Genomic DNA, 68,093 nt, shown 5'->3' with positions numbered 1-68,093 from the left:
TCAGGTTCAGTCTCAATCCTTGTCAACGGCAGCCCCACTGAGGAATTTACAATGCATAAGGGGCTTAGGCAAGGCGACCCCTTAGCGCTCTTCCTGTTTATAATCGTTGCGGAAGGCTTGGGGGGTTTGGTGAAAAGGGCAGTAAATCTGAACATGTTTAAAGGGTATAAGGTGGGGTCAAATAATGTGCAAATCTATCATATGCAATTTGCAGATGACACATTAATTATAGGTGAGGTGGATGCTGGAAATGTACTTGTAATGAAAGGTATACTGAGGTGGTTTGAGCTTATCTCGGGGCTCAAAGTGAACTTTTGTAAGAGCAAACTGGCAGTAATAGGGGCACCAGAACCTATTCTGTGGAGGTATACAGAAATGTTAAATTGTAAAACAATGACCACTCCATTCAAATACTTGGGGTGATGGTAGGTGCAAACCCGAGGAGGGTTTCTTCATGGGAAGCAGTTATCCAGAAATTCAGGAAGAAGTTATCCCCTTGGAAAGCTAAGAATCTGTCCTTTGGTGGCCGCTTATGCCTGGTAAATTCTGTTCTGACTTCTCTTCCTCTTTTTTATCTCTCATTTTTTAGAATTCCTATCTCTGTGGCAAATAAACTAACATCATTGCAAAGGAATTTCTTATGGGGAGGGTGTGAGGAAGAAAAAAAGATACCTTGGGTAAAATGGGAGAAATTATGTTATCCAAAGGAGAGAGGGGGGTTGGGAATTAAAGATATTCTTGGGTTTAATAGGGCCTTATTAGGAAAATGGAGGTGGAGGCTATTAGTAGAGAGAGGGTGTCTATGGTGGAAGGTGTTGGAGTCAAGGTATGGGGAGGTGAGTGACCTCAGCAACCAGGGGCTTTTCAAGAAGGGGTCTATATGGTGGACGGATTTGGGGAAGGTTAGTGAGGGGGGAGGTAATGGGGGATGGCTTGTGAGTGGGGTGAGAAGGAAGATTGGGATGGGTCATGACATAAAATTCTGGAAAGAGTGTTGGGTGGGGAGTCAATCATTAGAAAACAAATTTCAGAGGTTGTATAATATTTCAGATCAACAGCAGATGTGCGTTGCTGAAATGGGGTGTTGGGAAGAGGGTAGGTGGGAGTGGAGATTCTTATGGAGGCGACCCTTTTTTGAGTGGGAGAAGAGTCTTTTCTCTGATTTGATGCAGGTAATTAGCTCAGTTTCCCTGTCAAGAATTTCAAGTGATGGCTGACAATGGCTAAGGGATCCTGCTGGTGTTTATTCGGTCAAGTCTTCATACACCTCAATCATGGCATCAGATGGAAGAGAAATGGATGATATTGAATCAAACTTTTTTAAAGAGGTCTGGTGTAAATCTGTACCCTCAAAGGTAGCTGCTACGGGTTGGAAGATAGGACTCCAAAGGATGCCAATAATGGAGAACTTGATCAAGAGAGGTTTGGTGATTCATAGTAACAACTCTGGTCAGTGCGTCTTCTGTAGAGATCAAGTGGAAACATCTTCCCACCTGTTCTTCTCATGCAAGATAGTTTATGGTCTTTGGATGAATTGTTATAACTGGATGGGAATTCAAGGTGTGTTACCGAAGGAAGACATGCTCCATTTTCTTCAGCATGCGATTCCTTGGAAAGGGAAAAAAGTGAACGGATGGTGGAAAACTGTATGGTTTGCAACTATTTGGAGTATATGGCTATGTAGGAATGCTGTCATCTTCAACTCAGGGATCATTGATATTGAGGAATTATGCAGCTTGATAAAATGGAGGGCATGGACTTGGCTTAGAGCGAGAGTTCCTTCTTTTAAAGTATCTCATTATGAGTGGGACAAGGATCCAATCTATTGTTTGACCATGGGAGCTGCTGCGTGACTTAAGGACCATTAATTTATGCAATTGGTATTATGTGGAGAAGGATGGTTCTAGGCTAAGTTTCTCTTACATGGAGGGAATATGGGATCCACTTGTTTCAGGGTCTGCTAGGAATATTTCTGTAACTTTTCTCCTATTTCTTGTACGTCTTCATTCTTTCTTCTTCTCTAATCTTTGCTTCTTGTATTATGGGTTGGAGTACCCCTTGTACTCCCTTATAATGCATGTCTTTTGCTTCTCAAAAAAAAAAAAAATATATATATATATATATATCCCGTTTGTATCATACTAAGGTTTGTTTGGCAATCAGGATAAGATAAGAGCAGAATATGATAAAGAGTCTGATAAGGACATGATATAATAAGAGTATGATAGACTTTTATCATATCTTGTGTTTGAGGTACATAGGATAATAATAACAGGATATGATACATAATTAATTAGAAAAATGTATCAAATTTTCCTTTGAATAAAAAACAAATTTAAAAATTAAGTCTTTAAATTATCATTTTAAAAAATGATTTTCTATTAATTTCTTTATTTTTACAATTTCGTAAATGAGCATATATATGTTTTAAAATAACTATCAGGAAATTAATTTTATTGATTAGCTTTTTTTAAGGGAACCTAATTTAATTAAAATTATGTAGTCAATCATTGTTTTTAACTTAGTTGTGACAAGTGATAAAAAAAATTAAAAGTAGAGGTTAAATAAATTAAATAAATATTATTAAAAATCTTATTTTCTTTTATGTTTAAATTATTATATAAGTTGATAAATGATTTTAATAATTGATGATAATAGAAAATTAATCTATTACTATTGATAAATTAATGTTTATAAGTAAGTAGTATATTTTACTTTTAATGAACAATTATTTATTTGTTATTAATTTAATTAAAAATAATATTTTTCTATTTATTAATTAATATTATTATATATTGAAATAAATTAATTTGAGGTTTCGATACCAAAAGAAAATATATAACTATTATCTTATCATATCCTGTCAGGATAAGTTATATCATAGTCTCTTCCCCAGGATAATTTTTACACATGATAAACAAGATAAGATAAGAGACAAGATAACGTTATCTTATCTTGCTGACGCAACAAACACCAACAAGAGTCCTTCCTTATTTTGTTCACCAAACGGGCCCTAATACTACTACAAGTTATTTAAGAATTGAGTTAATCAAAATTATCTAATTATTAATTAATTAGCATTATAAAATAACGATAATGCTGATCAAGAGAGGTTTTGAGGGGGGCAGAGAGAAGAAATTGTTGTCATTTGCCAAGCATGGAAAGAACAAGTCTAAAATGTTCACTCATCTCGAGCCACGCATGCCCTTAAACAAAGCCAAACCTAGCTAGCTAGAGAGAGAGCTACACATATATACATAGGAGTGAGTGACTACCAGTACCACCCAATTGGACAACAAAAGTGGCTTTCATTTCATGTCCAAATCCAGATGCTAACGGCTCATATTTTTAATTATATTTCAAAAAAAATACTATCAACACTCACTTTAGTATTATTAATTTAATAGTCTTTTATTCATAGGTTGAAATTTATGTAGGATCCAGTAAATTGTAGTATAAACTAGCTTTCAATTTATTGGTAATTATATGAATTTCAACCAATCAATAAAAAAATATTTAAAAAATGATAATAATGAGTTTCGTAGCACTTCTCTCTTTATTAGTGTTCAGCTTTGGGATCACAAACTATCCACCTTTTTTTCTGAAAAGAAGAACAGGAAAGAGACACCAGTAGTATGCATCTGGGTCGGGGGCCATCTCATCTGATCTCTAATTCTCACACACCATTATGAATTTATGACCTTCTTTGGGAAAGCCTAACAGGAATATGCTTTGCCCTATTACATTATCTCAAACTCCAGCATTATCTATTAACCTAAAAACAAGCACCAGCAGTATGTGTACTTACTTATCTTGCCATCTTAATCCATTTTGTTTTCATTAATCATTAAATGAAAAAGACACAAGATTACTGTGTTTTAGGATCATATCTTAGTGCCTCTAATTGTGACTACATATGGCCCGCTGATGCTTACCTATATTATCTATATGTCAAGAATATTCCACCTATTTTAGCATAAAAATAAATTTCCTTCCAAACTTAATTTTCTGAAAATATAAAATTAATCGAGAAGTTTGTATTTCAATACAATTTATAATAGCTAGCAAACTCAATTTTATTGAAGAGGAAACATATATATTAATTACTTTCTCAGTGTATGGATTATTGGATTACGGTGCTTGTTGTGGTACTTTAAGTCAATTCAAGACGTGGTACCCAAAATGAGTTAAATTAGTTGTAGAAATTTATATATCCTTTAAAAGTTCGGTTTTATTATATCATAGTAATGTAGTATTCTATTGTCAGAGACGTGAAATTTGTTTGTTGTATTTTTTAACCTTTGTTCTTCCGTCAAATATGGTCATTTGACGCGCATCGCCACTATCATTGTTCGTCTTCATTACTCATCCATATTTCATTAAAAAAATGAATTTTATTGATTGAAGTTAATTGAAAAGTAAAATAAAATTTAAAAATGAAAAATTCATGTTAAACAACACAGTAATAATCTATTAAATAACTTAATATGGGTATAACACCCACAAAAATTTATGGGTACCACAGAATTTGCCTTGGATTATATAGTGTCGTATATCTCATTATCTATTGTTCTGCATGCGTCCGTACACATTTTGCTAGTGTGTCTCCAGTCTCCACAATTATTAAATACTATTTATTTTGATAAAAAAAAATAAAACCGGATGGTAGTTTGGTAAATTTAAAAACCTCGGGGGCTCTTTGTTATTACCACATCCTCAACCCAAGGAAGACACGCATCATTTGCCTATAAATATATATGTAGAAGAACACAAGGGAATGCAGTGAGCATTGCAGAGTGAGAGAGAGAAACAGTAGTACAATGAATCATCGACCCATTCATCAAGAGCAAATGATGCTTATGTCTCAATTATACCCTGCCGCTACATACAATCAAATCATTTCTCAGCAGCAAGGTTAGCATTCAATAGCATCAAACCTCCAACTTCTTTCTTATTTTAACATTTTCTTATCAATTCTATTGCTAGCTTCATTAATTAACTTAATTTGGAAACAAATTTGTTGTGATCTAGGGGAGAAGAAGCAGCCGCGACGACGCCGTAACAAGAAGAACAGAGGAGGAGAAAATGGAAGCGCTGAAGCCAACAAAAAGAGGAAACTCAGCGAGGAACAAGTGAATCTACTGGAGCAAAATTTTGGTCACGAGCACAAGCTCGAGTCAGAGAGGAAGGACAAGCTGGCAGCGGAGCTCTGTTTGGATCCAAGACAAGTAGCGGTTTGGTTCCAAAACAGAAGAGCAAGGTGGAAGAACAAGAAATTGGAGGAAGAGTACTCCAATCTCAAGAAATCACACGATGCCACCACCTTGGAGAAATGTCACCTGGAGAGTGAGGTATACATACCCCTTCTACTTTCTCATACTATTTTAATTATCACATCTAATAATTAAACTAAGTTTATTCTTTGGTTTTCAAGAAAATTGCTTCAATTACTTTGTAACCAAGCATGGTTTTGCACTGATCAATACTAGTTGTTTTAAAAAAAAAATCTCACCCTGGTACGTCAATTTCGGGCAAAGCATGCTAAGATCGATGTTTAGTATTTTACTCTACAATATTATTTTACTCAAAAATTGTTAATCCCACAACTGTTGAAAGAGAGTAGCACCCGCATGCAACCGGTTCTTCAGGACAAAGCAAAACGAAACAGAGACCCACCTAGCACTTGAACGTGCAGATGAAGAAAAATCCAAGTCGTGTCTAAGTAGTTCTCAGCCATAGGATAGGATAAGTCATGTGGAAAAATCACCAACAAGAGGAGCAGAAAACTGCCACCTTAGTAGACAACAAAAGTCACTGTTTCTTCTTCTTTTTTATTTTTTTTCAACAAGTTCCGTACATTTTTATTAGGATAACTCCTATTGGGCCTCACACATGGCCCACTAACGAAGAAAAATCAGTGCCTTGACATGTGTTCCCACGTGAAGGACCATTAGCGTCTAATGAAAACCCACCATTACAGTTTCTTAACATTTTTTTTTTAAAAAAAAAATACTTAACCTTTTATCTTTGGTAACATAACATTTTAATTTCTAACACCTAGCTAACATGTGGTAAAAATGCTTGTAGGTGTTCAAGCTGAAACAACAACTATCTGAGGCGGAGAGTGAGATTCAACGACTGCGGATGGAGGGGGCTGATAAAGTTCTTTCGAGCAACAGCTGCAGTTCCTCACAGTCACATTCAATGGAAGCGGTGGAGCCGCCATTTCTGGGAGAGTTTGTGGTTGATGGCTATGATGATGATGTGTTCTATGTGTCACCAGAGGCACAATTAATCAATGCTTATAATGAATGGATTAATCATTTCATGTAGTTATACCATTAGAACTAATTAATTTAGCATTTGTAGATAATTATGTGAATATATGACGATGCAATGTAGATTAATTTTTCTTTTTGAAAAGGCAATGTATATTAATTGCTTCTACCTAATGGGTGTGTTTGATTATGTTTGGACTTTGGATATAGTAGTATAGTATCAATTAACATAATATATAATTTGTATTTTGACCCTCAAATTGCTGTACTAGTATATCTTTGTTAGTTGCGGAATGCTAGTTTATGTTAGCTATGAATATAGCTGTGGTTGTCAAAAAAAAAAGAAAGAATATAACTGTGCCGTGTGTTTCTTTCACAACAGAATAATAATTGAACTTACCAATACTAGCTTTCATTTGGGGGAGGGGGGTGCCTGTATAAAGAATAATCAAACTTTTCATTGGATAAACTTGACTTTATAAGTTTCAAAAAAAAAACTTGACTTTATAAGTATTTATACATTGAATCATATCTTTTTTTTTTTTACAAACACATGCAAGTTTTATTAAGTGAGAAACAACATTACAAGAGAAAAAGGGACTCTTTTATAAAAGAACCCAAATAGGTCTCTCCTTATTACAATTTTATTTGGCTAATAATCCATCTGCAAAAAATATTTACTTCTTTATAGACATAACTAACTTCTACATAATTAACCTCAATTGAAAGAAAATTAATGAGATTCAGCTCATTAACTAACTTCCTTGGGCTAGATAGTCGACTTTGTTCACCCACTCCACAACTATTAAAAAATAATCTTCAGTGGAGCTGTGCAGAGATTTTTCACATTGAACTCCTAATCTAGATGGTTACATTTATCTCTTTTATTTTTGGCAACAACAACAACAGATTCTTCAGATTTATTTTCGAGACATTTTTTTAAAATCGAAATAAATTTACTATATAGTGAATACAATGGGTTCATTTATATATTGGGAATGCATGTATAATTTTTTTAATAGTGACTTTTGCATTCCATTTTCTCTTAAGTTCATATACCAAAGTGCACTCCATTTTCCGGTTAATTAGTCATACAAGTTTGCGTCACTTTTCCTTTATGATGCGTGATAATAACGGTTTGTTGAAGAAGAATTGAAAAATAATCCAGAGACACTAATATATGCCTAATTATTCCCATGAAATTTGGGTGGTGGAGCCTTGAAGCTTTGAGCATAGACAACAAGTATCACCCTAAGAGGCAGGGAATTTACCCCTTATGTGTGTGTCTTCTGTTCATTTTTTGTCCAATGTATATACATGAAGCATTTGTACCATGCATTGCACCTTAAAAAAAATATTCCCTAATTAGTTTCAATTTACAAGTTACATTTACCTCCTTTTTTAGATTAAAAAAACAGTTACTAGCAGTAAATTTGTAAAAAAAAATTGACTTTAATTCCTAGATTATCCATGAATTTATCTCTCCAACTTAAAAACTTTTTATCTTTCATATTAAATATAAGGGAAAATATGAAAGAAAAAAAGTAATTAATGTTTCATAGATAGTGGAGATTAACTTATATTTTAGGGGAAAAATTTGAGAAAATATGACTTACAATATGAGACGGATAAAATATCAAAAACCCGCTAGCTACCAAAGGGTCAGTTAATTTAAAAAAGTTGTTACCAAAAAATAAATTTAAAATTTGTATTTTTTGTTAGTATGAATTAGGATGGCAGAGAAGCCCGAACCCATGGGCACCCGACCCGACCCGACCCGATTTCTTGGGTGAAAACCCGAGTTAAATGGGTTCGGGTTCGGGTTTTACCCGATCACTTTCGGGTTCGGGTTTGGGTTTGGCCAAACCCGCACCCGAACCCTACCCGAACCCGGATCTGTATAAGTGAAACCTAAGTATTCTGCTTGTGCAATACAATATATGCAGCATCTTGCATATTAATTTAACAGTAACATGGCAATTACAATGTTACATTACATAATATAGCTCTCTTCACAGTCTTTTTCAGGTCGGGTTTCCGAGTTCAACTGTTTGTTTGAGGTTGTGTGCGGGTGTGGGTACGGGTCGGGTGAACCCGAAACCCAATGGGTTCGGGTGTGGGTTTAAGTTCACCACCCATTTCGGGTTCGGGTGCGGGTGCGGGTGTGGGTTTTTGATTTCGGGTTTGGGTTTGGGTTTGGCAAAACCCGCACCCTACCCGACCCATTGCCATCCCTAGTATGAATCAAATATATTTTTTATCTCAATAAGAAATTCATTAATTTTGCCATTATTTTCTTAAGTGAGTATATATTAAAATTAATTAATATTGTACTTTTCCAATTTTCACTAAAAGTCAAACAATTTTGGTCCCTTTATTTAAAATGAGCGGTTTTAGTCCCTCATCTAACGCAATTGTGTATTTTTGGTCCAACCATTAAGTTGTCATCCAAAATCAAATGAACTTAGCATAGTTGGCACTACTATTCGCACCACCATTGAAGCGTTTATGCTAATTGCACCCCTTTAAATCACACATTAGAAAAATAAATATAAGAAAGAAAATAAATAAAACAATTGAATTAAAAAACTAAAGTAACCCTAAAAACCCTAATCCTATAAATCTTAAACATCTTCATCATCTTTATCCACATCATCTTCAACATCGTCATCCTCATTTTTCCATAATCTTTACCAAATCCATAACAAAAATACAATTCATGAACTTCATTAATTGATAATTAAAGATGGAAAGGTCATTGGGTATGCTCTTCCTCACTCAATTTCTTTCTCTTTGATTTATAGGTTTCGTATCTATTCCTATATCCCATAACCATGGCAATAATGGTAAGAGTTTTAAGAATGGCAACGTTTCTTCGTCGAACCTCTGCTAGTGTTAGTTCCCAGTTCTGAAACATCACCATCGTACGTGGAGACTAATGCTCTCACCCAAAATGAAGATTCCAACTTTTCCAAATAAACTCACAAGTTCACTCGGACAATTCCTCGTCGGGAGAACTCTCACTTCTTTCCTAGTACCCATATTTCAATTTCTCCAACCCTCCTTTTTTCCTCTTTTATCATAACCACGAGAACAACTCCTTCCTCCTCTCATTAGAACCTAGGCATGGTGTTTGAAATGGTGTTTATGGCTTTAAAATTTGGAAGGTAATGGAGGAAGAGAAGTAAACGATCTCAGAAAGTCTCTTTCTCTTGTGAGCTATGGAGGGAGCGTGATAAGCATTGTAAGTGCAGTACCCAACTGCAACCTAGATGAGGATCTACTTCTTCCTTTTGGATAAAATCTAAACCTTTTTCAGCTAACTATTGTCCCTTTTTTTCCAACCCCGATCTAGTACCTCTCTCGATGATGGTTTACAGTGGTGAACAATGAAGTTGGGGCTTCAAGTGGAGGATAAAGGTTCCAAGACAATGATATACTTTTGACAAGGGCCATACATGTGTTGTTGTGAGAATGGAGCACATAATGATGAAGATGGAGATGGCAAGGAAGATTAAGATCTTGCGAATGGAGATTGAGATGAAGCATACATAGATGATATTGGAATCACAAAAGATGATGATGGATACCATATTTATTGATTAGAGCTGCTTACGCGGGTTGACCCGCCCCATGTAGGCCTGCCCCGCAGTTAAGCCGTCATATGTTTTTCGGGCTATATATAGCACGTGCTAGTCCGCAGACTTTGACCTATCTTATCCTTGTTTTCATCTTTGTAGGCTCATCCCGCGTTGGCCAGCAGTTAGGCGGTCCTCTATTTTTTGGGTTATAGCCCGCGCTAGTCTGCAGGCTGGCCCACGGACTTCGTCCAGCTTACCTAGGTCTATTGTTGATGTTTATGGGAAATGGGATGGAATTTCTGAGTTCCAAATTTTTTGTTGTTTCTAGGTAAAGGGATGAAATTTTGGGGTCCAGGTTTTTTTTTGTTTTTGGATTATTTCTATTTGTTGTTATTTTTGGATTCGAGTAAGGGAAGAGGAAAAGTTGATTTTCATTACTCAAATCTGTTGTTTCTTGTTGTTTATGAATTTGTTGTTGGATTTAATTAGATGATGAAGACGAAGATTAAGATGAAGAATATGAAGGTGATGAAAACTAGATTTTGTTTAGTTAATTAGGAATTAATATTTTTTTAATGAAGTGACACGTAAGTGAAGATTGCATGTTGATGAGTGTCAAATTGACAATAGGACCAAAATTGCTCAATGTTGTTAGAGGGGATCAAAATCGATCATTTTAAATGAAGGGGACTAAAATTAAATAAATGTGCTAGTTCAAGGGAAAAATGCAATTAAGCCTTTAAATATATAACATGTTGATGATTTTTTTGTTCACACACCATTTTAGTGTAAATGGAGTGGAAAGAAAAAAAAAATATATATATATATATATATATATACATAATAATAGAAAAAGTAAAAAATGTAATGAGATTGAAAAAGAAAAAAGAAAAATAAAAAGTAAAGGGTAGATAATTGAAAAATAATATAAGTGATAATGAATCACAGTTCTATATGATAATGATAATACGTTGTCACAAAAGAAACTCATCTTAGGCAATTTGTTACTGGAGATTAATATCATATGTATATATATTATTTTTATTTTTAGTTAAAAAATCATCATAATTAAATGTATAAAATACTCAGATCTAGAAAATAATTCTGTAAGCACAATAGAGAAATGATTTAACAACTTTGGTGCAGTATACGGTAATAAATATTTATTTATTTTTTAAAAGTAATAAATCTATTTTTCTCATCAAATGGCAATAAATATAAAAATCTCCAATTTGATTCTAACTTTTCTGGGCCTTAGAAAAATATAAAAGTAATGCATGAATAGAGAATAATGATATGGTTAGAGAATAATGATAAAAAAAATATTATTTTTAATAAAAAAGTAATATTTGTAATTAATATTTTTATGAATTTTACAACTCATAGTATTTTTTTAGTGCTATATCTTTTTGGGAGCATAAAACAAGTATTTTTAGTGGATTAATTATAAATTATTAGATTAAAAAATATTAAAAAACTCGACAAAAAGGAAAATAATATGAACTTGGTAATTTTGTTGAGAAATCACTAGTTGTCAATAGGTAATCATCTATCACGAAACATCCATTGTAGTGAGATAATGTCCAAAAATGAAAATCTATCATAAAAAAGTTTGTTATATATAATGTTACACATTGCATTTTCATTTCTACACAATCCTATCATAATCATTATTGTCAAACAAAACTAAGCAATGGCACCTGAAAATACCCAGCTCCCAGCCACTATGCTAATGGCCCGCCTCTTCCATCTGTCAAATACTTTGCCAAACGATGGTGATGATCGGAGAGATGATGGTTTTAATTTTGAAATTGCTCCTAGCTTGCAAGTTGACCATGATAAGCTAACCATCGGAGAAGTGATAGGAGCAGGCAATGACTCTATTGTACACAAAGGATTGTGCGTGAAAACCCCTTTGCTTTTATATTCTTTCTTTCAATTACACATATATATGTTTAGCTTTATCCTTAATTCGTTTATTTAATGGTTTTGAATGATTCACAGATCTTGCGAGTTTAAACTTAAACTCTACCGTTTTTTAGTCCACTATTAGTTATTACATGGAATGATGCATGATCAGACTTTGAACTGTGATCAATAATTCTTTTTGGATTTTTTTTTTGAAAAGCTAGATCTAATTTTTTTTTGAACATAAGCTAGATCTAATTGATTATGACTTGAATATTATCATGGATCTTAATTTTGGTTAATAACAATTTGCCATAGCCATTTTATTTGATAGAGTAGATCCCCTAATGAGAGAACAGAAAAAAAATTATGTTTATTTGCAAAACTAATTACCTTTGATTGTGATTATATATGTATGAGTGTGTGCGCGTATGAGATAAAGTATGATTTTTAATTTTAATTATATGTAATTGTATTTCAGTTCTTCTATTATAATTAATATATTATTTTGATTCTCCAAAAAATATTATGCAATAGTCCTTGAAATTTTAAATAATATAATTAAGGGCTAATTAATTATTAAAACTTGAAATAAAAATAAGCTTATATATATTAGAAATTAAATGTACTGTATAAGCTTTAATAAATACTATTTGATCCAAACATGTATTAATAAATATTTTATTGTTAATAATGGATCAGGTATGAGGACTGCCCTGTTGCCGTAAAGATCATGCTTCCAGAAAAGACAGAGAATGCTTCACCTGAACGTAAGAAAAGATTTCAGAAGGAAGTTTACTTGATGTCTAAGATTCAACATAAAAATATTGTCAAGGTATTTTCCTGTATAGACTGCAATTCACTTACTTGAATTAATACCTCTGTATTTGTTTAATTAGTTACTTCTCAAATGACACATATCATGTACTTTCTTGTTGTGTTTGACATACTTGTAAAATCTATCAATCTTAATACAAGTGAGGATGTCTTATTGCTTCATATGTCACACACACACGTATCTTCTGATATCCAAGTCATATTATATCTATACCCCCAACTTCTCTCTGTGTGTGTTTTTTTTTTTATTTGATTAAGAAATGAAATAGAATAACAAGTCCAAGCAAATAAATTAAACATATTTTTAGGACTAACATTTAATAGAATTAATTTGCAGAAAAATCTTTTTAATTTGTAAACCAATTTTTTATTGCTTCAGGGTAACACAACCATAGAACTTAGTATAATTGTCTTCTGAACATCACTCTCCTGAATATCACTTCAATTTCTTCTTCAAATCGTCCAATTCTGATACCATTGAGGATGCATGGTATATGCTTGTTTTGCAGTTTATTGGTGCCTCTGTTGAACCATCAATGATGATGATAACAGAGCTTGTGGAAGGTGGTTCCCTGCAGAAAAACTTGAGGAGCATGTACCCAACGACTATGGATTTGGAACAATCTTTAGGTTTTGCTCTCGACATTTCTCAAGCCATGGAGTATCTGCATGAAAATGGCATCATTCACCGTGATCTCAAGCCTGGTAGTAATTGATCTTTACTAAATTCCTTGTTCTTTAATTTCCATTGAATTTTTTCTAATAATCTTCAATTTGTTTTGTGTAGGAAATTTGCTGCTTACAGGAGACAAGATGCATCTTAAACTTGCTGATTTTGGGATAGCTAGAGATGATGCATGTGATGAGATGACTTCTGAGGCTGGTACTTACCGATATATGGCTCCTGAGGTATAATATATACTTCTTATATATTTCATATTTGTCTCTGAAATGAAATCTCCATCATATTTATGTTTAAATCTTCCAATTAATAATATCTGGATACATATTATTAGTTATTGAGCAAAGATCCACTTCCAAAAGGAGCAAAGATACGGTATGATCAAAAGGTAGATGTGTACAGCTTCGCCATTGTTCTGTGGTCCTTGATCACAAACCAAATTCCATTTAAGGGGTTGCATAACATGGCTGCAGCATTTGCCACAGTAAATGTATGTATTGTTGCTATTTGAGTTCGTTGGTTAGTTCTAAATTTTACACACAAAATTCCTAATTTCATTTTCAATTTCAATTTGTGGTGGTGTTTGCATGCAGAATGTGAGGCCAAGTGTGGAGGAGTTACCACAATATGTAGTTCCCCTGTTGCAGTCTTGTTGGGCAGAGGATCCAAAACTCCGACCAAAATTCAAGGAGATAACTCAAAAGCTTTGGGAGCTTCGGGATGAGTGTGTGCTGTTAAAAAGAGAGACTAGACTTGCCCGCTTAGCTGAGATTGAAATGGAAGTTGATAAATATAATGAAAGCAACAATGTTGGTGCTGGTGATAAGGAAGAAGACAGTGACAGCTCAAGTTCAGAGGAAGAGGAAGAGCACCAGAGTGTAGGCTCTTGGGTGGAACACATTTCCAAACATGATGGTGATCATGGCACTGTGACTGTGAAACCCGCCACTGAGGGCGGGCTCCAGGCTCAGAGCACCCCCTCCCCTGATTCTGACTCTGATTCTGATTCAGGGGATGGCAAGCCCAAAAAGAAAAGCAGGCTCAAGAGGTTCTTTAACTGTTTCCTCAGTTGCTTTACCATGCCTGCTGCAAGCAAGAAGAAGCATGGTGGTGATGACTGAGCTACTAAAGCCTTATTCAAGGACCTGTTGAATTCGTGAACTCTCTCTTTTTGGTCCTTTTATGCTTTTTATCTTTAATGGTCTTGGTAAGACAATAAGTTTGTTTTCAGTTCTTGGATTTTGTCTAGGGTCTTCCATTGAGAAATTGGTGTACTTGTCCACCATTTTTGCGTCTCATTGGATATGATACTTTACTAGTGGTTTGTTTTCCGTCCTTAAGTAATTTGGATTTTGTCATGGGTCTTCCATTCAGAAAGTGGTGTATTTGTCCACCATTTTTGCATCTCATTGGATTTTGATATTTTATTTTATTAGTGGATGGTTGTGATTCATGATATGATACTTTCTTTTCAGGTTGCATCTTCGATCTTTCTTTTTTAAAATTTGTATTTGTCCCTCCTACATCCTCTCCCCTTCTCTCGTACTCCAGTTTACTTGAGGCCCCAAACCCTATATATACTTGCTATCCCATTTGGAGAGCGATCTACTCATCATCTCTCAATCCTCGAAGAAGGCCTGTATTTTTCAATTAGAAAGCTAAACACTCGCTTTTGGCTTGACTCGTGGATGGGTGAGCGTGAAGGCCCCTTATTGATTATGTTAGGGACCATGTCCCCAATGGTGCCTAAAACTATATTATCTCTTATTATCTGCTCTTGGATGTGGGATGTATTCGTAGGTTATCTCCCTCGTGACCCAAATTGCTAGTATTCATGTTGACGTGAACAATGTTGCTGGTATATATCATTCCCACTCTCTTTTATCATGAGTTCTTCAGACTTCTCTCGATGAACTGATTAGAATATATCAAGCACACCAAAACTCTTACGACAAGCAACACAACATGGAGGATCCTCTTTGTTGTTACTTGTTGGCGTTTATGGCATTGGAGGAACATGCTACTCTTCAAAAATAAGATTATATATATTAGCTGTTTGTTTATCGTTTTAGTTATAAGATTTCTTCGTTGCGGAGTATGAGGCTTTAATAAAGATACGTTATCTGTAATTTCCCGGTCACTATCGTAACTTGAAAGAGTTAACATGGCTTTCACTCCTCTTGGTATGATGAAAATTAATATTGATGGCAATGTATGTTGTTGTTCCAAATCCGAAAGTGATTTCTGCAAATGGTGTTGCCATGGAAGACATTGGAAAATGGGTTTTTGGTTTTCCACCAATATTGGTAGGGGTAGTATACTAGTATTACTTGTGTTGAGCATTGGACGCGTCCCAGGGCCTCTAGACAGTTATCTTATGGGTTTTGAGATGAGTCCTTCTCTCTTGTAACTAAAGGTTGTAGTTGAATTATTGGGTGCATGTTTGGGTACCCATAAATTCATGTGAGTGTAGGCTACAGGAGTGAGGTGTACCAGTAATGCATAAACACTTAATATAACAAGTGCTGACTAAATTTTTTTACACAATTTACATTATAACCCCAACTGAATATTAGCTTACTAAATATGCCCTCACATTTTTTAATAATTATGTATGTAAAATATTCTCCACCCCCAATTCATCATCAACAACAACCCTGAAACCACCTTCAGATCCTCCCTTTTTTTTACCGAATTTTTACTTTTTCGTCATCTCCTTCCCAAACAGCAGCCGCCACTGCCTCCCTAGTGCAGCCGTTGTCGCCACTCAACCACCGCTGTCGCGCTCTCCTTTGCGCCGCCGCCGTGCTTCCCCAGTCCTCGCGATTCCACTTGGGTGTCCCTCCAAGGCTGCGCCGCCGCACTCTCTGGGCACCATCGTCGCTGACTTAACCCACGCCCCCGACCAACCGACCGCCATCCTCAACCGACCAGAGGTCAGGAGCCACCCACACGCTCCCTCCTTTCCCAGCGAAGCAGATCTGCAAACGACGATGAAGAAAGCACAGAAGTAGCTAAGCGACACGACAACGACAGTCGGTGAGTGAAGAGCTTCAGGGAGAAATGGAGATAGGCGACGACAATGCTATGGGCTCAACAGAGGTGGTGATGGCGCAGCGCTTCGCGGAGTGGAGATCCACGTGACGGAGGTGCTGCGAGATCTAGGTGGTGGTGGAGCTGCCAGATCTTAATTTCGAAGAAAAAGGAGAAAGTGATTTCGTAGAAGGAATTACTTCAGATCTAGGTTGGGGCAGTTCGATTTCTGAGTGAAAGGAGAAATGGAAAGGATTTGGGGTTGTGGTGCTTTGGTGTTTAAGAAAGAATGGGGATTTTGTGTTATTTAAGGGATGGTGGGGATGAAGATGATGAAGATGATTGAGGTCATGGGGATGAAGGAGATTGATATTTTTGTGTAAGGTGTTTGATGGTGAGTGGGTTTGAGAGGAGATTGATTTTTTGTTTTCTGGATTTTTTTGAGTTTTATGTTGAAGATGATGAAAGTGTTGGAAGAAGATGAAGAAGGTTCTGGATTCTTAATTTTCTAGGTTTTTTTTTTATATTTTTTTTCCTATTAAACATAGGGGACGAAAAATGCTAATGATGTTTGTTTGGGACCAAAATCACACAAATGAACAATGTGAGGACCAAAGTGCAGTTAGCCTAAATAATTTAAGTGTAAGTTTCCTATTGGTACATGTCACTCCTATATTTGATCCATAATGTTTTTGCTTAACAGAGGAAATGCCGAATTATTGAATTGTCAATACATGCCTTTCCATCCTCAAAACCATTTTACCCGAAGGTCCATATCTATGTTTGACTATTGCCTCGTAACTCATGTCTATAGAGAAACCAACAAGATTACAAACTCTTTAGCATATCGCAATCATTCAGCTCATAGTCTTACTAACTATTCAGTTAATTCCAAAATATAAGTTGTTTTAGAATTTGTACTGTGTTTCAAAATATAAGTTATTTTGCAAACCAATGCATTTTTTCTCTCTTTCTTCCTCACATACCCTCATTTAATATTATATTTTTTAATTACCACCTCCAATTTTCACCTATCACAATTCTCACTATCCAATTAACCAATAATAACATTTCTCTCTCTTAATATAACACAACTTTAAATAGGGATATTTTAATCAAAATATTTATCAATTAATAAGTTCTAAAACAACCTATATTTTAGAACAGATGAAGTAATTTTGTATGCTCATATACGGATACCGACATGCAATTTTTGCTTACATTTAAATATAAACACGCACGTATTTACTGCCGTTCAAATCAGTGGCGATTCTATTGAATGTCGCCTCAAAATCAAATCTTTGCGTATGAACACTCATTCAATAGATAATTAAAGTAAACAATAATGGTTAATTATTTTTAACAATTCTAATAATAATTATGAGCATGGTAATTAATGCCCCAGTTAAGGGTTCAATAATTTATTGAAAAGGGTTATACACATAATCAATCCAGTTGTAAAAACAGTGATAGGGATGAGAGTAATTAGGAGGGCCCAATAGTTAATTAATGTTATCCTCCTCCTATCCTATCCATAATCCAGGGAGGCACACAACACAGTTGTGAGATGAGTCACGTGATCCATCCACTCAATGGGCCATATATCGCCTCAGAAGGCCTAAACCCAAACCAACTAACCCCAACTCTTGTTTCAACAACTTGAATTGAATGTTGAATGAACCAAAACCAACGTTATCTCGTGTTTGTTAGTATTTTCAGTCACGCTCTCTCTGTTTTCTTGTTTCAATTCACATTGTTTGGTCTTTGTTTGTTATTGTTAGTTTGTTACTGTACCGTACAAAACAGAAACCTCAACAACAAAACAAAATTAAATTAAAATCATCCATCATTCATTCCAGTTGGACTTCCACATCACCGTTTTTTCACTCCTCTCTTTCCGCCATCGATACATACAGGTCACACTCTCCCCTGAATTTTTTCTTTCTTTCTTTCTTCCTGTGAATTATGATAGTGATACTGCTTGTGCTTTGCTTAGTTTTCTTCTTCTGTAGCTTCAGAATCTCATTGAATTTTGCTTTTGCTTAATTTTGATTCGGATGAAACTCGCTTTGCTCCGAATTCTGCTTGCCCTCTCTCGAATTCCAATTTTTCAATTACGTATATTGCAGCTATAGTATCAATTCACCACCTCGTCTTTGACCTAATTTCGCTTAGTTTATTGATAAGTTTACACAACATAAATGAGGATTTCACATTACATTAAATTCAACCTAAAAAAATTAATGTCACCACTCACCAACACAATCTTTCCATTACTCTCAATTTGTTGTATGAAGCAATTAGAAGCTGTATAATAACGTCAATTTGTTATATGAAGCAATTAGAAGCTGTATAATAACGTCATCTCAATCTGGAAAGTATAAGTTGTGCGTTTGGATTTCATTGAACTCGACGTGGATCCACGTTGAAGGCAACTGTCAAAATCCCACTTCTCTTATCCACGTTAAACTCAAAATCACAAATTCTAGCTTATTCGTTAGTGTGTTGAGATACGTAAAATAACATCGGCGTTGACTTAAGGCCAAACCAAACATGCACTAATTTTCATCTTTTTAATTTAGTGAAATTAGTTGAACTTTAATTTAAACTTGAATTCTCAGATTTGGTCATATCATAATGATTTGAGATTGTTGCTTGGGTGTTATCTAGAGGAAAGAACCAGTTAGTTAATGGGATAGAGCAATATTCAGATCTCATCAAGAGCAGGGTCAGCTTACCACGCTCCTTGAAATAGAATGATCAAAATAATATTTTAAACTCATTTACTCCATCCTTTTGATTATACTTGAGAGTTGCTAATAGTTAAATTGAGTGTTAGTTATTAGTGACTTTATATTTTTTTTATTCAGAGTATGGTCTCTCACATGTGTATTTGTTCAAGGTGATATAAACAGTTATCAGAACTTGATCTGATTAGAAGTATTTTCAGCTGGTGGCACTGAAAGGGCAGTTATTCTGTGGTTAGCTGCATGGGAATTGGAGAAGAAAGCATGGATAAACCTTCCAAACCATCTTCAACTTCTTCGACTCAGGTTCTTTCTTTACTAGTTCTCTCCATTTGTTTATTCTTCTAGCCCTTTTTCCTACGTCCTTATCATTTATGTTCAATATCAACTGCAGATATCTCCGACGCCTTCATATCCAGACTGGTCCAGCTCCATGCAGGTTGGGGGAAAATATGATTTGGACATTTTAATCAGGCTTTTGTATTTGTGAAGTCTCTTCAAATTATAATTTTTTTTAGAACCTAACATGTCAGCTCTTAATTTAGGCTTATTATGCTCCTGGAGTCACTCCACCTCCTTTTTATGCCTCAACTGTTGCTTCCCCAGCTATCCATCCCTATATATGGGGAGGCCAGGTAAATATTATATTATATTTCATTGGTAATATATGTTTGCATGCTATATGGCAGAGAAAGTTCTCATTTGCAGTTTTCATTTTTATTTTCAGCATCCCCTGATTCCACCATATGGTACTCCTGTTCCTTATCCAGCTATGTATCCTCCTGGGGCTGTCTATGCTCATCCTAGCATGACAACGGTATCCCATCCATTTTCCCTCAACCTCTCTGAAGAAAAATGTGAATTCTGTGTATTATTTCCTTATACAAGATGAATTCACATGTTGCTAGGCAACTTTATTTGCTAGGTCTGTTATAGTTTTTGGCAATTCAGTGATAATCTTTGTTATTTATTCTTTTTGGCTTTTCAATTGTTTTGGTAGACTCTAAGCACTCCACAGAATGTTATGGAAGGCAAGAGACCTGATAGAAAAGATCAGGCTTCTGCGAAAAGTTCAAAGAAAATGTCTGCGAATACTGGTTCCAAAGCAAGAGACAATGGAAAAGCAAGCTCAGGGTCAGGAAATGATGGCATCTCACAAAGGTTTGGCAAGCCGTTGGTCAATTTTAGATCTTCTCGAGAGTTCGTTCTTCTCTGTTTGCATCCTTTATATCAATATTTTGACAAAATTTCATTAACAGTGCTGAAAGTGGTTCGGAGGGATCATCAGATGCTAGTGATGAGCAAACTAACCAACAGGTATATTACTCTTTAGCATCAGTACTTGTGGTCTCACTTGTTTACAGTATATTGCTAAATAATAAAATGATTCCTGAAGTGAAATCTAATCTAATAGGCTCGTTCATATTTTCCACTTAGCTGTCAATGTTGCTTAAATATTTTCAGCAAGTCTCTAATGAATTGGTTTTACTGAAAGCATTTTGACCTCTTTTCCTTTCCTTTCTGTTTCCTGAAATCTCATTCTAATGAATTGCCTGTCTTCGTAGGAATCGGCTACAAACAAGAAAGGTAGCTTCAACCAAATGCTTGTTGAAGGTATGACTCATTCTTCTTTCTGATTATCTTTCTTCTACATGGTTTCTCAAACACTTTTGTAATTGTTTGCACCTTTTCAGGAGCCAGCGCACAGAACAATTCTGTCTCTGTTGGGGTCATTTCTCAATCAGCTGTACCAGGAAAGCCTGTTGCATCAATGTCTGCAACTAATCTTAATACTGGAGTGGAGTTTTGGAATGCATCGGTAGATGCTACTCCTCCAACCATAATGGGACCTGATGCCACACTTGGTGAACCATGGAGACAAGTATGATTCTTGCTTTAGTTTTCTAAAAAATTGTCTTGGCACATGTTACTTTTTATTTTGCATAGTTAACATCTAATTAATTTTATGCTTATTCTAATTGACCTGAAGTGTTTTTGTTGATACCCTGAACTTCCCATAGATAGAAGTCCATTATGAAGTTGCGACTTTGCATTCTTTTAGTTCCTTTACCTGACAGAGCTTTACTTTCCCTTTCTCTTCCCTTATTCTTTTCTGGAGGACGAGCGTGAGGTGAAAAGACAGAAGAGGAAACTGTCTAATAGAGAGTCAGCTAGGAGGTCAAGACTACGCAAGCAGGTGCTTTGAAATTTCTACTTCATGGTTCATGCTCCCTTTTTTAATTGTGAAGCTAAGGGCGGTGTCCAGGTGGCATGTCACCAGAGAGAGATCTCAGCCATCCAAAATATTTTTTTCTAATATATTTTGGAATTTGGATGGTTGAGATCTCTCAAGTGGTCATGTCACAGGAGAAAATCCAAACCGGGAATGCCCCTTCTTGTTTGATATTTGAAGGCTGGAAAGCTATCATGCATTTTACAACTTTGTTTGACATCCAATGCTACCATTTTACAAGTTTTGCTTTTCGTGTTCCAATCAGGCTGAGTGTGAAGAATTACAAAAGAGGGTAGAGTCGCTGGGGAATGAGAATCAAACTTTGAGAGAAGAGCTTCAGAGAGTATCTGAAGAGTGCATGAAGCTTACATCTGAAAATAACTCTATCAAGGTAAACTGCCCGTTTTTCCTCCACAGGTATTATTAGCGCTGTATTTTGCAATGCATCATCTGATCTTCATAAATAAAAAATGCATCATCTGACTCTAGTTACTGGGTACAGGAAGAGTTGAATCTGTTGTGTGGACCTGAAGCAGTTGCTAACCTTGAATAAATCACCTTTCTATCACTATGCTAACGGCAACTGCTGAAATTGATGAAACTGATCAAGGATCGAGTTGACAGCTGCGATTTTATCAATTGCCTAATAGAGAATAGGATTTTTTTAATTACTAATTGATAGCATTAACCCATCAATTGTAATTCCGCCCATGTTTAAATTGACAATTTTAGGCTAATGTTTTAACATCACACTTCTGCTCAGAATTTATTTGCAATTGATGTTAAGATGCTGCAACTTTCAAACTCCCTGTAAGCTGGAACCGCGATTTTATTTTACTGTATTAACATGTGAGCTCATTGAAGGCACAAGAGTTCCTAACTAGCATCTTTTAGCATGTATAGATCATCTTTTCTTTCCTTAGAATCAATTCTTACCTCGAAAAGCTATTCACAAAATTTTCTTCCTATAATTGATTTCCAATACTCGGCGATCGGAAACAATGAACTAAAATTTAGAGAGGACATCCACAAAAAAACCAATAAATCTCATTGGTATTTTGACACGAGAAACCTTTTTATTAATAGAAATTTGTTTAAAAATAAATATTTTTCTAAATGTTAAGTAGAAATAAACATGAACTGAGTAGTTGAATCTTACGAGGTTTTTTTTCCTCATACCTAAGAAATGAGCAAGGGTAAGTATTTAATGAGATCAATGATAAAGAATCGGTTCTAACGTTTTTTCAGTTCAACCAAAATTATTTTTAAGAAATGAAATTTAAGTAATACCTATTGACGTATGAACTGTGATTGTTTAAATTTAAGCTATTGAATTTATCATAAATATATAATATTATCCAGAGCCAAAAATGTGAATATTAAATTAAATTTTATCTAGATTTTTCAAAATTTTAAATTAAAGCATTAGTATATTGAAATATGCGTTCAACTTATTTTAATTGAAATTAAACCAGCGAAATAGAAGATAATTTTAACGACAGTATAAGTTCATCATTTAAAGCATAGTTAAAAGACGAAAAGAAAAAAACTTCAAAAATAAATAGTGATGGCAATCTAGCTCATCATTTAGAGCATATAGAGTTGTAGACTACAGGGAAAAACTAACTTCAGGCAACCAGGTTGCTCATTACTGAATCTACAAAAGGTTTTTATTAGTGAATCTATAAAAATATACTCACTAGTGAATCTACAAAAGGTCTTTATTAGTGAATCTATAAAAATATACTCACTAGTGAATCTATAAAAATCAACAAAAGATACGTGGAGACTGTGTGTGTCGAATGTGTTCTAGGAACTACATGTTGATCAACTAAATATTGACAGCTTCCTGATCTTTCCATAAGCAGTAAATCTCAGAAAATTCATCTACCACATCCTATCAAGAAAAGCTTAAGGTTTTTTTTTCAATGTAAAAAACGATTTCAAACACATGAAAAAGACAAATAGACGCCTAGCTTCTCTAATTCCAAGACCAACGGTAACTCTTGGGGACAGCACTCATCTGGCTCTCAGAAACCGCTCTGATAGAACACTATCATTGTTTTGGCCAGACTCGTCATCAGAAGGCACTGCAGATTCTTCAGCTGAACCATGATGCAGCGATCTATCTGATTCACGAGAGCTTCTCAACCTTTGACCCGCTGACCCATCTAATGAAATTCAATTTGTAGTTTAGTAACTGTCATCATGAGCAGTAGCTATAGAAAAGCACAGAAGCATAATGTTTTACCTGATCCAGTTATTTTGGCTATCATGTTTTTGACAAATTGGATCTCTGTTTGATGTGAAGTGACTAGCTTGATCTGCAAGCGTAACAAGTCAAATTCCATTGTTAAATATAGTTGTGAAGGCTAAATTTCAAAGAGGAGTCTGAGAAAGTTTGCTTCTGCCAGCAGATTAACACCAATCAATTTGATACTCCAAATGTAAACAAGCTACAAGAATACTCCTGGATTTTTTCATCTTTGATGGAATAATAAGAATATTCTTGATAAAGTTAAAAAGCAATTTATGAGACAAACCACTTCAGAATATGCAAGGCCTAAAATGTGATCAACTCTCGCCTGATGCCTCGACAAGAAGGGGCGCAAGTGCTTCACATATAACTGTTTAGCTCCCTGCTTGAACGCAAGTAGTTTATCAGCAAAAATAAAAACAGAATAGAATTAAGGCATTAAAGAGACAAATGGTCTACAAAAGAATATAAACTCATTTCTGTGAAAATGTTATTGAATACTATCAAAGCTTCATTTAACTGCACCACTTATCAGTTATTAATCATAAAGGATATTTGACAAAGTTTTTACTCTGATTAAACTTTGAACTTCTTGCGTGTAGCAAAACTCAGACATCTGATTAAATTTACAGGTACTTGTGCATAGTATCATAAAACTCTGCACAAATCCAAGAGCAATCTAATGGTTTTAGCTGTCCCCTTTTGTGTTCCCAGAAATTGTTGATATGGGCTATGTCATTATTCAGATGATGATTCTAGCCTACTTCCTAGAACGGAAGGGCACATGTCAAGCACAAAAAAATGATAAAAACTCAACTTCAGCAAAGATCTCAGTCCGCTCATAAAAGTCCAGGTGAATTGCAGATTGTTTTGAAAAATGAAAAATGAAAAATACAATAATCAAGGTAAAGGGTGATAGAGAATAGGAAAGGGTGATAGAGGAAATGGCATGAGGACATAAGATATAATACAAAAAGATATAACAAAATTATACATCAGAGAAAATATCAATAGACTCAAGAAATTATGAGTCTTTATCGAACTCACATTGGTCGGTGGAAGTTGAAGCCAAACAAGAAATGCGAACTTCACATGATAGTACATAGGAACCCTGCAAAAAATTAAAATAAAATTATAAGTGATTTAGTTCATTACGGTTCACACAAAACTAACAATCCAGAGCGAATTTTGTTAAAAGTCAAGAATGAGAGAGAACATTGTTATATGAAGGTAGTGTATCCTATATTAAGGGAGGAGTAGACCTTTGCAAATTAAAGGGGAACGAGAACGACCCAATACAACCAACTTATTGAATTAGGATAAATCAAACTATACCAAGAAATAAGCTTGTCCGTGAATACTTCAACGAGACTGAATGAACCATAGGCTGTAAAAATCAAAACCAAAGAAAAAAAAATATCAGTCAATATAATAGAATATGGGTTATGTTCAGACAAGGTAATACAAAGGGACTGAGTTAAATTATCATAATCGGGGATGTATTAGACTTACGGAACTTCATATCAGATATAGAATAGGATGTGGTGTGTTAGCTGTAGAAAACTTTTATACATTAATACTTAAGACTAGAAATTGCAACCCATTTTTCTGATCTGATTTTCGGCATCTGATAAATCAATGTGTGTGTTGTTGGGCTTATATATGCTTCCTTCACTCTTCTCATCAGTCATAGCAACTTAAAGATGCTCAGGAACAAACGTTTATCAACATCGAGTCCAATGACAAGAAGTCTGGACTCTGGAGTACAGCAGGATGCATACAGATAGAGGGAAGATAAAATTCTATTCACCCGTCTAGGTGAAGGTCGAAAATGCAACATAACCAGAACCAATAAATTAGAAACTCCCTCTAAAATAAAAGCATCAGCGTGATCTTTAAACCATAATTTGGTGAAATTTACATATATCTGGTCATACCACTAAGCAATTTTTTATGAAATGGCTCCTGAATTGCTATATTGTCACTAGAACAAGAACCTCAATTAAACATTACTGTCATTCACAATCTAGTAACAACAGAGAGGCTAGGCTCTCCTTAAAAAATAGATAGAAGCGGTGTTGAATAGTCAGTCACATTAGCAATCGAACCGCCCATCTATCTCACAGTCTCGAAAATTAGGGGATGGTGCATAAAGATCAATAGAGAAAAGGGTAGTGAAATCCATACCTGCCCAGTAGAGAAGACACCTATTCTGAGCATCTTGATCTTTGCTCTCTATTGCCTTGAATGTAGAGTACACAGGCAAAGCAATTCCAACAGAACAGCTGCAAAAAAACACAGAAAGTCAAACATTAAATTAACAAGTTTATAAACCACCTTTAAAATGATAAGAGGTAATAACGAATCGAAAATAGTGACCATGCCGTCCGAATGACAACGTTGGAACCAAGAGGACAAAGGAGCAATCGGAGTCCAACCTGCACCAAATAGTAACAACGCGATTTCAATGAAAATAAAATACATAGCAAGATGAGGAATGAAAACCCTAGCTGAAGAAAGAAAATTAGAATATGAGAGCGCGAAGAAGAAGAAGATGCAAAGTACGTACCTCGCTGGTAAGGTTTGATCCAAGGAGAGCAGCCATTCCCAACTCTGAATCACCTTCCCTTCCCTTCCAACATTAACTTCGAAAGTAAGTTTCGCTGCACTTCCACTTTATGCTCATTATCATTTTTTTTTTGAAACTTATGTTATTATCATTAATTTTTTGGTGAAAATTATTTTTTTGTGTGCAAATATTATTTTTTTCCTCCACTATTATACTCAACTCCAGCCCAATAGAAGAACAAGCTCCAACCCAAAAGATACAACCAAGTTTGATTATAATAAATTGATTGACAAAAAAAAAGATTATAGTAAATTGTAAAATATTTTTTCACCAAAAGTATCATGGCAAAAGCATGAGACTTATCCCCTTGAAACTCTGGGTCAAATTAAGTGAGTAGGATTCTCCCAACAAATCATTTTCCTATAAATTTTCCGTTTTTTTTATCACACTTTTATGCAGGAAAATTTAATTTTTATTTATGATCAAAACTTAACTATTTAAATTTTGTAAATAACAAAGCACGTAACATTTTAGTATGTATTTGTTTCTTTATTAGTTGTGAGTTGTTAAAAGTGATTGTTTGAACTCCTGAAATTGAAAGTTCGATTCTTAAAAAAACGCACTCTTAGGTGCACCTTTAGTCTTTACCACATTTAGGTCAAATAGGATTGAGAGATACCTATGGTTACGAATAAAAAAAAAATTCAATAAGTCACCTACATTTTCTCCCTTGAAATGTGTAATTTCACTCTTTAATGCAAAGCAACCAAATGTGTATAAAATCACGATACATGCTTGAGGTAAAAGTGATTCTTAAAAAATATACCCTTCAACAATTTTTTTTGTGAAGTTTCTTATTTATATGTATTTTAAAGCACTATTTATAGCTAAGGTTCAAGTAAAGAATTGAAGTGAATTGGGAAAGTGGCGGTTTAAGAAATTAAACCAAACCGGTTGTGGCATGTGTGAATCAAACCAAATTGATTCTTTGATTCGGTGAACAAGAACTTATTTTCCAAACCAGTTTCAATATCCACAAACTGGTTCAAGAACCTGTTACGCATAAAAATTGATTTAAGAACTGGTTTTACTTGACTACTCGTTCACAGTACTACACTCATCCCAAACACATTCTATTTCAACATTTTGCTGCTCATGTCACATGTATATTAAGACAGCTAGTTTGCACAATACTAGCTGAAACCTTCCATTTGCCGCATTAATATGAATTAACAGTACAGGGTATTAACAAAGACTTTATAGTTTTATGCAGATTATATAGCATGTAGAAAAAAAATTCCCAAGGGAAACTTTTATGCGCTTTAATATAGCATTTAGGATTGCAAGTGATTTGGCCTTCATGCACAGGAAGTTGGATGGAAAGGAGGTCATTCCTCATGGAAATCTTAAGCTATCAAACATCCAAGTCAATGACAAAAATGAACAACTGATAAGTGAGCATGGCATATCATTTTCAATATTTTCCTCTGTAGTGTGCACTGAATCACCATAAAATGGCCTAAAAGTAAAAGAAATCTACCATCATATGAATCACACTTTGAATTTTGACTCTATATTAGACGGACTTAAACATATTTGACCAAAAAATATGAATTGGAAGAAAATATAAAAGAATGAAAATTTATTCCAAACTTAAAATCCTTGTCACATGAACCTTTGATTTTTAAGTTGTGTAGCAAAATACTCAATAAAAAGGCATAGAAGAGTGTAAACTAAATGAAGAGAGACAATCATCAACATTCACTTTTGTGATGATAAAATAATCATCACAAAATAAGTATCAATGGAGGACTAGTATTCCAACAAAGTTCACTATGATAACAAGTATTTCCAACAAAGACTCTAGTTCAAGATATTAGATAGTACTAAGATTAGATTAGATTACATTCTCCCCTTCCCTTTTTACCATTTGCAAGATGCCTAAATTAGATTTTGCATCACACTAATGATAATTTTAAAATATTGCATTGTACTTGCAAGTTGAAAGCTGATATACCTATTAACCTTAGTTTACAGTATACTCTAATCCCGATTAAATCTTTAGATGGGCCTATTCTTAACAACGCCAAGCTGACGTGGCAACCATGGCCCGCTCATGCCAGAAAAGCACCAGCTCAGCCTGGCGTTTAGCCACGTGGAATCCCCTTATTTGTGACTTGGCCAACAAACACTCCGCTTGAAAATCCGCGAACTGGCTTAACTGAACCGGCCTCATCCCAGCACCGTAAAACGCCTCCCTCCACGGCGGCATCCGCCTTCCCGCGCTATCCACCGCCGCCATCATCTTCGGTCGCAGAAGCAGCATCTCAATCCTCTTCACCCATTCACCGCCTCCTCCACTAACCACCGACGCATCCAACGACTCCAGCATCATCGAGTAAAACTCCAGACTGCTCACCACGCCGCGCCGGAAACTCGCCTCAGCCGCCGCCTCCGCCCACCCCTCCTCGTCCACAAAAACCACCACGCACGGCGAGACGCTCCGCACGTCCGCCATAAAAGCAGCTGCAGACCCGAGCCGACGAAATATCGCCGGAGACAGAAGCACGGCGGTCCTCTCCCCGTCGACGAACTTCACCGCCTTGAAGGACACCGTCTCGAACGTCCGCAGCGATACGAACTCAACCTGGACACGGATCCTGAGCTCTTGAGCGAACTGAACAAGATTCTCACGAACCAGAGTGCTCTCGACGGCGTACTCTTCAGGAACGACGGCGGTTATTCGTAGAACCGGTGAACCAATTTTACCGGTCTCAACCTTCTCTGCAATCTCCTTCATGAGAGAAGCGTATTGAATCCCGAGTCCAATTTCGAAGTCGATGATGTGAAGGAAGCAGGAGGAGGAGTGAATCAGCGATTCGAGGAGGGCTTGATTGGTGGTGAAGATGGAGAACATCGGGATCGGTGAGATTCCGGAGAACGCCTTGAAGGTTCTCATTCCGTGCACGATTTCCACCATGGAAGAAACCCGTGGCGGATTCGAACCGGAGAGGAGAGACTGGAGCGCGTCTTTGAAGTGAAACGCCGCTCGCTGGAGTGGCTTTCCGGTGGGAGATCGTAGGCGGTGATTGAGCCGCTCTAATATCATCTGCGCCGGTTGGAGTTGGTTGGTGTCGAAGCAATCAGCGGCGCGGATGAGATCTTCGATGATGGAATCTAAGACGTTGGTGTTGTTGTTGTTGCTGTGGTGGTTGTCGAGGGTGGGGTAGTTGAAGTTGTAACCGTACATGTCGCCGGTGACGGTGAGTTCTGCGGCTTGATCGAAGGGTGTGAAGTCGGTGACAGGGGGGAAAATGTGTGCGGTGGTGGCGGTGGTGGTGTCGTCGTGGAAGCCGAGGTCGTTCATGATGGAGTCCCAGTCGAGATTATGTAGAGCATGGTCGTCGAGCTCCGGACAGTCTTGGGTGGGCTTTTGAGGGACGCTGCCTGGGCTTGGGCTCCGGCAGAGGTCGAGGACTGAAGTGGGCTCGTAATTGTAGGGGCCTGTGATTGTGGTGGTGGTGGGTTTTGGGATGGCGTGTGGGGGTGATGAAACGGGAACTCTCATTGCCAAGTGCGAAAGCTGAAGGTGCTTTGTGGTTGGTTTCTTTCTGAATGATAATACAACTTACAAGAGGTGTTGTTGTGAGAGTGGGATATGGAGGAAGGAGAAGGAGGCTTTATTAATGAAGCTTTTGGTTGCTATGATTGTTACCTTTTGTTTATCTTTGCGTGAGTGCTCATAAAGGGTATGCCATGGTGGTGTGGGGCTGTCTTATAATCTTTTATGTTCTTCTTTTATGTAGGATGAGTCATGAGTGAAATAACTCTCATGCTAATTTCATATTGGAATTGGAATACATGTAATAAAACACTTCAAGGTGAAGAGTTAAGACGTCTAATCATTCAGGGATTATCTAAATGACTCATGTGAGTTACTAACTCACAACTCAATGGATCAATATGATTTTTTATAGATATATTAATTCATGTCATTTAAACAACTCAATCATTCATTAACACTAACACTTCATTTTCGCACATTTTCTTTTAATCTTTTATCTGCATTTCAGATTATATCACAAATCATATATTCACTCTCTAGTTAATTTTAGGTGGATTAATGATATAGACTTAAACTATAAAACAACAACAAAATAGTGAAATAATGGCGTTAAAGGCTTAAACCATAAAGACCCAAGTTAAGCCTTTTTTTAAAGTGGGCCGTGGGCCCCAAAAAGATTCTAAATGGACCCCAGGACAGCAATAGTTATAGCATTACCCATCCCAGAAAGAAATTTAAAAAGACAAAAGAAAAGCTCAGGGAAAGGTCCATCATTAACTACCATGCTTTGCGGAAAGTTTTGGCACTGCTACGTTCACACCTAGCTAATATTAGCCGTTAAAACTTCATTTCATGAAATCTTGATTCTTCCTTTCAAAGGTGAGTCTTCCTTCTATTTTTTTTTAGACTAAGATATGATTTTAGGAGTTACAATTCTCCTGATATTAAGCTGTAAACCTTGAACACATGATTAAGGAATGAGATGAATAATCATCACATTACACTTTATACATAATACTTAAGAGTCTTCTTTTGTCAACTGCATATATGTCTCTTTCTTAGTCTATATTTTTATGAAGGATGTTAAGCCTTTCATTTCTTTCCAATTTAAGGTCGAAAGAGGTGTTGAAGTTATTCAACCTATGCTTTAAACTTTGTAAAATTTCAGGCTAATAAGTGAATTAGGATCTTCTTAATTATATTGACAATGCCAATCGTCACTTTGACATTTATCATGTGTGGCTGTACTCTCATCTCAGTTTATTTGGTATGGGTGTTTTATATAGCAGGTAACTACTATCAGAACCGTGGAAAACGTGATCATCATATGCAATTATGCATAAATAAAATGATATAATCATCCTTTCGAATATGCATCTAAATAAAATTTTCATATATAATTTATATTGAAAACTTGGCAATAAAGTAGAGAACACACTTGTTGTTTGCCTTAACCTCGTTTTCTTCATGATCGCTTCTTTTTAATTGTTATTTTGGTTGAGGATCATTTTATTATTCAATTTTTATGCATAGAAATCTCATATACATCAAAATTTTCCCTTGATATCTCATTTTAATTTTTATGACATCATATCACATTTATTACTTTGTTTTACTCTTTTCTTTCACTCTTAGTGTTTACACATGTTGGTGCTACAATTACACTAAGTAAATTTGATCATACTCAACATAGATGAATATTCAATATTAATTAAATAGTAGAAACAATTTCAACACTTATATTGCCTTAACGATTAAGGTTTATAAGGGAGTGAGCGATGGAGACAGGGAAGCTTGTGTAATACAAAAGAAGAGGAAGAGAGATTCCGTTCATATCATTGGAGATAGATATATAAAGAGGTCGACCATTGCAAAAGTGAAGGGGGGTAAAAGCTAAAGGGTGTTGAAGAAGTGGAGGATGTGATATTTTCTTCATTTGAGTGGAGGAAGGATCTTCTATCTGCTATGATATGTTCATGGTATGACGGCACACAAAAAGCTTTATTTACTACAGGGGGATCCATTTAAGGATATGTTGTTGCATTGAGAAATATACAATAAATATCACCCTCGATTCAATTGCCTTTTCCTCCCACTAATAGCTATTTATTTTCAACGTGAGATTCCTCCACATTTTTATATACGTGGTCATCTTTTTCTCTATCTCTGGCTGTGCTATCATCATCTTAGTTGATGTGAGACATTTTAGCACACGTTTGTGGCTGAGGTGAAAGACTCAAAGATTTGTGCTTCATTGTGCTTGTTTTGTTTTGTTTGTTCATTGTGCTTCGATGAATGATGTTACCAATTCAGACGGTTCACTTCAAAAGGAATTTTTGTCGATGTCTGATCACAAATAGATAGATGAGTAACATTAATGGGGATAAGACAGGGCTGGATACTAATTATTTTAAAATAAAATATTATTTTAATTAATTAGTAATTGCAGGGCATCCTGAAATAAATAAATTTTCTCTATTCTATATCTTTATAATTTTCTTATAATCTTGAAAAGAATTATGTTTGTTTGATATTCATGAAAAAATATATGAATATAAAATTTCACCTCATAATAGCATATAAAGTTGACATAAACTATTTATTTTACTCATAAGTTTACTCAAACATCAATCAGTAGTAAAAACTAAAAAGAAATCTAGAGATCAAGAAATGACAATTTTAGTCTGATGGAGGAGAGTGTGCTGGTTTGGTTTGGGATGCAACACACCTGATGGTAATTTTAGTGTGAAATCGGCCTACATTAAGGGGTGGGAAGCTATCGATTCCAAGGGGTGGCAGTTGGTGGTAGTGATGTGGCGGTGACATTGGAAGTGTACGTGGTTGTGATGACGGCAACATTAGTGGTGGTAGAGGAGGGTAGTGATGGTGATGAGTAGTTGTCGGTTACATGTTCTTGAATCTAAAATCCATAATCATAAAATCATTTATTGTGTTTTTAAAAATTAGATTAAGACCGTTTTGAAATAAAGTAAAAAATATTCAACTCAATTTTTGCTTACCACATTTTGTTTTGAAAATGAAAAACCAAAAACTCACAACCACCCTAAAAGAGCATGTATGGTGGTAGTGACGTGGCGATGACATTGGAAGTGTTAGTGGTTGTGATTGCGGCAGCATATTAGAGCATCTTCAATTCATAATTGCTAGTTGAGTTACTTAAAAACTATTTCGGTGGGTCCAGACTAACACATAGGATTTAAGCAACCCAAGCAAAATTCGCTCCAACCACCGTTGCTTAGTTTACTTTTAGTTGGGTCTCATTATACCTCTTATATTTATATTATTTCAAGGTAATGACACTATACAAGTACATGAATGAAAGAGAAAATATGATTTTTTAGTCAAAAAGTAAGGATAGAGAAAATAAGCAACCGTTGCTTAAATAAGCAACCGTTGCTTAAATTTAAGCAACCCAACTGCCACATCATGTTGCTCCAGTGGTGTTCCAAAATAAGCAACGTTTGCTAAGTTGCCAACTGGATTTAAGCAACCCCCATTGGAGATGCTCTTAGTGGTGATAGAGGAGGGTAGTTTTTTTTTTTTGATAGACAAATGTTAGTGGTTAGTTATTAGTAAGTTAGAAAATCCCTTCAAATTTCTCTTCCAAGATTCGAACTCTGGACCTTCCCCTCCCCAACCCTTATGTCCCCTATTTCATCCCACTTGAGCTAACTCTCAGGGACAGAAAGGTTAATGATAGTGATAGCAGATGTGGTAGTTGTCAGTTACATGTTCTTGAAACTAAAAATCATAATCATAAAATCATTTTTTGTGGTTTTAAAAATTAAATTAACACCGTTTTGAATAAAGTAAAAAATTATTTCAACTCAATTTTTTCTTAACACATTTTGTTTTGAAAATGAAAAACGAAAAACTCACGCGCAACCACCCTAAAAGAGCCCGTATGTTAATTGTTTTCAATTTTGTTTTGTTGGTTCAAATTGTTTTAACATCTTTAAGAAAACATTTTAAAGATCTTGAGTAAGAGTAGGAATAAGCCAGACTAATATAGACAAGGCTATAAGACTATAAAACTAGTCGGTCTATCTTTTTATTCATCAATAGTGATTGAATTAATACCAAATGATTCTCTAACGACACTTGATCATGTTCGAGTAAATTCCAAAGAGTGATATTTTGGGCCAATCATGATAATTCCATATATATATATTTTTTTTTTGCCAAGGCTGAGCCCTTCAGTGTTAACTGTTAAGATTTTATTTTTGGACCAACTTTAGTGTATAGATTAAGAATAGCGTATTGTTGCTCTGGCCTTTGTTGGGCCTTTATAGTATCAGGTCCATAAAAAAGAACCAATTCGGTGAGCTCATATATAACATATTCATTCTTTGACCCCAACAAATTAAAATATTTGTGCTTTTTGACCCTTTAGGCCTTTATCCAATAGATTTGTTAAGATAAATGAGTAAGAAGATTAAATTTTTTTTATTAATTTTTACGAATAATCTTACTAGTCTACTAGGGAGGGGTTAAATCACTCTAATGGCCGATTTAGAAAACCCCGTAAACAATATATCTATATACATTAAATATTTATTATTCATTGTTGGTCAAGGTTTTAACTAGGCACTCTTAAAAGATTTGTCTTGGCCATTTTTGTGCACTTGATTTTTTTGCCTGGGTATAAGCTTTGTTATGTACTCTGTCATGAGAGCCATCTCTCCTTGTTATCTTTGCTATTGATTCAGTAATAATATTTTTTTCATTTTCAAAAAACAAGTGAGATGTTTCATTTTCTTTCAATAAACTTTTTAATTTAGTTTTATGAATTAACTAGAAAGACACGGAGAGAGTTTTATACCAAGACTCTGTTTGGATTGCACAAGTGTTCTTTAAATCTTCTATTCTCTATTTTAATTATAAAATTGTCACCTACTTAAATAATCATTTCTTTACAATCATGGGGTGTTTTAACATCTTTTAAAAATACTACCTTGATTTTATGAGAGGGAGGCTTTCGTAGGATAGCATCTAATCTTTTTTATTTATTCCTGTTTTAACCAATTTTTTCCCTAATATATTGATCCAGCCATGGAAGAGTAAAACATAGCCCATTATTACCAAACTAGAAGGTTACCTCAATATAGAAGGTGAAGTCTTCTCAGTTTGGGGTCATAGATAGATAAGATTCATAGTGATCTCATTCAAGTCTTTGGAATTTTGTGGCAGTGTGGCACATACATTGATTCAACCCAACAAATTGCCACCTGTTTAGATGATGCACGTGTTGGAAAACCAAGACATGCAGCTCTCAGAATGCCACTCACCACCGCTTCTATATAGAGCCACCTTTGCAAAGTGCAATGAATCACTTCTACTCCATCCAGCTTCTGTTCTATCACACTTTGTTGATAATGGAGCCACGCAAAGCTTTCTCAGCTATACCACTTTCTTTGGTCTTGATCTTCTTATTGCTTACCATTTCCATGTGTAGAGGGAAGGAATCATCAAGTGAGGAGGACAAAGCTCATGAGGGACCAGTGGTGGAAAAGGATCAGCGGAAGACATTGCTTGCCACTGAATATGGAGAGATCTCAGCCACTGATGTTAAGGGTGGACACAGAGCACCACCCTACCATCTTCAGTTCTTCACATTGGATCCAAACTCTGTGTTTCTTCCTGTACTTCTTCATGCAGACATGATCTTTTATGTTCATACTGGTAACCCTTTATTCTAACCATCTCATACATATTAGAAGAACTTGGCAGTTTCTCTGATTTTCATTAATCATAATAACTTTTATGTAGTTATATGATGTTTTAGTGTTTTACATTCAATTTAGTCCTAAAAATCAAATTCTGCAGAGAAGATAGAAGGTAGAGACTAGAGAGAGTAATTTCTACTATGAACACATAATCATAATCAATTTTGATATTTCATAACTGGATGGATTTCACAATATTACCATATAGAAGTAACTTTTTACTATAATTGTTCAGGAAGCGGAGAGCTAACCTTTGCAAATGAAGGTCATAGTAGAAGTATTCATTTGCGTGAAGGAGATCTCTGCAGCCTCCCAGAAGGAACTGTTTTCTATATACAGAGTAACTTGGAGGCAGAGAGAAGGAAACTTAGGATTTATGCAATGTTTACCAGTTCAGATGACAGCACTTATGTAAGCATTGTCTGTGTATTCTTTCTTAAGTTTCTAGTAGCCTTGTTTGCATTTATCCATTTTAACTATTAAATGAAAATGCAGGATCCATCAATCGGTGCTTACTCAAGGATCAACAAACTTGTCAAAGGCTTTGATAAGAAAATCATGCAAGCAGCTTTCAAGGTAGACTTGCTATGTGCACAAAGGATTTTGTTCATAATAGTAAATAGATAGCAAAAGCACAATTGCTATATTTTGACATATCTTTGTGCATGTTTAGAAATCTTTATTAAATTGATTCATTGCCTGGAGCTAGAATAAATTGTTAAAAGCTTAGAGAATCAATTCTAAGATAAAGCTTATGTGAGTAGCTTTTAGATCTCAGAATTGATTCTGAAAAAGGAGAAGCTGATTCAAACATGCTATTTGATTTTCTAGTAATAGTACTGTCTATTGTTGCCTTACATGGGGTTTAAAATGTAGGCTTTTGGCTAAAATATACATAGTTACTGGCTAAACAATGCTAAATTCTGAATTTTGAAGGTGCCGGAAGATCTGATTGAAGCAATCACAAACAAGACTGAGACACCAGCAATAGTGCATGCGGTTCCAGAGAAGACAAAGAAGAAGGACACGATCTGGGAATTGGAGGAATCGTTCCTTAGAAACTTTTTAGGCTTTCAGTTAAATTCCAAGAAAGTCAAAGCATATAACATATTTGATCATGACCCTGACTTCAAAAATCCTAATGGTTGGACCTTAACAGTGACCAAAAAGCAACTAAAATCATTGAAGCGTCACAACATTGGATTTCTGATGGTGAATTTGACTGCGGTTAGTGATTATAGCTTCATTCTTAGTAATAACTTTATGTTTCATAGCATATGTTTATTTGTGAAGTTTTGTTAAATTTATTTTCTGAACCATAATTCAAGGGATCAATGTTGGGGCCGCATTGGAATCCAAGGGCAACAGAGATAAATGTGGTGCTGCAAGGAGAAGGCATGGTTCGAGTGGTATGTGGAAGCAGCAATGATGATGACAAAGAAGAATGTCAAAACAAGAGGTTTAAGGTTAAGCAAGGTGATGTTTTTGTGGTGCCTAGGTATCATCCAATGGCTCAAATGTCATTAAAAAATGAGCCACTAGTTTTCTTGGGATTTAGCACTGCTGCAAAGGAGAACCATCCTCAGTTTTTAGCTGGGGGTAATTCAATGCTTAAAATTCTAGACAGAAAGATCTTGGCTACCTCTTTCAATGTCAGTGAAGCAAGCATTGACCAGCTACTAGCTTCTCGTGATGATTCAGTCATGTTTGGGTGTGGTTCATGTGCGGAGGAAGAGGAGAGGATCATGAAGGAAGAAAAGGAGAAGGAAAAGGAGGAGGAAGAGAAGAAAAAGAAAGAAGAGGAAGAGAAAAAAAGAGAGGATGAGAGGGAAAAAGAGGAAGATGAAGCTAAAAAGAGACAAGAAGAGCAAAGGAAGAGAGAGGAAGAGGAAGCGAAAAGACAACAAGAAGAGAGGGAGAGGAGGCGAGAAGAGGAGGAAGCTAGAAGGCGAGAAGAGGCAGAGAGGGAGCAAGAAGAAATCAGAAGAGCAAGAGAAAGGAAGAGAGAAGAAGAAGCAGAGAGGGCGCGAAAGAGAGAAGAGGAGGAGGCTAGGAGACAAAAAGAGGCAGAGAGGAAGCAAGAAGAAGAAGCAGAGAGGGAGCAGGAAAAAGCTAAAAGAGAACAGGAAAAGAGGGAGAGGGAAAGAGAGGAGGAAACTAGAAGAGAAAGGGAAAGGGAAGAGGAAGCTAGGAGAGAAAGGGAAAGGGGAGAGGAAGAGGAAGAAGAAGCAGCTAGAAAACAGAAAGAAAGGAAAGAAGAGGAAGCAGAGAGTGAGGAAGAAGCAGCTAGAAGACAACAGGAAAAGAGGGAAAGGAAGAGAGAAGAGGAGGAAGAAAGGAGAAGACAGGAGAAAGGTGCAGAAGAAGAAAGAGAAGCAGCAGAGAGGGAGGAAGAAGCAGCTAGAAGAGAAAGAGCTAGAAGAAAGCAGGAGAGAAGAGAAGAGGAAGCAACAGAAGAAGAGAGTGAGGAAGAAGCAGCTAGAAGACAACAGGAAAAGCGGGAAAGGAGGCGTGAAGAGGAGGAAACTAGGAGAGAGCAAGAAAGGAGAAGAGAAGAGAGAACAGAAAGGGAGCAAGAAAGGACAAGAGGAGGAGGGGGAGAAGAGGAAGCAGCTGCTAGAAGACAACAGGAAAGGAGAGAGAGGAGGCGAGAAGAAGAGGAAGCTAGGAGAGAGGAACGAGCAGATAGGGAGAGAGGAGGAGGAAGAAGGACACATAGAAGGGGAGAGCAGGGAAGAGGCAGAGAAGAAACAGAAGCTGAATGGGAGCAAGAAGAAGCCATGAGACAGCAAAGAGAAAGGGACAGGAGGAGAAGAGAGCAAGATGGTGATAATGGGAAAAGCAAAGCAAGCAGCTTTGAAGGAAGGAGAGTTTTGAAGATGCGACATGTTTGATTTTGCTTTAATTCTCAAGGGGGTTCGCTACTGATTTGATGTAATATTATTAAGAACTTTTCATGCATCTGTGTATCTATTTCCTACTTGCTTGTAACAAAGTTGAAGGTCAATAAGCTTTGCTTGTTCAGTACTTGTGTGTGTATTATAATAAGAAAGAACTCTTTGGGACTAACATGTATTAGAGTAAGAACCTTCAATATCTTGTTATGCTCTACAATTCTTCCTCTAGGTTTCATAAAGCTAAATTAGTTTTCGCTACAGTGAGACTGAAATTATATGAAATAAGATTGAAAGTAGTACTAGAACAAGTAGGAGAACATTCAGTGTACAAAAATGCCAAGCAGGCCTAGCCAACCACTATGGAACTAAAACTAATATGTGAAGATGCTAAAAAGTCACTACTCGCTAGTTGAGTTGGGTATGTATGACACAACAACTGTTAAGTCATCAAGTTTTCCACCATAATAAGGAAATCCAACTTTCTGAGCAGCAGTTGAAAATGGTGTCTGCCCAAACTTGTCCAGTGCTCTCTCACGAGCAAGTGCTGCTATCTTCTGAGCAGTCATGTGTGGTTCTAGTCCCATTTTAGCTGCATGTTCAACTACTGCAGTGATCTCATCATTGTGCAAGTTGTCAAATAAACCATCTGTTCCAGCAACGATGACATCTCCTGGAGCAACAGGTAATGTAAAAACCTGGATACATAATTGCAAAACATACGATTTAGTTTGTTTAACTTTTCATCAAAAGCACACACCATAAACTTGTTCAAAAGAAAACAATATTGAACTATATATTCTTTTATGGCTTGCATGCAATGTTAATGAGTGAACTTTACCTCACCAGAGCTGGGTAGATCACCTTCATTACCACGCTCCAACTGATATGGGCAATTGAAATCGTGCTGTTGAGCAGGGGAGCTGAAAATGGTGCATCCGTCTCTAACCACAATGAATCCACTGTCACCTAAATTAATAGCATGTAGTCCCTGGACCAAGAAACCAACCAAAATGAAAATCAGATCACGTTACTTCTCCTTTTATACTAGTTCAAGAAAGCAACCTACCAATTTTACAAGTAACAATGATTTTACTGAATGTAAACGAGCTGGGCTAGTCGATCAAGATGCAATTTTAGGACATCTAAGAACTTAGGAACATCCGAACATGTTAGACAATATATAGATATATGCAACTGCACACATGTTCATGACTCATGAGTAAGTATTGTAGAGAAGAGCATCACCAAAACATGACGAAAGAGAAGTTGGTGCAATTAGTGAAATTGGAGAAAAATTTCAAATTGATGCAGATGACAAGAAAACAAATCATGTAATATTCAGCAGGCCTGAAACATATAATATTACCTTATCAGTAAGGGCAATGATGCAAGCTGTAGATGAACCTCTGGCCTTTGTATTCGAGTGAGCCTTCTCTAACACCCTCACTGGATCAAAAGAACCGTCTGGCTCCTCTTTAACTGCTCTCACTGAATTGGACATAAGTTCCTGGGCATAAAGTCCAGCATTAACACCAACGTTTGCCCAACCACCTACACCATCAGCAACACCAATTACTTGTTCATCTGTGCAAATAAAATGAGCATCCTCTCCCCCTGTCTCCACCTTATCTGGATGAGGTAGGTAACATGATCCTGCAATCATCTTCAAGGTCTTCCCACTAACAGTAGTTCTGAAAATATAAGCATTCAATACTTAGGATAATTAAGTCACTGCAGAGGAAAATAAAATAACGTTTCTGAGTGAATTCTTCCATAAATTGGGCTCGCAATATATATACTGAGCTATTTTAGCACTACCCCGGCCAGAATGATGGATTGGTCTTCACAAGTCCACTACTAAGCAAAATGCTAAGAACTTGGAGGGCTGTGTACATAAGTTACTATTCTAACACTAGCTCGGCCTGAAGGATGGATTGGTCTTCACAAGTTCACTATGCAAAATGCTTACGACTATGAGGAATTCGTACATACCAAGCTATTTTTAACACTAACCCAGCCTTAAGGAGGGGTCAATCTCCATATACCTTACTACATAACCCCCTAATTATTCAGCCAACCAATATCCCCTAATCAACTAACCTACTGTAACTCCAAATTAATTAACTGATCATGGCATCCTTAAATGACCTATTAATCACATAATAACTGCCAAGACCAACAGCAACTCAAAGGACAAAGAGCGGCGGAACTTTAAGAGGGAGCCTACCTCAACTGAATAGGTATCTTCACTCTAATACAATTCTTGGAGATTAGTACAGAATCAACAGCCTCTTTTTTAATAAGTAAACAGGATAAGCTTCAACAGTATTAGAATAGGTATCTAATCTAAATTATCTAAAAACAATTCATGAAGAAGCAGAATTAAAACATAAAGTTAGAGAATAACAGTAACATACATGTTAGGCAGAGTAGAGGAATTTGCAAGCTGTTCATCAGGAGGGCTTCCATCAATGGAGACATCATGAACCGCCCTAGCCAAGCAGAGAGCAGATAAAGAGGACGAGACATTCTTCACCCTTGGTCCATGAAGCAAACTTGAATTACCATCAAAACTGGAACAGCCAAAGAGTTGTTGTCTTGTTGGATTCACTCTAGCTCTAAGGCAACCATTGCGTGCTCTCTCTTTGAAGTACGCATAAGCTGGCTTTGAGAGGTTCAACACACCGCCGCAACTCGAGACCAAGTCATCAACATAAACATCTCCCAACACAGCATTGGAAGCTGAAGTAGCCATTGATATTCTATTGAACTTGAGGTTTGAATGCAGTGAAGAAACAGACAGAGCAGGACTATTCCTCCTATACAAGGGTGTTGTTGGCACCCCTAGAATACCAGACAACATCTTAAAATGCAAAAACTTGGATGTCATTCAAATTGGAAAAGCTCATATCTTTTCCTCAAAACCCCTTCGTCTCAAGAGAATTGAACTACACCCAGATTCTGAAACGTTTGAATTATAACAATTAGGGATTCAGAGTTTGCAAATTCATGGAAATAACAAAAACCTCATGTGTGGATAGAAAGGAACCATAATTGAGTGGAAGAATTGAGAATCGTTCTTACCAGTTGAGAAGACGAGCAATTTTTGTTGATGAATTTTGGAGCTTCGTCTGTTGGTGCTTGCGTGCTTTCTTTTACCTCCACAAACCTAAATAAGCATGGGTGTGTGTGGTGATAGAGTTTCAAGTTGCACGTCTATAAGATTATAACCTATCAAATATAATCATAATTCTTAGAAATATTTGTTGCAAATCTTTTTGCTGCTTAGGAAAAATTGGTTGCAAACATTTTTTTAATTACTATACATTATATATTCTTATGATTTTACATCCTACAATCATCAAGGTAAAAATGTTAAACTAAAACTGAATAATCTAACACAATCCAAACCGTTATATATTGTATCACATTGATTCAGATATTTTTGTAAGTAGGAAAACTAAACAACAAAACTACACTATGACCTGGTCCGCTAACAAGATAGGCAGGACCTCCTAAGGAGGGGAGTGGGGACGCCAACTCAGTTACAACCATAGTTATAAAATTCATATCGGATCAGCCGGTTCGACCGGTTGAACCGGGAACCTGATCCCTTATCGGTCCGAGCCATTAATCAGATCGATCAAGCAATCAAACTGGTATAAACTGATTTGGACCGGCCGATTCAGGGGATAAACTGGAGACTCGGCCGGTTTTTTGATGGACCGATCAGTCTTTTTTTTTGTTTCTTTCTGATTTTGCCTTTTTTTTTGTCAAAACTGTTTTTAATGGTCAAACTGTAATTAATTTACATTCAGTGTTAATTATTTGGTCAAATGATATTCAATTGAGAGTTATTTAAAAAAATTGTCATAGCTAGGACTTGAACACAGGACCTGTTAGGAAGAATGCATATTATTTTATATATATGGTATACTAAGGTTATATTTTAAATTATTATAATTTTTTAATATAAACCGAGTCAAGCATCCGAACCAATGACCCAGTGGTTTAACCATTGACTCATAGACCCAGTGCCTCGACCGAGTCGATCACCAGTCTGAGTCTGATAACACTAGTTACAACACACTGTAGTCTAGCTCCTAGGCCAGTAAGACAATTCGCTGGACCATTGCCATCTCGAGACACATGACAGATGGTTGATTCAGTTTTGAATTTAGAGATAAATTTATTGAATGATAAAATAATAAAATTGATTAAACTTTATAGGATTATTTTTTCCTTTAATACCCATACTCATTTTTTTCGAAACATAATACCCATACTCCTTGTCTTGTCTCCCTCGCTTTTCTGTCCTTCTCTTTATTTTCTTACGTACTGTATTTTTTATGGCCTTAAAAATAAAAACAATTATCTGATTTTTTAGTCATGAATACATTTTTTTGTTCTCACCCCTTATTTATTATCGAAACTATTTGTCAATCTTATTAGATCGCATCATCTTCCTATGGTTGTTGTTTTATGTTTGTAACAAAAAAAATTGATATATTTATTTTTGTTCTCACATATTTTCTTCCAAGTTTTCACGTTTTATTTATTATATCATTTATTATAATTTTTATTTATTCCTCTTTTATTTTTATCTCTCCCATTTTTCCCCAATCTATTATCCACACTTGACAGTAATGAGACTAATTCTTTTAAAGCTTTGAAGATCTCATTAAGCGAGTAGACATCTTCCAACAAATCATTTGTTTGTTCAAGTGATACATTCTTGATTCTTCTTAAAGAATTTTTAGGGTTTGAGTATTGTGGATGAAAAAATTATACTGTGAGAATTAACATCATCATGGTATGAATGTTCACAGCTCCAAAATGATTATTAGTACAAACAAGAGAGATAGATATAAATGGTTGATAAATAAGAAATTTGATGAGTAATGGAATTAGAAAAATAGAAAAAAAAAACAAAAGATTTGAATTAATTATACGAGCTTTTGACCATACTTATAAAATGAACGAAAAAATTTGAGAATAGTTGAAAGTTTCAAGATTGAATAGTTGGAGGTGGACTTTATTTTTTTATAAGATTATATAATTGGAGATGGACTTTAGTTTTTTTTATAATAACAACTTAAAGTTTTGTGGGGTATTAATTTTTTTTACACAACAATATCTATATTAATTATTTATTTTTTATTTTCATATTTAAAAACATTAATAACGCATGAAATTAAAAAAATTATCATGGATAAATTGGAAAAATTAATTTAAACTGAAAATAAATTTAATGTCACTAACTACGTTAACCACTTCTTTTAAAGGGAGAGGTAGTTATTTGCTTCTTGAACGTTTATTTATTTTTGAAGCATAAGAAAGGTCCAAACCAAAATAGATGTTATGACTATTCTGTAGAAACTTGATATGCAATTTATTGTTCTCCAAGTTCATTGAACGTTCGCTACTATTGAAATGACACACATATCATTATTAGCACGAAATCGCTACAGAATGCTAAACTTTAATGTCACTGCACACCTACTGCGGCTAAATGACATTATTAGCATGAAATCATGTCTTCCTTCCTACGGAAATGACATAAATGTGAACAAGACTCATGATGTTTATGAACCACAAGAGAAGGGACAGCGTCCATTATTCATGGACTACATTAGACCATTATATCCTTACCAGAAATAGTTACAATTGCAACATGGCATTTGTGTCCGGATCATTTAGTTCAATTTATAGGCGAAAATTTGACCTTCAATGGAATACAATTCTACAACATAATGACAATGCATGCTCGTGATAATAATAATATTAATTCAACCAACCATTCACTGCTAAATATCACCTTGTGATAATAAATCAACAGTGTAAGAGAAGTTGAGAACAACATCAATGTTTCCTGATTTATGGCTACAGGCTACAGCTTTGTACCAACCAAATCATCCCACACCAGAATTCACAGCTTCATCGAACACAGTAGGTGTCGAAATCGCCATTGTCGCTATTACCATTGACATTCATGCCCACATCTTTCTGCACAACACCTTAATTCATCAAAAACACTGGTCCAGACCAATTATAACTAGTGCCATTACTCTTGATGAAATGAAGGCTTTCTGGGCCTTTTTCTGCAGGCATCAGAGATGATCCGAAACGACCCATTTGCACATAGCTTGTTGCACTGGCTCCATAGGAGCACACTATATCTTATTAATCTGAATTGCAACTTCACAATGTGCAAAGACCATACAACTCTGTACAATCAGAACTTTCTTGCCCTGAAAAATATAGTCTTTGCATTCAAGTGTTGCCCCCAATATCTTTGCCAGAGAATTCTCCATTACCAAAGGATGCTGCTGCAGACGTAACATCTAGACCGCCACCAATAGAAGTCATCAGTGCTGATAAGCCTCCACCAGGGGTGCCCCCAACAGCCATCCCCAACCCGAGAAAATCGAGGGTGGTCTGCTTTGGAACAAACATGGAGGGAGTGCCCATCATCAACTCCTTCAGTCCAGAGTCGCCATCGTAAGGAAGACTGAGCCCGAGCCCGGAAGGAACGGTGGAATTCTCCGGTTCGACCGGCCTTTGACCCCATTGCAAACTATCTTGTTGACCCGGTGAGGATGAAGCTGAAGATGACACTATGCCTAAGCCACGAAGCAAAGAGGCATTTGTTGCGGCTGCACCCATTTGAGCAGCTTTCTGCAGCAATGCAGTGGCGGACATGGCCGGCTGCGGTGGAGGGGCATATTGACGCCGCTCCTGCCCTCCGGTTGCAAAAATGGATGATCCAAGGCACAGGGAGATAGACTCGGCAGATGAAGGCCCTGAGAGGTCTGCTGGAGGCCCCATGGCTCTAATTAGGTCACTGAATGCTGGAGTTTGAGATTGAAGGTTTTGTGATGGGGTTGATGAAGCAAACAAGCTCGCAAATACACTGCTGCTAGCACCACCATTGCTGTTGTTATTGCTAGTTGAGCTGGTGCTAGTGCTGGTGCTGCAGCTCCCATTAATAGCCGTATTGGCTGGTGGTTCCTCTATAATTTGTGGGGAATTTTCTGGCAATTCTGAAACATTAAAACAAGGGAAAAAGTAGTAGTGATATTAGTAATCATAAATATAACAGTGATACTATTGATACTATTCATAATTAGGGAGAAGGAGCAAAGAGCAGAAGAGGCCACTTGAGTTGAAATCCATAAACTGGGAAAGTTTGTGCCTTTTCTTTTGTTAAAGTTCAGAAGAAAAGAACAAGTTAAGGTTTTCCTTTCTCAAATCCACTCCCCCTACCCTCTATTAAAAAAAAAACACAGAGCTTTTCTTTCTCTTTTTAGCTTTTGAATCTTTATTGCATATTTTAGATCCCACAGTTCCTAAGAACACCTTTTTAGCAATTCATTTTTATTACTTAATTAGGCCTCCGTATCTCAAATCACTAACACTGAAGTTATGAATACACAACAACACAGGACACAGATGAAAACAAACAAAGAATGATACCAGACAAAAACTACTAAGCTCCAAAATTAGTGTGTGTGTGTGTGAGAGAGAAACAACAACATCAAAACTCAAAAGAAACAAATGTTCTGTTGCGTCCAGTTTTTAACCATATCACACAAGACAAAAGAAACAACCCAAGATATTTCAATGTTATCCAGATTCTGATATTGCCTACCTGTATTCTGAGTCTGCAGAGTAGATAAGACAACAATGTTATCCAGTGGCGCCGCCGGCACAGAAGGTGCTGAATCGCCGGTTGCAGCTTTGGATTCTGATTCTGGACTACCCTTTGCAGCAGATTGAGGATGAGATCTTGCACTTTCCTCTGCTAACGCATCACAAAACGCCCTATGCGTGATGAAGCTATCCCTCCTTCAAAATCAAAATTTCCATAAACCCGAAATCCCAAAAATCATTGTTAGAAAGAAAACTGTTAAGGTAACAAAGAGGGGGGGGGGGGGTTGAAAACCTTGAAAACAAAGTTCCACAATCGCATTTATACTCTCTGGTACCGCAAATCTTGGAGTGAGCTTTCCAATCCGATTGAACCGCATATTTCTTAGAGCACTTGTCACATTTCCACTTCTTCTCGCCATGTTTTCTGCAGAAATGCTTCTTAATCCCCGTGAGATCACCCAAAGCTCTAGAAGGATCGTGATGAACACACGTCGGTTCAGGACAAACATACACCCTCTTCCTCACCTCCTTGCTTGACCTCTGCCTCAGCTTCCATGGCAGATTGTGCCCCCGTCGATGGAGCTGAAGATTCTGATCCCTCTGAAACCCCTTGTTGCATATTTCACATACAAATCTGTTCGTCGCCATCAGGGTCTTCGGTGACAGAGCAATCACCTCTGCATCTGGATCTGAATACCCAAAAAGAAAACCCAATTAAAAAAAAGTAGTGAAAATAAGAAAAGGAAGAAGAAACCATGAGATGAGATTGTTGTGAGTACCTGGCATTCCGGGGAGGTTTCGCTTCTTCTTGGCGGTGGTGGTGGTGGCTGCTTTTGGTGGTGGTACTATCTGATTGCCAGAGGAAGAGACACTAGCTTCCCCTGAAGCAGTGGAAACGTTATCCAAATCAACAGGCATGGGAACAGAACAACCTAGAAATTCTTCCAATTCCAAGGTTGCAAAATCTTGTTTCTAATTTGGGATTTGTGAATTTCTAGGGTTTCTACTACTCTTCCTGTTTTGTTTTGTATATATCTAGCTGCCAGTCAACCCTGGTGCAAGTGTTTTTATACCACCACCTACCAGCTCTGATGATGGGGTCTCTGACCCAAAGAACTCAAATGATTATACCCAATACTACTACTACTACTACCTCAGAACAAAGAAAAAAATACAAAACTTGTTGCCGGCAACTGAACTTTGATCTAGTGAACAACAACAAAGATTAAAGAGATTTCTCTTCGTCGTGGGTGAGGTGGCAGCACCCTAGTGAGAAAAGAAAATAAAAGGTTGTAGAAGCAGAGGCTATGCAAATGAGGTGCTAAATGGGAAAGTCGCATGGCAATAAAAATGGTTAACTATATATATGGTATTTTAATTTATGATCAAATTAGTATAGTTAAGTTTGATTAATTAGGGGAAATAAGAGGGAGGGGGGTTAGTGAAACTTTCCGTGTGCAAGTTGGTATCCTCCACCTGTAGAGGAAAATGGTTCAATTTTGCAAGCATACCGCATACAAGCATACAGCACAGTGTTTACTCAAGTGTTTGTCGTTTTGTGATTTGTCTGGATACAATTTCTGCACAAGCCGACAGCGACAGGGCATTCTGAGTCCGTTTTGGCCACAAAAGAACAACAACAAATAAATGACTTTTCAGTTAAAATATTGGTTACAAAATTATATATTTTTTCAGGTTTTGTCTCCAATTAATGTTTTTTAAGGAACTCATTTCTTGAATAAGTGTACTTAAGAATTATGATTCTCTTCTCATGCTCATTATTATATTTATAGAATACAACTAGGTAGCCTAAACCATCTTTCAAAGAAATACAAGTACAAACTACAGTGCTAATTCTTAGCTCTTGGGGCCTAACCATCTTTCAAAGAAATATAAACTACAGTGTTATTCTACTATCCAATAAAATCTTGGATGATAGGCGACATTTACCAGACGGATCTCTTAGGGTATGTTTGGTTGGAAGAGAAAGGGAGAGGAAAGAAAAGAGGAAGGAAAGAAAGATAAAGAAAAGAAAGGGAAAGGAAAGTGAGATGATCTTTTAGGTTGTTTGGTTTGAGAGAAAAGGTGAGAGGAAAGAAAAGGTCATATTTGTGAAATGCCATAATTATCCACAAATAAACTTGTCAAACTAATAATCCTTATTATTTTATGAAAATTCAAACTATGCGCAAATTTGAGAGTTGTTTGTGAAAAAAAAAATCTATTAAAAATACTTAAAGTCATTGATATATTTTTTTGAAAGAGTTAGTGATATATAAAAAATGATAAATTGGATAGTCAATATCAATTCTCACACATGATAATTAAGAAAATGCACTCAATGTATTAAAAGCTAAGTTAATATTAATAATTGTAGCAAGTCAACAAATTACTTTAATATAATATGCAACCTTGGAAAATTGTTTTGGTACACATCTTGGTTAATTTTGACAGGGAGATAAAATAGCACATGTGGGGAGAGGTATTGAATTTTTTTAATCAGGGGTATATTAGTCTTTCTCACTTAAACTCACAAGCCTTTGCTGTTTTCCGTCCAGTATAGAGCGGAAAGTTTTTTCAGGCAGGGCCCACAAAAATTCTTCTTTCCTTCCTCTGTAGCAGTGCAACCGAACAATGGAAAGAAAAGTTTTTGGGAAGTTTTCCTTCCATCACCAATCTTTCCTTTCCCTTTCCACTAAATCAAACATAGCGTTAATGTATTCTAACTTGTTACTAATGATGTGTAAGATAGTCTCCAGATTTTTCTGTAAGGACTACTATTTTTTAAATCAAAATTAGGGTTAATCATCTACTTGGTCCATGTGGTTGTGTGGCCGTCTGAAATTAGTTTATTTTCGGAAAATCTGAAAATCTAAGTCCTCGTGTTTGGAAAGTGTGTGGAAATTAGTCCCTTCGGCGAGGACCTGCTCCACACACTTTCCAAAACACGAGAACTTAGATTTTCAGATTTTTCAGGGAGAGACTAATTTCAGACAGCCACACAACCACAGGGACCAAGTAGAGGATTAACCCTAAAAATTAACTAAAAAATAAAATTACAAAGTCAACAAATCTTGGTCTATAATATAAAAGAAAACTTTTTGGTGTTTAGGACCACTACAGATTTGCCACGTTCCCTGCGTTAATGAGAACCTCTAAGCACATTGCAAGGATTGATAACATTAAAATGTCATTTTTCAATAGGAAACTTTTCATTTCATTTCTTTATAACCAATGCTCGATCTATTTGATTTTTCTTTCTTTCTTTCATTTCACATCTAAATAAACCATCGATGATACATTTAATAGCTCAGTGCTCATCCATTGCCCTTGCCATGGGTCAAACATATCTTTCTGTTCACAGATAGGAACGTAACAAGGTAAAAGATAGCCTCCATTAATACTTCTCACTTGTTCAAAGACGTACAACACATGGGTTCCTGCCAATTAATTGCTTCCTCTCCCTTCTTTCTCTCTAGCTCTGTATCACAATCTTTGCTAGGTTATGGCAAACTCAACCTAAAATACTAAGTTTGAGATTAGGGAGTGTGTTTTCTTGTTGTGTACAAAATTGCCCTGTGAATAAAAACCGGATCAATATTATGAACATGGTTTCAAACTTTCATTTCTAACAGAGTAACACTATATAATATGATTCATCTTCTAAAAGCAAATATTTGTTGTTTGAACTTCAACTAGATGTGAATCACACTTAGATATGGATCCATTTGCATTTTCTAAACACGCCCTAATTTTTTGAGGTTAAATAATCCTTGCATTTATAGTAAATTTTAATTTTGGTCCTCCTACTAGCAAATTGCAATTTGATCTCTATAAATAGAGAATTGTTTAATTTTAGTACTCATTTGAACACTCATTTGTAAGTAAGTAAGACATGGTGTGACATCTTAAGTGTTATTCACGTGGATTTAAGTCACTTACACAACACATAATTAAAACCATTGAAAAGTCAAGGTTCTCATAAACTTCGTCTTCTTTTTATCACTTCTTTCATTAGTATTTCTTTCTCATCAAGTGTATGAATCTACGCTTTAATTTCTACTATACACCGTTAAGTTTCAATTAAAGCATTGTAATTTGTAAGTCTCACCATAAATACTAAAATACATATATAGTTCACAACCAAATAGACCATTTAATTATGTTTTCATAAATCCGTTTAATATAATTGTTCTGTTCAACTCTTAAGTATTCGGATTAAGTGCTTATAGTGTTCATAAATCGGTTTAATTGTCATACTCAACTCTTTTATATGTCCAAGTGTACTCAGGTGCAGGTGTTGTATATATGATGCGCTAATTGATATACGTGCTCACTCATAATTTCAACTTTATACCAAAATGTCATTGTTCAAATTGTGAGCTGTGATATATTAACAACTAAGTAAAAGATTAAGACTACTTATGAATGTTCATTCGCTTAAAGTATGTAAATTTAGAGATAAGGATGAACTAGGGGTCCAGATCCTCTCTAGTGGATTTCCCTCATGTTTTCTTCAGTGGACATTTGTGGCGGTTTGGAAACGCCACAAAATGTTGGCAGCTGCCACAAAATGGTGCTGCAAAAAATTGATAGATTTTGTGGCAGCTTCCAACATTTTGTGGCGATTCCAAACCGCCATAAATATTCACTGGAGAAAACATGAGGAAAACTCACCGGAGAGGATCCCAACCCATGAACTAGGGAGAGCTTAAAATTTAAGTTTGGAACAGAGAGCCACACAGCCGGCACATTTTCTAGCTTCTAATATTTGTTTTTCAATTTCCTTTATTTCTTTTCCTCCTGCCTGCACTGTCCATCATGGTAAGCATTGACTTGGATTACATTTTGTGTTCAGGTTCAAACAATGCATTATTTTTGGCATAATCATGGGACCCTTTATTTGTTTATTGAGTTCCAACTCTCTCTCACTAGGCCCATCAAGAGGGGACCAGTTCTTGTCTTTTGAGTCAGCACTCAACATAGCTATTCTCACATTTAATTTAGTCACAAATTTAAATGTGTTTTTTTTGTTACATGTATAATTGTATAAAATTTGTGTTTACACAACCATTGAATTCAATATTTTTTTTAGGTAAGCCAAATTTGTATTAAAAGTGAGTACAAGGGATACTCAACCCATAATATAATAAGAGAAAAAACAAAAACAAAGCAATACATCATAAATTACAAGTCTGCAATTAGATATACCCATAAACCAGTAGAAACATAATCCCACCCAAATAGCATATGCTACCATGTCCCTGTATCCGTGATTCTGCCAAAATAGCTCCACACAAAATGAGAGCTGGATTTGCCACCCCAACCATTAGATTTGACACCCCTAATTTTCGAATTTTCAAGTTCCGAATTATTTCGGAATCTTAGATTCCAAAATCTTAGATTCCAAAATTAATTCGTGATTTTTAGTTCAAAATACATCTAACACCACACTTTTGAGTAAAAAACCACACTTTTGAGTAAAAAAGTGCTTCGGAAACCTTATTTCCGAAATATTTCGGAAACTGAGTTTCCGTAAGTGGGGTGACATTTCTAATGATTTGGGTGCCAAATCTAATGATCACACAAAACTCCTCAGATACAGTAGCTTCAAAACCAGCAAGAATCAACCACATACATACTCTAGGATCCAAGAATGCACATAAGCGGATTAGAAAACCAGTCAGAGGAAGAGTAGCCAAATCCTCGCATATTCGACTTATTCCATTGCCATGAGCGGCGCTTAACAAACTCGAGCTCAGTCCCTACATTTGCAGCCCCCCCACGAAAAACCAACTCATTCCATGCCAACCACACAGACCAAATGAATGCAAGCCAGATTGAGTGAGCCAATCGCTGCTGCAATTTATTGACCCCAAACCTGAAGTGGAGAAGATGATCACGTACTGTAAATTAACTTTCATTCTACTAGAAATTCATAGGAATCTTTTCATTTATATTTTTAATCTAGAAGTATGAGTTAAATCTATTTATACAGAATTAACATATATTCAAACACAGCCTACATAGACTGGACACATTCAAAGATAAGTTAATGTCTAATTCCAATTTGCCAATAAAGCCCTTTTAGCATATGCGGTGACTACGAATTATGGCATCAAACTATTTTAGTTGGACGACGAATTAAGTCAGCATCATTCTTTTGATTTTTAGGGGTACAAACTGATATGGGTACTCTTGCCACAATAAGTCAATAACATTAAAAATGATTCAGACTTGCTTGAGCATCACATGATTGGAATTTTATTTTTTTTCTTGCTTCTTCGGAAAATTGGAAAAATATATTCTAAGTAAACTTGATTTGTTTAAATAGTCAAAATTAATTACTCAATATAATGAATTAAGTGGTTCATGGTGGTCCAAGTGGTTTGTGGTGGAACATCACCTTCAATTTCTTAAGCATGTGTGCTTATTAGGCTTTAAAATTAGTTCATTCTCTCAACCGGGTTATATCACTATTCACAATTTCACATGAGTTAAAGATATATAAATAATCAATCAAAATTTCATAAAACAACCATAAAGTGATCACAACGAGCACACAAATTATCTGAATATCATCTTAGTCAATATGCAGTGCTCATTTAAGAAAGATTCTGCTATACAAATTACTATAGCTCATATGAGGCCAACCAAATTTTCTAGCCATGTCATCCATCTTCCTCGGCCAAGATTTCCACTTCTCATTTTCCTTTAAGGCTTTGTGCTGGCAAGTTCTGAAGCTGCCTACAAGGATAAGTGGATAACACATCATTAACATGTCAATGACTCCTCCGTTACAAGTTCCCTCCCCACTATATAGATGGATAAGAACAGAGGATTTGGACGGTGGACGCAACCACCGTTTTAGGAAGCTCGCATATATCTGTGACTGACAGAAATATTTGAAAAAGGAGAATTCCATCATTTTCTTTTGAGAGATGCGATGACGACTATATGTGGCCACAGTTTTCAACTTTCAACAATGGCCCCCCCTTTGTAATCATGTTGCAGCCTATGATGCATGGGTACTCCAAAAATCACATTGTACCCGTACCGGGTACGTACCCGGTACGGGTACGCCATGGGTACGCCGTGGGTACGTACCAGGTACGTACCCAAGTCCACCCAAAAAAAAAAAATTGGGGTACGTTTTTGGGTACGCCACAGGTAGGTTTGGGTACGCCCGTGGGTACTCCGGATACTTTTTTTAAAAAAAAAAAATTGTTCAAAACTACCTCGTTTTTGTTCACTGGTGATGGAGAAGGGAATGATGACACCATTACTGTTTGAGAGAGCTTTGATTTTGTACTGTTGGTTGTTGATCAACAATCTATCGTTTAATTGTTTTGTGGTGTTGAACAATCGTATTGTCTCTTTTGCACTATTTTAATTTGTGTTACTGTCTATGTTGAACAATCTTATGTTATGACTCTTCAATGTTACTCAATCTTATGTTATGTTTCTTCAATCTTAAGATTATCTATGACGGTATGTGTTTGAAGATATATGTTAAGGTATTACTTATTCTTTTGATGATTTTCATTAGGTTGTGATGATTTTTATGTTGGTTTTTCATATAAGTATTGATCATTAGATGATTTGATATTTTTAATTAATAATATTGTGGTAGAAAACATTTTATTTCTATTTATATATATATATATATATATATATATATTTATATAAATATATATATAACTGGCGTACCCGTACCCTAGTTTTTCAAAAAATGCCGTACCTCGTACCCGTACCCGTACCCGGTACCGGTACCGGTACCGGTACCGTACCCGTATCCATGCAACATAGGTTGCAGCTCTTGGTAGCTGTACTACGATCGACAGTATATTCTTCACACTGAAGCCAAACTATGCAATGGTTTTTTTGCTTTATTAGCAACTTGTTTGGACGGGGGGAAATTTTATAAAGCAAAGGAATGCAATTATAAGTTTTTTGACGTTTGATTTGACATATGAAAATTCAGTTTCAAAGAAAAAATGATAATTCATTCACATTTCTCACATCAAATGAGAGATAGGATAAAAAAAGATAATAATAAGTAATATGATATGTAATCTGATGTAAACTATAAAAAGAATCGTAAAAAAAAATAAGTAAAAATCAGATAGAAGAAAAAAAATGTGCGAATGAATCATTCATTTTTGAAAGAAATGACAATTTGCAACATTAGCAAACAGTAAGTGGCTGTCATTATTCCTTAATTTGCACTTGCAATGGTCATGAATTGGGTCAAGAAGGGTGATTTGGTCATCTGCATGTCCTAAAATTTAAATGTGTTTATTTAAATGTTGGGTGAAGGTAGACGGGTGTTTGCTTAGTTCAACCATTCACATTCGTTGGTTTTTATATCTCAGAATTCACGCAAATGTGTATGAAGGAATGAATCAATAGAAAAATAAACCGAGCCTAAAATTTGGAGTTATCTGTTTGCTACCCCAATGAGGTTAATAGCATGTTTGTATTGTTGTTGACTCACAATGTAACTCCAGAAATTAAATTATATTTTGTTACTTGTTCTCAGTAAAAATTATGAGGCTTTCAACCAGCAGAATCAAGCATGTTAGAGCAACTCCAACGCTGGTTTCTTAACCCAGCTGGAGTTGCTAAGAAACCGTATCCTATTTTTTGCAGCATTGGAGCATGCCTAGTTGGCACTTCTGGTATCTTAACAACAGTGCAGAGTTCCTTGCACAAGGAACTCTGCTTTTTGGTTTCTTAGCATTAAAATTTATTATTTTCTCTCACTTTCTTCAACCGAATGCTCCATATTTCAGAGGGAAAAAAACAGATTGAAGGAACTTGGAAGAAGATGAACAACAGAACTCCAAAACAACAATTTGATTACAACAAAATTCAAACTTTAAAATAAAAATTATTACTTTACAATAAAAATTAAAACTTTACCCTCATGATCTGGGTTACATGAAAAAAAAAATAAGGAAGAGAGAGCAAAGTGAGCAGCAAAAATTAAAGCTTGGACCACCGATCAAGCACCTTGCATGTCTGATCCAGAAGCTTGAGGGGCGATCTGGGTCTTGATTGAAGCTTTGGTGGCGGCTGAGGTAGGTTTTAGCTGCGGTGGTGGGTGTTTGGTGGTGGTGAGGTGGGTTTCGATGGGTGTGAGGTGGGTTTTGGTGGCGGTGGATGCTGCATCGTGGCTGGTGGTGGGTGTTGGTTGGCGGTTGAGGTTGTTTGTTGGCGGTGGTGGGTGTTTGTTGCGGTGGTGGGTGAGAGGAAGGGGAAAAGGAGACGCTGCAGGTCCTGAAAGAGGAAGGGGGAAAGAGGAAGGGGAAAAGAAGAAGGTGAGTGAGAGCTTGAGGAAGAAGGTGAGTGAGAGAGGTTGAAGAAGCTGAGCGTGAGAGAAGAGAGGAGCGGCTAGGGTTGAGGGTTTGAATGGAGAGTGAGAGTGAGGAAAAATAGATTATATAGTGGGTGACCGGCTGAGCCGGTCATCCCACCGGCTGGAGCCGGTTTTCTGCCCGTTTGGGCTTTTTTTTTTGAATTTTTTTAAATTGACCGGTTTTCTGACCGTTTTTTCAATTCTCAGCTTCTTTACCGACCGTTTTTTCAATTCTCAGCTTCTTTACCTTATATATAGTGCAGTAGACCATTTGAAACACCAACATTTACTCCCACAATTTCTCTCTTGTCCAAAAATTCTCAAATTTCTCAAAATGTCTAATCCTTATGAGCAATATTATCCACTGCTCGACAATGAAACACCTCCTACAAGTGAAGGTTTGCAACCTTCGCCTATGTTTCCGCCACAAAACCAACCTCCGCAGATGATTCACTCGCAAAGCCAACCTATGATGGTGTTCCAACAACAAAACCAACATTCGCAGGTGATTCGCCCGCAAAGTCAACCTATGCCGATGTTCCAACAACAAAACCCACATCCGCAAATGTATCAACCACAAAGCCAACATCCGCAGATGTGTCACCCTCAAAACCAACCTCCTCACACCGGTGGTAATGTTTAAAATCCTTCGTATCAAATGTTTCCACAATCGTTCTACCATCAAAACCAACCTCAGGGTCAAATGGGACCATATCCACCACAAATGCCTTATCCAAACAATCCACAATATTGCATGTATCCACCACAATACCAAGCACCTCCTACTGGTAGCAACAGTAGTTCAAAAGTCTCAAGTACACAATGTGAGGCTATGCCCGATGAGCCTGAATTTTCTACTCAACGGGGTTTAGATGATATTGATCTTGAAGAATCCGGAAAGAAACGCACCAAATGGAGTGGTAAAGATAATATACTTCTTCTTCAATCATGGCTCAACGTTTCTACCGATCGGGTCGTGGGAAATGAGCAAAAGTCAGATTTGTTTTGGAATAAGATCCGAGCCCAATATGAGGAGTACCGCGACGATGCCTCTCCTTCGAGGACATGGTTATCCCTGAAATCTCATTTTAATAAATTGAATGCTGATCTTCAAAAATTTGTCGGTTGCCACACTAAAGCCGTCAATCATTGGAAAAGTGGACACTCAGATAAGGACATCATGGCTACGACGCATCAATTATATCATGTAGATACGGGTAAAGATTTCAAACATGAGAATGAATAGCGGTTGGTGAAGGATGAACCAAAGTGGAAGGGAACATTTATGACAACCAGTTCAACGAGGCAGAAGAAGTCAGGAGATGGGGTGTATGCAACATCGTCTGACCGGAGTGCATCAATCGAGGGCGACGAATATGAGGCCACACAACCAGCAACCCGCCCGTTGGGAAAAAAGAACCAGAAAAAGAAAGCCAAAGTAGGAGACACAACTTCAAGTGATCTCGATTATGTTCCTAACTCCGAGATGATAGCCATTGGGAAAGCTAAACTGGGATTCCTGGCGAGTTTTGAGAAGCTCAAGACCGAAGAACTGGAGGTGAGAAAGGAAAAAAACAAACTTCATAAGGCACGGTTATTGAAGGAATACAAAGATATCCTTATGGAGGACACATCTGAAATGAACGAGGTGTAGTTAGCAACGCATCAGCGCCTAGTTGAATTCGCCATGAAATAACTAGGAATGTCTTAATTCTTGTTGTTGTCTTTCTTAGTGTGTGCCAATGTTGTGATTTTAGCATTTCTACTTATTGATTCTGCATTAGTGTTGTAATTTTAGCATTTCTACTCATGTGTATTGCATCAGTGTTGTAATTTTAGCATTTCTACTTATGTATTCTGCATTAATGTTGTAATTTCAGTATTCGAATTTTTCTTAATGTGTACTGCGTTTCTACTTATGTGTTCTTTATAGCCGTTGGGAAATATAGCCGTTGGGGAATATAGCCGTTGGAGAATATAACCGTTAGGGAATATAGCCGTTGGAGAATATAGCCGTTGTGGAATATAGCCGTTGGAGAATATAGTCGTTATTGTTTCTCTTATTTATACATGTCATATTTCATTCATCTCAACATTCAAGAGTTGTTTTGTCCTCTCATATTGTCTTCCTCCTATCCAATTACACTGATAGTTTCTCATTGTGTCATAGAATGGATCCAAACAATATGGCCGACTTGGACATTTACGACGTTGTCATTGACGAACTTATCAATGACACGACTATAGAAGATATGATGCAGGAGGAGATGAAGTTTTATCAACGACGTGCCAACACCGTTAGGCCCAAGCGAACAAGAAAGGTGATAGAGAGAGATCGTGAAGCTGGGAACGAGCGGTTGAGGAATGACTACTTCTCCGAAAATCCTGTGTACACGGAAGAGCTTTTCCGACGAATGTTTCGAATGCGAAAGCATGTGTTCCTCAGAATTGTAGGGGCCCTTGGGTCTCATGACCCGTACTTTTTAATGTCTGTCGATGCAGTTGGAAGACAAGGCCTGTCACCATTACAAAAGTGCACCGCCGCTATTCGTATGTTGGCGTACGGATCACCTGCCGACAGTGTTGACGAGTACGTTCGAATTGGTGAAAGTACTGCAATTGAGTGCTTAAAGAATTTTGTGGAAGGTGTGTGTGCAGTATTTGGTGAAACATACTTGAGGCGCCCGAACCAGGAAGACATTACCCGCTTACTTCAATGGGGCGAGTCTCGTGGATTTCCAGGTATGTTGGGTTCTATTGATTGTATGCATTGGGAATGGAAGAATTGTCCAGTTGTGTGGAAAGGTCAATTCACCCGAGGTGATCATGGAAAACCCACAATCATGCTTGAAGCAGTGGCATCACAAGACTTGTGGATTTGACATGCATTTTTTGGCATTGCAGGTTCTAACAATGACATTAATGTGCTAAATCAATCTCCGGTTTTTAATGAGGTTTTGAGTGGAAATGCTCCCATGGTGAACTTTAGCGTGAATGGAACAATGTATAACATGAGATACTATCTAGCAGACGGTATCTATCCCCCGTGGGCTACATTTGTGAAGACCATCCCAATGCCGCAAGGAGAAAAAAGGCAAAAATTTGCGAAAAGACAAGAAGGAGCAAGAAAGGACGTTGAACGTGCATTTGGCGTTCTACAATCTCGGTTTGCAATAGTTCGTGGTCCATCACGCTTTTGGCATCCGAATGAGATGAAGTCTATAATGTATGCTTGCATCATATTGCACAACATGATTGTTGAAGATGAGCGCAACGTACCGAGGTAATTTTGTTTATGATCAGGTCAATAATGACATATTGGATGCTGAAGTAGTAAGTGGTCATATTCTCGCTTTTAGAAATATCTTGGAAATAAGAGCACATCAAATTGATAGGTCAATTCATCACCAGCTTCAAGCAGACTTGGTGGAGCATATTTGGCAGCTTCCCGAAAACGAGAATAATGAAAATTAACCTTCAAATGTTATTATGTATTTCATTTCAAATGTATTGTTGCTTATTTTTCATTGTCATGTATTTTCTTTCGTCTTTATTTCTATCATTCAATAAAATTGTTTTTGCTAGAAAAAACACAATGTACTTTTTTATTTTTGTTTCAAGTTAACATGCCGATATTTAAATTTAATTGTTTTAAATATTAAGTAAAATTAAATTAAAATTAAATTCGTATTAATTTTAATTAAATTATTTTTAAGTTGAAGTATTGATTTAGTATTAAATGTTAAATCTAAATTGAGTGAAAATAAATATTATTAATTTATGTTGTATGATGGGACACGGGTGAGACCCTTCAAATAGTAATTTAAGAAACCCATGGTTGGAGCAAAATCTGCTTCAGTTTCTTAGGAGTTTCTTAAGTCTGATGTGGCAGAACGGGCCCACAGAAATAGTGCTGAATAGCGTGTTAAGAAACCAGATAAAAAATTGTGGGTTGGAGTTGCTCTAAAGACTTCACATTTAGAAGCTTTGATTATCTGGTTTTAGAAACATAAATTAAAGCATAAAAAGCACATGTGGCATCTATAGATTTTGCAATACATTCCTTCTTTCAATAGTTTGCTAAATGCAGATTTAGAAGATCGGTATAGTGAATAAGCTATACATTCCTTCTTTCAATAGTTTTCTGAGAGGGGGGAAAATAGTTAAAAAGGTAAAGTGAGAATTGATAGTGCCTGGTGTGCCCTGGAAGAGGTTCAAAGGCATGGTGATGAGATACGATATTCACCTTTTAGTCCCATTCTAACAACAATGATTAGTTGTTTTACAGTGCTCATCAAAATACAGAAAAAATCCGAATAGGAAATCAGAACCTGATTGAATCAGAAAAGCAAAATCAAATAGTTATCAAGCATGAGTTATGGGATTTAGGTTTGGCACCCCACCTATTGGATTTCGCACCCCACTTTACTAAAAACGGGAATTTAAATTCCGAATTTAATACCAAAAAAACGGAAATTAAAAAACCGTTTTGTGTTTTAGCATATGTGGCACATTTTCAACCGTTCATTGCATATAAAAAAAATCGGAATTTTAAATTCCGTTTTGAAAACGGAAATTTAATTCCCGTATTAAATAAAGTGGGGTGCCAAACCCAATAGGTGGGGTGTCAAACCCAAATCTCATGAGTTACCACTTACCACTTTTTACCTTTTATCTTTTTAATGGTTGGGGACCCAGCTGATTTGGAGTTCTCTAGAAAAATAACATGCCATTTTGGATATGATACTGTAATAAACATCAAAACATGCTAAATCATTATGGATGGAAAGACATGTTTATGTCACGCAGCTCAGCAGAGAGGATGAGAGTTCCGTCTAAAATTCCTCAATAAAATTTTGTCCATGCTATAACACTATAGTTGCCCCTGGATATCAACATATCAGTACTGTTTAATAATTAATACAGCTTGCTGATGATTTAAAAGGGAAAGAAAAATTTAGTTTGCTGATACTGAAGCATTTGTACATTGAGTGATCTGGGATTTGTTTTTAGCAACGCCCATATTGCTAATTCAGTTCTTTCATTAATTAGGGATTTATAGAGCCTTTACATTACATTTATCTCACATTGAAAGACAAGCGATAAATGTGTCAGATATGACATTATCTTGCTCCACTCGACACTTAACCGTCTACATTAACCTCAAATCCTCTAACATTAAGGTTTGATAACCGACTGACAATCTTTATCAAATATTATTAGCAATATTCAGGAACTCATGAAGATATTTTTTCTTATTTCAGGGACAAAGTTACCCAAGTCAAAATGTCTCAAGATGAATTTAAAGATTTTTTTTTCGACACAATTTTATTTTATTTTATGCTAGGAAAACAATTAATCACAGAGGTGGATATTTTGATTAATGTTACAAATATTTTTATAAACCATTAACAAAACACAATTTTCTCAGACTCAGCACCAAGCTCAAATCACACAGACGGTGCGGGTGGCCGGAGAACGAGCGGTGAAGGGCGCCGGCGAGAAGGCACAACCACGATGGGATTAGGTGCAGCTGCGAGAAACGCGCGTCTCCTCCGAACCAGTCTCAGTCCCTCTCCATCATCTCAATACAGGAAACAGATTTCAGTCGCCAATCTCTTCCAGAGGTACGGTTTCCCCTCCACCCAGCTCCACTCCTTTCTCTCCGACAATCGCTTCCTCCTCGATTCCCATCTCCCCGACCTTCAGAAATCCCTCGATACTCTCTTTTCCTTCCGAATTCCACAGAAAACCCTCATTTCCCTCCTCCGCGATTGCCCCGGAGTATTGGAACACCGCTTCCTCCACAATTGGAAATCGGCTTTCTCGGAATTGAACTCTCTGGTTCCTAATTCATCCCCTTTGATGCTTGCCAACTTGCTGCAATGTTGTACAAGGTTCCAGATAGACCCAGTTGAGTTTTCGCACAGAGTTGAGGTTTTCAAGGGTTTAGGGTTTTCGGATGCCGCGGTAGCTAGGGTTTTGGAGGGGTTTCCAGGTGTGATCGTGATGAGCGAGAGGGAAATCGTGTGTGTGATTGAGTTTCTTGTGGATTTTGGGGTGACAAGGGATGAGGTTGATCGGATTGTTCAATTGAATCCTAGGGTTTTGGGATTTGGGGTTGAGGATAGGTTGAAGCCGTTGATCGAGGAGTTGAGGGGTTTGGGATTTTCGCGCCGTGAGGTGAGGAAGGAGATAGTTAGGGAGCCAAGGATTCTGGGAATGGAAACAGGGGAGTTTTCGCGGTGTTTGAAGTTGTTAGAGAGTTTAAAATGCAGGGAAGCAATCAGAGAGAAGATTTTGGAGGAGGGTATGCTTAGGGCTTGTTTTGAAGTTAAACTTAGAGTGGATTGCTTGTGTGGTCATGGTTTGATTCGCAGGGATGCTTTGAAGGTGTTGTGGAAGGAACCGAGGTTGATCACTTATGATCTTGATGATATTGTGAAGAAGATTGAGTTCTTAGTGCATCGGATGAAATACGGTGTTGATTGTTTGCCTGATGTTCCTGAATACTTGGGTGTGAATTTTGATAAGCAGATTGTTCCTAGATACAATGTGGTAGAATATTTGAGAGCTAAAGGTGCCATTGGTTTTGAGGTTGGATTGAAGGACCTGATCAAGCCCACTAGGCTTAGATTTTACAATCTCTATGTCAAGCCGTATCCAGAGTGTGAGAAGATATACGGGAGATTTTCAAGAAATCTTGAAGTTAAAAGCAAGCATCCCGCTGGACTCTGGAAAATCTTTCAACCACAGAAGTTCCCTAGTACTGATGAAGATGTGAAGAACATGAAGTCTTTCATGGACTCAATGGTGTAGTGGTTTTGTCTGTATATTGTTAGTTGGGTTGGATGCGAGGTCAATGTAATCACTTGGTAAGATTCTTGGATTTCTAAATGAATTCAAGTTCAACCTGTGTAAGAGATTCATATTTTCAGAATGCCAAAGGAACACAAGGTGGCAGATTCGTCACTTACAAAGATATACTACTTATTATCCTTTTATTCTAATTATTTGATGGGACATTAATAATGTCTGTGATGCTGATCTATATCCACAGTAAGATTGTAGCTAGTGGCAAAAACAATGGATGACTAATGGTTTGATCTATATCCAGAGTAACATTGTAGCTAGTGGCAAAAACAATGGATGACTAATTGTTTGGTTTGGTGCCATCTTTGCTGATCAACTTTTTATTAGGCTAAAATTATGAATCTGAAAATCAAATTAGTGGTAATCAATGGTAATTATTTTGAATTGGGTTTGACATGGAGTGAAGTGAGTGAACCAATCAATTATGAGCTTTTTGAATTTATTAGGTTCAAGTCAGGTTGGTCCAATGAGCAGCTATAGTTATTAGTTCCAGTTTTACAGGTCTTGGGTCTTGCATACCTAATTCAACTTGTCTTTCTTCTCTGGTTTTAGGCTTTTTACATTCATTTACAATTATTTTCTTCTGGGAGGGCCCTTCCCTTATTCAAACTCTAGTAGGAATTGAGTATCAATGGTTTCTAAATTGAAGAGCCTGCTCAAATACGTACTCCACTGAGTTGAGCATATGCTACATGTTCTAGATTGGGGTGGCTGTGTTGCACCAGTTTCTCAATCATCAAAGAGAGGGAGAAGATTCGGACCAGTATAAGCGGGTCCCTATTTCCTTCAAGACTACAAAATTGAAACATTTAGGGTTGATTATTACAATAATTTTCAGAGTTAGCAAAAGATCACTTGATTTAAACATAGATCCAGTAGTGTAACAAATAGTTTGCTTTTGTCAGTTGGCAATAAAGACATTCCCACTCAATAACCTCCCCAAAGTTTATTATCATTGCATCAACCTCCCCTAAAAGATTTATCATTATAACAACTCAGCACACAAGGAAACCCCTTGCTCGGAGTAAGAGCTAAAATCGGGCCCCCACAACCGGTCGGTCATGTTACGACGTCGAAGTAGCTGACCTCAGCAGTGTCAGGGGCCTTTTGACATCACGAAAGAGACCTCACACAACCACTTTATACCAAAGTGTCTGTAGCGCTGCGGATTGACCTGCGTCAAGCGTTGAACACGCCAGAGCTGGTACCCATTCCACCACCGTCGGATCTCTACCCCAGATAGGTGATCCAACAACCCACAAGCTTTCAGGCCTTCGCCACCCAGCAGACCCAAGACACCCACCACCACTATAAATACCAAGCTCCACCAAATTTCAAAGGTAATTAAGTTCTCATATTCCCGTTTTGCTTTCCGTTATTCTGCCAATTCCTTTACTGACTTAAGCATCAGAGTCCCTGCACGTACCTCTGGTGCTCTTGCCCCAACGCTCTCCACAATCAACTCACCATTCCATCTGAGACTCATTACTCTTCTCACCGTTCCCGCCTCTATTGAAGTTTTTGGGACCGACTCTCTCCAGCTGTCAGTCCAATTTCAGAAACTTATTTCTCGAGTAGTTTTTTCCAATAGGAGTATTTTTTAAAGTACTACTAAGTCTTAAATCTCAGTACTTAAAAAATACAAAAGATGTATAATATTTTAAAACCAGGATTGTCTAAATGACTCAAGAAAAGTTTGAGTTAAATAACCTATCATCAAATCACATTGAAGATAAGTGAGTTGAAATTTCTATATTTTATTTATTAATTTATTTTCAACTCACTTATTTCCAATGTAATTGAATGATGAGTTATATAACCCAAACTTTCTCGTGGATCTAAAGAATGAAACATGACATTTTAGAAAATTACTTTTTTTTTCTTCATAAAATTACCACTTAAATCAAAAGGGTGAGAACGGAAGTGGATAGGGTGGGATATAACGCAACTCCCATGCTTAAAAGTGGCTCGGCCCACTTTCCTCTACATCAATTTTTTACCAAAAACAAAAAACGAAAGAAGACAAAAAGGCAAATCAAGATATAAAAACTGCTTCCTTGTCACAGAAGGCAAACCCTCACCTGTGTCACCGCTCAAACCCTCGCCATAAACCCTACCTCAATCAACATTCAACACTAGTGAGCGACACAGGCTCGGTAATGGATCTTCACGGGGTTGATGAAGTTGTTGGCGCGGATCCTGTTTCACAAACTCACGCTGATCCCGAATGCGTCAAAGAATCCCCACAAGAAGACGATCCTAAGGATACTACTGCTGGAACCAAAGTCGTGAAGGAAATCGACGTCTTCTTCAGAACTGTGGACACGAAAACTCAGGTTTTCTACTGCTTCCCGTTTTCGCCTTGTCCGAATCTGCATTTTGTCCAGAGTCTAAATTTTCCTTTGTTCTTTCAGCTGCACCTTTTGCAGTGTCCGCCTTATGTACAACCTGACCAGTTTGATGAACGATGCCAAGAGGTGCTTTTGTTGATTTCTTTACATTTTTTTGGGGGAGTTGAATCGTATTGTTCCGCATTTGATTTTCGCAGGTCAGGTTGAATCCTGAGACTTCAGAAGTGGAGTTTGATTTATCCACGGATTTGGAGTCACAGTCACATGATATTGCTCAAGAGTTTGCTAACAAACTCAATATTACAAAGCAGGTCAGTTCATTATAGTTTTTATCAAATGATGATTCTAAATCAACGCACCACATGATCAACAATTAATAATCACGGAGAAGGCTACAGGACTCAATCACAATGATATTAGCAAAATAAGAGTGAACTTCTTTTGTGTGTTTTAATGAGAAAGATTGCATGGTTGAAAACTTATTTGATGCTTCCTGCCCTTAGGTGCGGCGTGGAGTTTTTACATTGCATTTACAGATAGCTGTAAATTTCTTTTGATTTTGCTTTGCTATGTTCAGGGTCGGCCCAACACTAAACGAGACTTAAAGCAAACTTTAGAAGTGAGGTCTTTTTACATAAAGAAATATTTATTTTATTAAAAAATTTGGGGCCTTTTTTACTTAGTAAAAAAAAGTTTCGATGACTTTTTAAACTTGGTAAAATAAAAAAATTAGAGGCCTAAAGCCCTTGCTTGGATGGCTTGACCCTTGGGTGGCTTAGCCCTTGGGTCGGCCCTGGCTATGCTCATTTAGGTTTGTGGGATTTTGGTTTTGTTTTGTTTTGATAGTATACTTCTAAAGGTCATTCCTTTCCTTGAAGTGAATGAAAGTTAATTTAAAGTTATATTCTAGGTAGGTTTTGTTTGTCAAGTTATATTCTTGGTAGGTCATTCCTCTCCTTCATTGTTGTATCTTTGTAAACATAAGCCCATTTTCCAGAGCTCCTGCTCCTGCTCTATGTTTTTTGGTAATTTTGAATTTATAGTTAAAACAAATTAAAGCAAGCAATGGTAATTTTGTTATTGATAATCTTGGTCTCCCTTAATGAGTTGATAAGCACGAGTAGTAAGTACTCATGAGTTAGTTTAAATATGACATCCTACATTGTCTAAGGAGTAAGGATGCCTAAAAGAGGATTCTAATTTGATTGAAAATATAAATAAGAAGTATTTCACTTTGGAGTTTTTATTGAAATTAGAATTTGTTTTTATGGAACTGCAGACTCTGTAGCTTGAGACTCCACTAAAGTGATGCCAAACTGATGAAGGATAAGTCAAGGCAGCAGTTGCGCCCAAGGTGGGTGTTTGCTGACCAAAATCGTTGTGATGGCTAAATTTTCCTTTGCATATGGTGTATTGTAATGCTTAAGATAGAAGAGAATACTTCGAATCCCTCTTATGTTAGTGTAAGAAAGAAGAAGTTGCACCTGTATATATAAACTATTTTAGTCCTTTTACTTATTGATTGGTGTGTACAAAATTTCAGGTGGCCTTTTGTCTATAGAAAATTGTTCTAGAATTTTTACTTCTATGGATCATATTACCTTTATATTGGACAATAACTCTATCACTTTTTTGGTGCTGCTAGAAAATTGGGATAAGGGAATTGAATTGAGAAAAAAAAAGGTTTATAAATGAATCTCCTTTATTAAGAGATCTTGAAAATGATCCTCTACGTTTTGCTTTGTTTTGTGGGTTTTATATTAAGATTTTTAATCTTAGAAAAAATACATACTTCTAAATTATTATTTTGAAATTATATATAATATTATAAAATTTTAAATAATTTTCATATAATAATATATTATTTTAATTTATTTTTTTAAAATTTTTAAAATACTAATATTAATTTGCAATTAATTAAATTAGTTCATGAATAAATATATACATTTATAACTAATGAAAAGTAAGAATGTTACAATAATACCTCACTGTTTGGTTGTTTTTCCCTTCGGGTTTTGTGGGGGGTTTTCCTTTTGGGTTTGTTTGGTCTGGTGGGCTTTTTGTTGTATAGGGGTGGGTGTGCTTTTGATCGGTGTTGTATAGGGTGTTCATATTTTTTGATAGAGCTGTTGTTCTGCTCCCTCAGCTGTTTTTGAAGAGGGCGGGTAGCTTCTCCTCTTCATGGGTGGCTACTCTCTTATTTTCCTCTTTTTTATTATATATTTTTGCTTTCGAAAAAAAAATAAAAAAAGAACTTATAAATATCTAAAGTAATATATTTAGATTAAAATTAATTGTAACAAAAAAATTAAAATTATTTATTAAAAAAACATAACACAAGAACTATTATTCACAACATATTACTTTAATATTTATATTTATTATTTTTTAATTATTCAATAGTTATCGTAGATAAGAGTATGGAAATGTAATAAATAAAAATATGTCATGCAAAGATTAGAAAGTATTAATATATCAATCAATATCAATATCAATATCAATCAATATTAGAAAAGAAGAACTTTTATCAGGTTGATTTAGTGACATGTCATTCTCATAAAAAAAAAATACATGTGTCATTCTCAGGTTAATTCTCATAAAAAAATCTCACGTGTCATTCTAATATTAGATAACTTCTCTTCTGTTATGTTATTTTATCTTACCAAATTTTAAAAGATTTACCTAGATTACTCTTTACTAAATTTATTTCCAAAACAAATCTTGAAACTGTTTTCATTATTTCCTTAAATTAGGAAAAGTCTCGAGTTTAATCTACTGCATATTTACAGGAATACCCTGATTTCTCCTTTTATTCTTTCTCATAATTTATATAAAAATAAAATATGTAGTGCTGAGATTATAATCCGTCAAAATTTTAAAAGGTTTTCCCTAATTATCTAAGATACTGCATCAGTCTGTTGACACGTATTCCCTGAACACATATTGGGAACAACTTTAAAAAAAATTAAAATATAAATAACTTAGAATTAAAAAAAAAACTGAAAATGAACTCGCATAATCACGTTCATGATTAATTTATGTATAAAATATAATAGACATATTTATCGTGCGTTGCACGGGAAAAAAAACTAGTATATTCACAATTATTTATGTTTAAATGACACGGTAAGAATAAATTTAAAAATATATTAATTTAAAAACTAGTATATTCACAATTATTCATATCGAAACTAATTTAAAAATAAATTCTAATATACTTTTGATACTTTTTCATAATTTTAATAAATAATTTTATAATTATAAATAAGTATGATAATTTGATGATGAAAATATGTTATACAGAGATTAAAAGACATATTCATACATATATAATCTATATTTATATTCTAACAGTGAATGGTTTGCCACAGGATTTCGCATTTAGTGAACTGTTGGAATATAATATATAATCTATATTTATATATAAATCTATATTTATATTGGTTATAAAAATATATAATCTATATTTATATTTTTATAGAATATATAATCTATATTTATATTTATATTGGTTATAAAAA

At 36.2% G+C, this 68,093-nt stretch overlaps 12 protein-coding genes across 15 annotated transcripts; 8 read left to right on the top strand and 4 right to left on the bottom strand.

The window, feature by feature from the left end:
* The first annotated feature begins 1,274 nt into the window (after nt 1-1,274).
* On the top strand, nt 1,275-1,853 carry LOC130737234 (uncharacterized). The gene has a single exon (XM_057588990.1). It carries the CDS (start codon nt 1,275-1,277, stop codon nt 1,851-1,853), a length of 579 nt encoding a protein of 192 aa, XP_057444973.1.
* Nucleotides 1,854-4,765: 2,912 nt separating this feature from the next.
* Nucleotides 4,766-6,538, top strand: LOC130740749 (homeobox-leucine zipper protein ATHB-40). The gene is made up of 3 exons (XM_057593433.1): nt 4,766-4,914; nt 5,032-5,351; nt 6,088-6,538. Exons 1-3 carry the CDS (start codon nt 4,821-4,823, stop codon nt 6,331-6,333), a joined length of 660 nt encoding a protein of 219 aa, XP_057449416.1. The 5' UTR covers nt 4,766-4,820; the 3' UTR covers nt 6,334-6,538.
* A 5,014-nt stretch (nt 6,539-11,552) lies between these two features.
* On the top strand, nt 11,553-14,714 carry LOC130737233 (serine/threonine/tyrosine-protein kinase HT1-like). Its single transcript, XM_057588989.1, has 6 exons — nt 11,553-11,758; nt 12,470-12,602; nt 13,114-13,309; nt 13,392-13,513; nt 13,621-13,776; nt 13,880-14,714. Exons 1-6 carry the CDS (start codon nt 11,553-11,555, stop codon nt 14,405-14,407), a joined length of 1,341 nt encoding a protein of 446 aa, XP_057444972.1. The 3' UTR covers nt 14,408-14,714.
* Nucleotides 14,715-17,965: 3,251 nt separating this feature from the next.
* LOC130740747 (G-box-binding factor 1) lies at nt 17,966-22,169 on the top strand. Of its 4 annotated transcripts, none has more exons than XM_057593431.1 (12): nt 17,966-18,235; nt 19,235-19,372; nt 19,461-19,505; nt 19,612-19,701; nt 19,794-19,883; nt 20,067-20,227; nt 20,326-20,383; nt 20,632-20,680; nt 20,761-20,948; nt 21,186-21,263; nt 21,565-21,716; nt 21,802-22,169. In XM_057593431.1, the coding sequence occupies exons 2-12, from the start codon at nt 19,310-19,312 to the stop codon at nt 21,809-21,811; spliced, it is 984 nt and encodes a 327-aa protein (XP_057449414.1). In that variant the 5' UTR covers nt 17,966-18,235; nt 19,235-19,309; the 3' UTR covers nt 21,812-22,169. The 4 variants fall into 4 exon arrangements, with proteins under 4 accessions (XP_057449414.1, XP_057449412.1, XP_057449411.1 ...); XM_057593429.1 differs by having other exon boundaries at nt 17,973-18,235; nt 19,270-19,372; nt 21,565-21,690; XM_057593428.1 differs by having other exon boundaries at nt 17,974-18,235; nt 21,565-21,690.
* Nucleotides 22,170-22,840: 671 nt separating this feature from the next.
* Nucleotides 22,841-26,254, bottom strand: LOC130740748 (HVA22-like protein k). Its single transcript, XM_057593432.1, has 8 exons — nt 26,126-26,254; nt 25,936-25,994; nt 25,744-25,841; nt 24,892-24,943; nt 24,604-24,667; nt 23,843-23,938; nt 23,551-23,623; nt 22,841-23,470 (listed from the first exon to the last, which is right to left on the bottom strand). The coding sequence occupies exons 1-8, from the start codon at nt 26,159-26,161 to the stop codon at nt 23,319-23,321; spliced, it is 630 nt and encodes a 209-aa protein (XP_057449415.1). The 5' UTR covers nt 26,162-26,254; the 3' UTR covers nt 22,841-23,318.
* Nucleotides 26,255-27,854: 1,600 nt separating this feature from the next.
* On the bottom strand, nt 27,855-29,920 carry LOC130740746 (scarecrow-like protein 15). The gene has a single exon (XM_057593427.1). It carries the CDS (start codon nt 29,691-29,693, stop codon nt 28,203-28,205), a length of 1,491 nt encoding a protein of 496 aa, XP_057449410.1. The 5' UTR covers nt 29,694-29,920; the 3' UTR covers nt 27,855-28,202.
* A 4,994-nt stretch (nt 29,921-34,914) lies between these two features.
* Nucleotides 34,915-38,331, top strand: LOC130737232 (vicilin-like seed storage protein At2g18540). The gene is made up of 5 exons (XM_057588988.1): nt 34,915-35,393; nt 35,673-35,848; nt 35,933-36,013; nt 36,374-36,664; nt 36,766-38,331. The coding sequence occupies exons 1-5, from the start codon at nt 35,036-35,038 to the stop codon at nt 38,329-38,331; spliced, it is 2,472 nt and encodes an 823-aa protein (XP_057444971.1). The 5' UTR covers nt 34,915-35,035.
* A 264-nt stretch (nt 38,332-38,595) lies between these two features.
* On the bottom strand, nt 38,596-41,575 carry LOC130740745 (probable protein phosphatase 2C 55). Its single transcript, XM_057593426.1, has 5 exons — nt 41,419-41,575; nt 40,752-41,295; nt 39,701-40,025; nt 39,173-39,322; nt 38,596-39,029 (listed from the first exon to the last, which is right to left on the bottom strand). Exons 2-5 carry the CDS (start codon nt 41,222-41,224, stop codon nt 38,733-38,735), a joined length of 1,245 nt encoding a protein of 414 aa, XP_057449409.1. The 5' UTR covers nt 41,225-41,295; nt 41,419-41,575; the 3' UTR covers nt 38,596-38,732.
* Nucleotides 41,576-44,104: 2,529 nt separating this feature from the next.
* Nucleotides 44,105-47,335, bottom strand: LOC130740744 (zinc finger protein GAI-ASSOCIATED FACTOR 1-like). Its single transcript, XM_057593425.1, has 4 exons — nt 46,767-47,335; nt 46,280-46,676; nt 45,986-46,182; nt 44,105-45,377 (listed from the first exon to the last, which is right to left on the bottom strand). Exons 1-4 carry the CDS (start codon nt 46,903-46,905, stop codon nt 44,608-44,610), a joined length of 1,503 nt encoding a protein of 500 aa, XP_057449408.1. The 5' UTR covers nt 46,906-47,335; the 3' UTR covers nt 44,105-44,607.
* Nucleotides 47,336-57,412: 10,077 nt separating this feature from the next.
* On the top strand, nt 57,413-58,891 carry LOC130735837 (uncharacterized). The gene is made up of 2 exons (XM_057587723.1): nt 57,413-58,090; nt 58,253-58,891. The coding sequence occupies exons 1-2, from the start codon at nt 57,520-57,522 to the stop codon at nt 58,633-58,635; spliced, it is 954 nt and encodes a 317-aa protein (XP_057443706.1). The 5' UTR covers nt 57,413-57,519; the 3' UTR covers nt 58,636-58,891.
* A 1,636-nt stretch (nt 58,892-60,527) lies between these two features.
* LOC130740743 (transcription termination factor MTERF15, mitochondrial) lies at nt 60,528-62,330 on the top strand. Its single transcript, XM_057593424.1, has one exon. It carries the CDS (start codon nt 60,866-60,868, stop codon nt 62,165-62,167), a length of 1,302 nt encoding a protein of 433 aa, XP_057449407.1. The 5' UTR covers nt 60,528-60,865; the 3' UTR covers nt 62,168-62,330.
* Nucleotides 62,331-64,190: 1,860 nt separating this feature from the next.
* On the top strand, nt 64,191-64,844 carry LOC130735836 (uncharacterized). The gene is made up of 2 exons (XM_057587722.1): nt 64,191-64,557; nt 64,636-64,844. The coding sequence occupies exons 1-2, from the start codon at nt 64,381-64,383 to the stop codon at nt 64,777-64,779; spliced, it is 321 nt and encodes a 106-aa protein (XP_057443705.1). The 5' UTR covers nt 64,191-64,380; the 3' UTR covers nt 64,780-64,844.
* The last annotated feature ends 3,249 nt before the right edge of the window (nt 64,845-68,093 follow it).

Source organism: Lotus japonicus, chromosome 2 (genome assembly GCF_012489685.1).
Source record: "Lotus japonicus ecotype B-129 chromosome 2, LjGifu_v1.2".
Classification (NCBI taxonomy): domain Eukaryota; kingdom Viridiplantae; phylum Streptophyta; class Magnoliopsida; order Fabales; family Fabaceae; genus Lotus; species Lotus japonicus.
Note: the sequence above shows the minus strand (reverse complement) of the source record. Positions and strands in the feature narration are given on the sequence as shown.

What these genes read in the sequence shown, in the direction of transcription:
- LOC130737234 (XM_057588990.1), top strand. Translation starts at nt 1,275, where the DNA reads ATGGCATCAGATGGAAGAGAAATGGATGATATTGAATCAAACTTTTTT.
- LOC130740749 (XM_057593433.1), top strand. Translation starts at nt 4,821, where the DNA reads ATGAATCATCGACCCATTCATCAAGAGCAAATGATGCTTATGTCTCAA. An exon ending in AATCATTTCTCAGCAGCAAG is followed by an intron (nt 4,915 to 5,031) that starts GTTAGCATTCAA and finishes GTTGTGATCTAG; the next exon opens with GGGAGAAGAAGCAGCCGCGA. An exon ending in AATGTCACCTGGAGAGTGAG is followed by an intron (nt 5,352 to 6,087) that starts GTATACATACCC and finishes AAATGCTTGTAG; the next exon opens with GTGTTCAAGCTGAAACAACA.
- LOC130737233 (XM_057588989.1), top strand. Translation starts at nt 11,553, where the DNA reads ATGGCACCTGAAAATACCCAGCTCCCAGCCACTATGCTAATGGCCCGC. An exon ending in AACATAAAAATATTGTCAAG is followed by an intron (nt 12,603 to 13,113) that starts GTATTTTCCTGT and finishes CTTGTTTTGCAG; the next exon opens with TTTATTGGTGCCTCTGTTGA. An exon ending in CAGCATTTGCCACAGTAAAT is followed by an intron (nt 13,777 to 13,879) that starts GTATGTATTGTT and finishes GTTTGCATGCAG; the next exon opens with AATGTGAGGCCAAGTGTGGA.
- LOC130740747 (XM_057593429.1), top strand. Translation starts at nt 19,310, where the DNA reads ATGGGAATTGGAGAAGAAAGCATGGATAAACCTTCCAAACCATCTTCA. An exon ending in TTGGTGAACCATGGAGACAA is followed by an intron (nt 20,949 to 21,185) that starts GTATGATTCTTG and finishes TCTTTTCTGGAG; the next exon opens with GACGAGCGTGAGGTGAAAAG. An exon ending in CTGAAAATAACTCTATCAAG is followed by an intron (nt 21,691 to 21,801) that starts GTAAACTGCCCG and finishes TACTGGGTACAG; the next exon opens with GAAGAGTTGAATCTGTTGTG.
- LOC130740748 (XM_057593432.1), bottom strand. Translation starts at nt 26,161, where the DNA reads ATGGCTGCTCTCCTTGGATCAAACCTTACCAGCGAG. An exon ending in ACGGACAAGCTTATTTCTTG is followed by an intron (nt 24,668 to 24,891) that starts GTATAGTTTGAT and finishes AATTTTTTGCAG; the next exon opens with GGTTCCTATGTACTATCATG. An exon ending in TTCAACTTCCACCGACCAAT is followed by an intron (nt 23,939 to 24,603) that starts GTGAGTTCGATA and finishes GCGTTCAAGCAG; the next exon opens with GGAGCTAAACAGTTATATGT.
- LOC130740746 (XM_057593427.1), bottom strand. Translation starts at nt 29,693, where the DNA reads ATGAGAGTTCCCGTTTCATCACCCCCACACGCCATCCCAAAACCCACC.
- LOC130737232 (XM_057588988.1), top strand. Translation starts at nt 35,036, where the DNA reads ATGAATCACTTCTACTCCATCCAGCTTCTGTTCTATCACACTTTGTTG. An exon ending in TCATGCAAGCAGCTTTCAAG is followed by an intron (nt 36,014 to 36,373) that starts GTAGACTTGCTA and finishes TGAATTTTGAAG; the next exon opens with GTGCCGGAAGATCTGATTGA. An exon ending in TGATGGTGAATTTGACTGCG is followed by an intron (nt 36,665 to 36,765) that starts GTTAGTGATTAT and finishes CCATAATTCAAG; the next exon opens with GGATCAATGTTGGGGCCGCA.
- LOC130740745 (XM_057593426.1), bottom strand. Translation starts at nt 41,224, where the DNA reads ATGACATCCAAGTTTTTGCATTTTAAGATGTTGTCTGGTATTCTAGGG. An exon ending in TCCTCTACTCTGCCTAACAT is followed by an intron (nt 40,026 to 40,751) that starts GTATGTTACTGT and finishes TTATATTTTCAG; the next exon opens with AACTACTGTTAGTGGGAAGA. An exon ending in TCATTGCCCTTACTGATAAG is followed by an intron (nt 39,323 to 39,700) that starts GTAATATTATAT and finishes TTCTTGGTCCAG; the next exon opens with GGACTACATGCTATTAATTT.
- LOC130740744 (XM_057593425.1), bottom strand. Translation starts at nt 46,905, where the DNA reads ATGCCTGTTGATTTGGATAACGTTTCCACTGCTTCAGGGGAAGCTAGT. An exon ending in TGTGGAACTTTGTTTTCAAG is followed by an intron (nt 46,183 to 46,279) that starts GTTTTCAACCCC and finishes TTGATTTTGAAG; the next exon opens with GAGGGATAGCTTCATCACGC. An exon ending in TCTGCAGACTCAGAATACAG is followed by an intron (nt 45,378 to 45,985) that starts GTAGGCAATATC and finishes TTAATGTTTCAG; the next exon opens with AATTGCCAGAAAATTCCCCA.
- LOC130735837 (XM_057587723.1), top strand. Translation starts at nt 57,520, where the DNA reads ATGGATCCAAACAATATGGCCGACTTGGACATTTACGACGTTGTCATT. An exon ending in CGAGTCTCGTGGATTTCCAG is followed by an intron (nt 58,091 to 58,252) that starts GTATGTTGGGTT and finishes TTGGCATTGCAG; the next exon opens with GTTCTAACAATGACATTAAT.
- LOC130740743 (XM_057593424.1), top strand. Translation starts at nt 60,866, where the DNA reads ATGGGATTAGGTGCAGCTGCGAGAAACGCGCGTCTCCTCCGAACCAGT.
- LOC130735836 (XM_057587722.1), top strand. Translation starts at nt 64,381, where the DNA reads ATGGATCTTCACGGGGTTGATGAAGTTGTTGGCGCGGATCCTGTTTCA. An exon ending in CTGTGGACACGAAAACTCAG is followed by an intron (nt 64,558 to 64,635) that starts GTTTTCTACTGC and finishes TTGTTCTTTCAG; the next exon opens with CTGCACCTTTTGCAGTGTCC.